This window comes from Tasmannia lanceolata, unplaced genomic scaffold (genome assembly GCF_043159265.1).
Source record: "Tasmannia lanceolata isolate RefF3 unplaced genomic scaffold, GAP_Taslan_0.1 ptg000003l, whole genome shotgun sequence".
In the NCBI taxonomy this organism is placed as follows: Eukaryota; Viridiplantae; Streptophyta; class Magnoliopsida; order Canellales; family Winteraceae; genus Tasmannia; species Tasmannia lanceolata.
Window position 1 is genome coordinate 8,596,538 of NW_027518680.1, and position 56,063 is coordinate 8,652,600.

At 38.1% G+C, this 56,063-nt stretch overlaps 3 protein-coding genes and 1 pseudogene across 3 annotated transcripts; all 4 read right to left on the minus strand.

Moving 5' to 3' along the window:
* Nucleotides 1-15,437: 15,437 nt before the first annotated feature.
* LOC143860844 (uncharacterized) lies at nt 15,438-17,584 on the minus strand. Its single transcript, XM_077371683.1, has 8 exons — nt 17,165-17,584; nt 16,857-17,042; nt 16,688-16,780; nt 16,508-16,609; nt 16,106-16,405; nt 15,940-16,014; nt 15,616-15,840; nt 15,438-15,519 (listed from the first exon to the last, which is right to left on the minus strand). The coding sequence occupies exons 1-8, from the start codon at nt 17,573-17,575 to the stop codon at nt 15,496-15,498; spliced, it is 1,416 nt and encodes a 471-aa protein (XP_077227798.1). The 5' UTR covers nt 17,576-17,584; the 3' UTR covers nt 15,438-15,495.
* Nucleotides 17,585-18,957: 1,373 nt separating this feature from the next.
* On the minus strand, nt 18,958-21,829 carry LOC143864808 (uncharacterized). Its single transcript, XM_077375648.1, has 3 exons — nt 21,801-21,829; nt 19,361-21,697; nt 18,958-19,270 (listed from the first exon to the last, which is right to left on the minus strand). Exons 1-3 carry the CDS (start codon nt 21,827-21,829, stop codon nt 18,958-18,960), a joined length of 2,679 nt encoding a protein of 892 aa, XP_077231763.1.
* A 4,085-nt stretch (nt 21,830-25,914) lies between these two features.
* Nucleotides 25,915-27,258, minus strand: LOC143864814 (G-type lectin S-receptor-like serine/threonine-protein kinase LECRK2). Its single transcript, XM_077375661.1, has one exon. It carries the CDS (start codon nt 27,256-27,258, stop codon nt 25,915-25,917), a length of 1,344 nt encoding a protein of 447 aa, XP_077231776.1.
* Nucleotides 27,259-52,294: 25,036 nt separating this feature from the next.
* Nucleotides 52,295-54,714, minus strand: LOC143860859 (G-type lectin S-receptor-like serine/threonine-protein kinase LECRK3; annotated as a pseudogene).
* Between the last annotated feature and the right edge of the window lie 1,349 nt (nt 54,715-56,063).

Here is a 56,063-nt window from a genome sequence, read left to right on the forward strand (position 1 = left end):
CCAAACTCATTCCATCATATACACGAAAAAAGAAAAAAGAAAAAACCCAAAGACCACTACCAGCACCATCATCCATCCCCACAGCCTCTCTCTCTCTCTCTCTCTCTCTCTCTCTCTCTCTCCCTGCCTTTGTTTTAAAAGGAAGAAGATGATTCATATATTTTAGGGTTTGAGTGTTAATTTTGAGAAGAGAAGGTAGAGGTTTAGTTTTGGGCTTGAAAAATTCATTCGAGGAGTAAGAAGGAGAAGAAAGATAAAGTGCTGCAATAAAATGTTCAGATTACCGGATAAACGGATACAGATAATATCCGAATTCGGACAATATCCGTCGGAATTGAATTTGGTAATAGATATTAAATATCCGTTGAATTTGAATCCGAATCCGAATCCGGATAGTGTATACTGTAATCGAATTCGGATATAGCCATATCCGATTTGAATTCGATCCCTTTACACCCCTACAACCGTCCCTAGTTGATTAATATTTGCAACTTAGCCATTAAAACTTAATTGGGGTTACGGTTTATCTCATTATCCCCTGTATCAACTCATCAATAACCGCCGCTTTGTCGATCAAAACAAGTATAAAGGTATTTGTTAAATAATTGGAAAATTTCTTTTCCAATGATGCCCTTAGGGCCCTGGTTAGCAAAACCCATAAAAAATTTTCAACTTAAGTTCTTAAAACTTAGTAAGGGTTAGGGTTTATCTCATCAGTGCTATCATAATCCCCTCCTTCACATCATCCAAAACCGAGCTATGCCGTTAAAAACACTCGGGTCAGGGTTTTAAAAAATGTGGCTTCCTTCTCTGCTCTAATCTGTTCAATTCTAGTGAATCATCAAAGGCCTGATATGGGTTTCGCGTGATAGATGTGATTTCAACAAATGTCGAATCATACAGTCGGTGTTGTTGATTACACTGGTATGTCTACTCCATGTTTGTATTTCTTTTTTCACAGCAATATTTCTTTCATACATGCATTATTTTCTACTTTCTTGGGTTGAATTTCTCTGTGTCAGTTTCATTTTGTTAAGTCTGCGGAAGAAACTCACAGTAAAAAATCAGAGTGCCAGTACCTATATATGAATAGAGACTTGGGAGGATAAATTTTAAAAAAAAAAAAATGTCTATCATCTCTTTCGGTTACTTAAGATGAAGACTTAAAGGGAAGAAATGATTCAATGGATGGAGACACAAATAAATGTTTAATCAGTGCATCAGCCACCAATGTTTCGCATATCAACGGACAAATGAAATGTTTTGAGTGAATTTTTTTTCTAAGAAATTTACCCAGATAGCATGCGCTGCCTTCTTTATTTTCCACTTGGGGCGTGGTGTTTTTCTAAGAAATTTACTCAAATAGCATCGCTATAGGATCTAGAGAATCCTTTGATTCAGAGTGAATCTTCATAAAGCACCATTGAAAGACAATACTAGATTTACTTCTTATAAAAATATCCACCACTCCATTGAAACCTACTATCTGCAAAACCATCCGTAGTTTCATTTCTCTCTTTGATTCAATCATTGGGACATCGGTGGCTCTAAAATTTGAAATTTTATTGCAGATGAAGTCCTTAAAATTTATTCTATGATTAATTAAATCCATAAAGAATTTCATTGGTCTAACATGCATTTTGGGACAATGGATTCTCAACTTCTTAATGACCAAAGCACGCCTTGGTTAAAGATCAAATAGAAAGTAATATGTGACATAAATACGCTAAATAATGAATGAGTATAATTGCACATGTACACACACAAATGCACACCCTCGTACACGGAATGGGAGGAGATGCGGCTTCAATCAATTGAACTAATGAAAGACGGGTCTGGGGGCACCGAAACCTCAACTGCTCCTTCAAGCATCTGTGTCACTTTCTTCATGGAAGGCCTTAGTGATGGTTCTTCCTGAATACACCAAATTGCTACCTTCACGAACCTCTCCAGCCTCCTTGCGTTGCTCAATGCCTCTTCGTCCTCCTCCACTAACAAATTCAGTCTCCTTTCTCTATAGCAATCATAAGCCCAATCTATCAGTATCACATTATCCATGTCATCCAAATCCAGTTCCACGTTCTTCCTACAACAAATTATCTCCAGCAACAAGGTGCCAAAACTGTAAACATCCACATTTGCTGTGATTGACATGTTTCTGAACCATTCGGGTGCGACATATCCTCTTGTTCCTCTTAATCCTGTACTCGGTCGAGTCTGGTCTGCGTGCAAGAGCTTTGCGAGGCCAAAATCCGAAATCCTTGCACTAAAACTGTCATCTAAAAGTATGTTTTGAGGCTTTATATCACAGTGGATGTTTGGGTGCCACACTCTTCGTGCAAGTACGTGAGCGCTCTTGCAATGCCAAAGGCAATCTGTATCTGTTGGCTCCAGCTGGGCCTCGAACTTCCGAAGAGGAAGCTTGATAAAGAGCCATTGCTCATGAACTCATACACCAAAAGCCGTTGTGACCCCTCATAGCAGAATCCCAACAGTTAGACCAGATTCCTGTGATGGATTCGGCCAATTGCGAAAACCCATACATCTAGTCCACTATCTAGGGCTTATATTAGAACATATCCAACAATCTCCTCCTATGTTTTACATATAAGACAATCCAATAGATAGATAGTGTGATGTTCAAAATAAAATATTGAAGCATCCACAACACCATATGGTCTATATCATAAAAGATCTGTAATCCAACTGAAAACACGACTCCTTTTATGACAAACCAAGAGTTTTAGATATACAATAATCTAAACTCAACCAAAAGGTAGTTGCACATATATGTGAACCCCTACTGATCTTAGATGAATTCATTCATGAGGTATGATTCTCATCGAAATCCATAATAAAGTTCCACAAAAAAAAAAATAAACTCTATACATACTGACATAAAAGCATAGTCTTCATGACTTTAGAAGATTTACTCATTAAGTAAGTCATCCTCATCAAAGTCAAAATCAAGACAAGCTCCTCCTTTTTCGCTAATCCATGTGAATTACAAAATATGGATTTCATGAGAACGAATCCAATCATTTGTGTAAAAACATGATTACACACATGAAAGTATCTAGTTCTACCTTAAGAAGAACTTAGTACAATCCATAATTCACGAAAGTATCTAGTTCTACCATAAGAACTTAGTACAATTCAAAAATGGCTCAAAAAGTATCAGTATCACTCTCACCATAAGCAGCATTATCAAGTTTCAATAAATAACAAGACCAAAATAGCTTGTTTTGCAAAGAACCATTACACCATAATTGTCAAGTTTCAATAAAGAACAAGATCAAAAGTTGGTTTCTTTTGCAAACAACCATTTCATGTTTCCATAAAATGTGAAGTCCTCTTATCCATATTTGAGTCAAGTTGAAATCATCAAGTGTGGAATGTTCAACCCTTCCCAAACAGGCTAACCAAGTTTGAGTTAAGTTGTATCATCAAATGTGGAATGTACAACCTATCTCAAAAGAAGGTATATCATCAAGTGTGGAATGATATACAACAACTTTAAACATTTAAAGAAAACATATCAAGTGCCTATCTTTGGGCCCTAAGGGAGATTCAAAAATTCAAACTTAACATGGATAATGTAGATTAAGTCCATAACATGGATAATGTTAGTTAAGTCCTGTCCACATAGATTTTAACCTATAAGTTAAGTCCTGTATACAGAAACTTTAACCAAGTTAAGTTCTGTTCACATAGACTGTAATCTATAAGTTAAGTCTTGTCTTACATAGACTGTAACTTCATCTCCCTCTGTCTTTACAGACTTTTAATCACATTTTCCTTACAGTTTTGAATAATCGATCTATGTTCAATCCTTTTTGTGAGAGGTTTGGCCTATTATCCTTTGATTTCGTATAAATCAAAGTGATAATCCCGTGTTTTTGAGATAAGTCAACATGGCAGTTTTCAGCCCAAGATATCTCCTTTTACCATTAAAGAGTGAGTTCTTCACAAGCTTGACTATCACAGAACACACTTAAGGAACTAATCCTTAACCGGGTCAGTGGAACGTCCATAACCATAATTAGATTATCTATCTCTTTAACTTCATTTGCAACTGAAGTTAGAGCATAAAGTTCCAATTCGACTTCCACACAACAGCAACAGATTTGCTATCCCCTGATTCTGATCCCCATAATGCATCAGAATATTCTTCCACAATAAGTGGGTGGATGGCCAACATAGTTTTGAGCATGCTCTTGAGTACTCGAAAGGTATCTCATCAGCCTCATAAGGGCATCCAGTACTCATGGCCAGGATTGCTAGTCTAAAGATTCAGCATGCCAACTGTAAAAGCTATGTCTGGCCTAGTGCAACACATAACATACATGAGACTACTAATCAGTTTTGAATAATCTAACTGATTCACTCACTGTCTCTTCCTTAGTAATCAGCTTGTTGATATAATCAAATGGTGTCTCAATTGGTTTGCACTCGCTGCATCCTCAAAAGGAAAGTAGTTTTTCATATAATGGGCTAGGCCAAGGGTGATTCCTTGCCTTTCAAAAGCTTACTTTCTTACCAAGAATGGTGTGTTAACACCGATGCCTATTATGTTGAATTCTTTACCCAAAGTTAGTTTCACTTCACTCACCATAAAGAGAGTTTGGAAATAAGAATCAACAGTATAAACCCGGCTTGACCCGAAACCCGAGAAACATGAACCCAACCCAAGTTGCAGCCCTAGATGTACTGATCATAAGATTAACCGTTCATCTGGTGGGCCACCAAGAGATAATCTGTATTTCACGGTCTTGTTCATGCTCCATCGGTATACTGGGGCCAAGAGTAGTAATAAGTAATTGGGATCCTCGTTGTGATCTGGACCATTCAGCTTGTGGGCCCCCACCACACTTTCCCACCTCGGGCAATTGAAACTGCTTTCTATTCTGCCTACCAAAAATGAAAAATAAATTACACCAAGCTGATGCTACCATTAGTTTGAGCTATGGCAGAAAGGGGAAAAAGAAGAAGGCTTTGTTAATATAGGGCTTGCATATGTGTGAAATCGTGGAATAGGGAAGGGTTACATATGTTATCGGAAAACGAATCGTTGGGAGAAGATATCTCTGTTTGCAGACCAAACTATAGTTTTTTCTGGTACTTTGTTGAACCAGATTGCAAGTAAGAAGAGATTTTTGTCTGCAACAGGAGTGAACCCGAATGCAAAATCACCAGAAAGTGAAACCCATGAAGAATTGTCACTGGTAGAGAGACTAGAGCCCAAACTTATCGTACCATTAGTTTGAGCCATGGCAGAAAGGGGAAAAAGAAGAACAAGCAAGAAGAGCAGAGGATTATCAAGAGCAGATGCCATTTGAGATTTAGTATAAATTTTGATTGAACAGAGAAAAGCAATGTATTATTCATTCACCTCCCTCTACTTGTTTTTTTATAGATGAATTAATGGGTCTCTATGTCTTCGCCCGGAGAGTTTGAAAAAAATACAAGAGACTCTTCTCATGCTGACTTCCAAGTCAAGGGTTTCCCATGTCATCTACTCTATATACTGAAACTCAGTGTATAACCCATCTCTAGTGCATTCCGATTAGATCTTGACCGCACGACCTCAAATCTCCCTATTTAAATATTAATAGCCATCTGATCAGTAACTTGCTTTTGAGATGGACGGTCGACGAAAGTTAAACGCAACATTAAACAAGAAGGCCGGGTCTCTTAATCAGATATGTTTAGGACCATCCGATTAAAGTGTGATTTTGGGTCTATGATCAATCCAAGATGAGCCCCACACTATTTATGCACGGTTAGAGATGTTGAAAATACTTATACACAGCCCTTTGGTGTATAGTGTAAGCAAATGACCATTTCTTACTGGAAGAGTGGGGCCCTTTGTTCGATTGAGATTTCTTCCCATCCTCGTTTGCTTCGTATCAATTCCGATGGTGAAAAACAAGAATCTGGCAATTGAAATTAGAGTAGTAATGACAGAATTGGGTTCCTTATTCACCATTCAACCTGTTCCACCCTTTTCAAATGAAAGTGTCGTTACACCCATTTTATCCCAGAATCCGTAGGAAATAGAAATGACGATAAAGACATTGATCCGTTGGACACGCATTTGATCTCACACACACTGCAAATTATTTTCATTTTTTGGGAAGTAAGATTCGCCTTTTTTAAAAAAAACTTAGAAAGCCCCCTCTAGTGTATTTATTAGGATTGCAACTTGGTTAGGTTTTATTCGACCCGAAAATAACATGGGTTAGATTTAGAAATCATGGGTCTTAGGTAGGGTCGGATTTTAAATTGGAAAACCCGACTAAATTTTGGGCAGGGCCGGGTTTAAAGAAAAAAAATCTGAAACCGGAGTCAATCGTAGGAGCGAAGTATTACCAATGACTTTTCCACAAAAGAAACTTGGCTCAGGTCAGGGTCTGAGGAACTTTCCTTTCACCCCTTGCTAATAGTCTAATTAATAGCAAGGGGTGTGGAAATATCAATTACTTCCAAAAAGAAAAGGTAAGCATGGAATTGATACTTCCACACCACACTCTTTGCTATTACGGGGGACCTGAGCCAAGTTTTGTTCCTTTTCCACGGTCATCAACTTCGCTTTTGAAATGGAGGGTCTGCAGATCTTGACCGCACGACCTCAAATCTCCCATTTAAATATTAATAGCCATCTGCTCAGTAACTTAGCTTTTGAAATGGACGGTCTGCAAATCTTGACCGCACGACCTCAAATCTCCCATTTAAATATTAATAGCCATCTGTTCAGTAACTTCGCTTTTGAAATGGACGGTCTGCAAAAGTTAAACGCAACTTTAAACAAGAAGGGTCCCACATGCGCGACACGAGAAATGAAAAATAACGCGGTGCACGGTTTTGGTGATTTGACTTTTGATTGTAATGCGCGTGGAATTTTAACCCAGAATTCCTAGGAAGTAAAGGACGATTAAGACATTGATCCGTTACACACGCACCTGGGCTCACACTAGGGCTGCAACTAGGGTCGGGCCGGTCGGGTTTTGGAGAACCCAACCCTACCCGAGAAATATCTCGGGTCGGGTCGGGTCGGGTTTTTTTCAGAAAACCCACGATTCCCAAACCCGGCCCTACCCATGATAAATCTCGGGTCGGGTCGGGTTTTTTCACGTTGACGCAATTTTTTAAGGAAAATTCTTGTTTGGCAAGGTAACTCAACTCATAGAAGCAGAAATTACACTCACATTACACTTGAATCAAACAATGATGTAATTACACTCACATTACACTTGAATCAAACAATGTTGTAATTACAATCAAACAATGCTGAATCAAACACTTGAATCAACTCAACTCATAAAAGTAGAAATTACACTCACATACAATAAGAGTGGGTGCGTGGGTTTTCACTTTTAACTTTTAACTAACAATAGAAAAAAATGTACATACTATAACTTATGTAACTCGGGTCGGGTCGGGTCGGGCCTCTTCAAACCCGGCTCGACCCGAGATTCATGCGGGCTTTTGAATGCTCAACCCGGCTCGACCCGAAGCCCATGAAACCTGAACCCAACCCAGGCTATTTTCGGGTCGGGTTGATGCGGGACGGGTAAAACCCGGCTCGAGTTGCAGCCCTAGCTCACACACACCGCAAATTATTTCCATTTTTTTTTGGGAAGTAACATATTTGCCTTTTTTTTTCTTTTAACTTAGGACAGACCCTTCTATTGTATTTATCCGAAAATAACATGGCCAGATTTAGAAATCATTGGTCTTGGATAGTGTCGGGTTTTAAATTGGAAAACCCGACTAAATCTTGGGTAGGGATGGGTTTAAAGAAAAAACTTCTGAAACCTGACCCAACTCATGGGTGTACTGTGACTTTCTTAAGGGGGGGTTAGTCGGGCGGGATTTACGTGGTTTTTGGCAGACTTGACGAGCTACGCGTTAGTCGGGAGCGCCATTTTTCAAGAACTCTAAAATACAGCGTTAGTCGCAAGTCTCTTAAAAACAGGGATTTTTGCATTGGCGGGGACTTAATGTTCACGAATATACGTGAAAGTGTAAGCGCTGAGTTCGCCTCAAATAGGTGTAACTTTAAAAAGTCACGCTCGTCTGTCGTACTTCCTTCCTTCGTCGTTTCGCCTCTCTCCTCTCTCCTCTACAACGACATCCACATATCAAGCAACTCGCTCTCTCTCTCTCTCTCTCTCTCCTTTGCCCTCCCTTTTTCAATAAAATTTCTATCTAGGGTTTTGGGTTTTAGAGATAGATTGAAGCTGAAATTTTTTCCCCCTTCTTGAGAAGGTTTCTTCCTATAGGTTGTTGAAAACGAACCCACTTACCAAATGATATTCTCCTAATCTGTTGTAGTGTGCTTTTCCTTGTGCAACCCATTTTACATCTCCCTCCCTCCCTAGCCATTTTTCAAGGCCAAAACCCATTTTCCGTGATTTTTCTTGTTTCTTTGGTTCTCTTTTTTATGTCTGTTTTTAGGTTTGAGAGGGTTTGGGATTTGGAGAAAGTATGGCTGTTTTGCTTTTCATTTTCCCTCTCCCTCTCCCATAAGGATTTTGGGTTTTCAGAAAACATGGCTATTTTGCTTTTCATTTCCCTCCCTTGCTCTGTATTTGCCTATCTTTTAACCCTCTCTGTAAATCTGTGTGGGTTAGAGAGGGTTTTTGATATATCTTTTCTTGTGTAAGAACAAGACCCGTGTTTCTTTAGATCTGATCTATCTGGCATACATGGATTTTTTTTGGACGAGAGCTACTGTTCTTTTTCCCCAAACCCATCTCAATTCTTTAATTTGTGTAAAATCTTATCTATCTGGCCCACAAATCCACAGGATCATATTAAAAATTGATTATTAAAGCTCTAGGTCTTCAAATTCATGTATGTGTTGATGACAAACGTGCGATCTTAATGCCCGTGTGACTCAAAAAAGTCCTTGCTAGAGTCCCCCGAATCCAAGTGTCCGCACATTAAAGTCCAAGTCCCCAAAGAGTCATGGACAATTTGTTAAAGTCCATTGGGGTCTTAAAATCCCCCACGACTAAACCCCCCTAAATATCTCTTGAATAGCATAGCACATTATTTTCTAATATATTGATATGATTGTTTTCATTGAGGTGATATGTCTGTGAAACTGTAGTGTCATTCTTAAATTTATACCCATGACATAAATTTAGTTATTTTTTGTGTAAAGATTTGTTTATTTTTGTACAATCTTTAAAATTAGTCACTATCCTGCACTAAAAAAATGAAAACCCGATCCGACCTTACCCAACCCGGGAATCTATCTTGGGGAGGGTCGGTTTTACGAATCTCGGGTTTTCCGATAAAAAATTAGACTTGAACCAAGATAATTCTCAGGTAGGGTAGGGCTTTGGAAAGCCCGACCCGCCCGAACCGAGTTGAACCCCTAGTATTTATGACTACTCTTTTACACAAAGGGGATGTCCCAAGCAAAAAAAGGGGGATGAGTATATCATTTCCTTTTTTTTCCAAACCAACCGTCTAGGGGTGTAAACAAATATTTGAAAATTCGATAACCGTCCGCATCCGAATCCGTTTAAAGCGAATATTATCCGAATCTGTTTCAAGTAGATATTATCCGAATCCGTTTATGAGATATTCGGCTCTTAGCGGATGCGAATCTGGTAAATGGTATATCTGATCCGTTTAACATCCGAATCCGAGAAGTCCGTTCTTTTATTTATTATTAATAATAGCATTAATATTAATTTTTAATAATGTTGAATTCTTTACCCAAGGTTAGTTTCACTTCACTCACCATAAAGAGAGTTTGGAAATAAGAATCAACAGTATAAACCCGGCTTGACCCGAAACCCGAGAAACATGAACCCAACCCAAGTTGCAGCCCTAGATGTACTGATCATAAGATTAACCGTTGATCTGGTGGGCCACCAAGAGGTAATTTGTATTTCACGGTCTTGTTCATGCTCCATCGGTATACTGGGGCCAAGAGTAGTAATAAGTAATTGGGATCCTCGTTGTGATCTGGACCATTCAGCTTGTGGGCCCCCACCACACTTTCCCACCTCGGGCAATTGAAACTGCTTTCTATTCTGCCTACCAAAAATGAAAAATAAATTACACCAAGCTGATGCTACCATTAGTTTGAGCTATGGCAGAAAGGGGAAAAAGAAGAAGGCTTTGTTAATATAGGGCTTGCATATGTGTGAAATCGTGGAATAGGGAAGAGTTACATATGTTATCGGAAAACGAATCGTTGGGAGAAGATATACGTTAAACTTGAGTAGATACATACGAAAGTAAAAAAACTTTTAAGAGTATTAAATAATAATCCTTTATGATTAAGGCACTATACACAGAAGTTAGCATGTATATTTATATACGTTAAACTTGAGTAGATACATACGAAAGTAAAAAAAAACTTTCAAGAGTATTAAATAATAATCCTTTATGATTAAGGCACTATACAGAAAAGTTAGCGTGTATATTTATATACGTTAAGCTTGAGTAGATACATACGAAAGTAAAAAAACTTTTAAGAGTATTAAATAATAATCCTTTATGATTAAGGCACTATACACAGAAGTTATCGTGTATATTTATTTATCTTTCTCTTAAAAGTAGTTATACACAGAAGTTGCATGTATAAAAGTCTTTTGAAATTTAGATTTTGTAAAATTTCGGAATAAAGAAGGGGCTCACACGTGGCGCCACCCAGCTTACCACCTTCAACTTTATATCGTACTAGTAAAAAACCCCGTGCATCGGGCGGCGAAGAAAAGATAATTGTTAATTAAAAGAAGCATTAAAACTATTAACTATAGCGAAATTGTAGAATTTGTATAACTCAAAGTGGCATACATACGAAATGATAAAAAAGGACAATGGCTTCGATAATTGGCATGGTAATTAGTTTCTCTATAAATCGGAGGGCTAGGATCATCATATGGCAATGATTGTTGGGGCTTGTGTCGCGGCCCATCAAATGGACGGCTTGGATCATCCTATGGCGTTGACCGTAAACTTCATTTTGACAAATATGGGTGGGGCCTATAATTGGGCCTTAATGTTAATGCACGACCCACACCATAGGATGATCCAAACCATCCATTTGATGGGCCACATTGTAAATAGGTTGTGCCCCAAAAATCATTTCCATGGGATGATCACAACTCTCCAATTTTTGTTTTTGCTGGGTTTTTTTTTGTTTTGGTAGGTATTTGCTAGCCACCTTCTCCAAAGGCTCTCCAAAGGCTACTTCTCGGCCATCCTTTGCAATTATATGTGTTGAGAGATTTGTCTTATTAGACGTGGTGAAAATTGCACAGCAATACTATTTCTGGAAAGGTGGCTAGCAATAATAAGTACTGAAAGAAATTAGCAATAATAATCTTAAGGTACTAAAGTTTTGGAGGGAAATTACGGCAAAAATGGCTGTAAAAGAGAACAATTACCGAAAAAAGTACCCACAAATGGCACTTTGCTATGACAATTACGGCTAAAACTACAACGAAAATGTGTGGAAATATGACAATTACGGCATATGCACCCAATCCGTAAAAAGAGCATAAAGGAGGGGGTAGGATTGAAATTATGTGGTTTAATGGGTGCCTTTGTTAAAAAGCATAAATGAGGGGGTAGGATTGAAAATATGTGGGTTGAATGGGTGCCTTCACTACAACAAAACCAATCTTTACCGGCGGTTATAACCGCTGCTAATACTCGATAACACCGCTGTTATATAATTTACCCGCGGTTTCCTTCCCGCTGGTGTATGTCCCGTCGGTCCATCATTTACCAGCAGTTATAACCGTGGGTAATAACACCGCTACTGTATTATAATAATTATCAGCGGTTATAAGCGCTGGTATATGTCGACATATACCAGCGGTGTAAACCGTGGGTAATAACACCGCTACTATATTTTAATAATTACCAGCGGTTATAAGCGCTGGTATATGTCGACATATACCAGCGGTGTAAACCGTGGGTAATAACACCGCTACTATATTTTAATAATTACCAGCGGTTATAAGCGCTGGTATTTGTCGACATATACCAGCGCTTATAACCGCTGGTATACGTTGGGGTTATATACCAGCGGTTATAACCGCTGGTAAAAGTGGGAATTTTTTTTTTTACAAATACAGAAACGCTGAACCTGTGTGAAAAACGCTGAACCTGAATTTTTTTACAAATACAAAAATATAACCCGTCACACAACCTGCTTCACATAGTCTGCAAAAATATAACATGTCCCACATACAAAAATATAACCTTTTCTCTTTAGAGTCTTATGTACATTATTCATTGTCTTCCAATAAAGAGAAAACAGGAAAAGAGAAGAGGGAAGATCATCAGTCTATAATACCTGAACTTTTGGAATGATATTTCCATCATACAAAAGTGGGAAATGATATTAGTAGAGAAGAGGAAAAGAGAAGAGGGAAGATCATCATACACACATGGTGAAATGATATTTCCACCCCATTTGTTGACTGAAACGAATAAATTTTCAGTTAAAGACAAACAAAAGTGGGTGAAAATGCTGGGAAAGGGGGTCATTTTCCAAAGAAACTCATATAGGAATATGCAATGGGTATGCCATTTTAAAATAATTAAGATCACATGCAAACGAATAGTTGAGTGGTAAGATATCTATAAAACCTGAACTTTTGGATTGTTAAACAGGGCATTCACAAGACACTCTTGATTTGCATTCTAAGTTGTAAACAAATTATAGGGTTCAAGTTAAATGTTAATAGAACTGAAGCCAACTTCTATTGCAGAACTGGTGGAGAATATGATTTCATGATACAGAGTGAAATGTTTGATTAAGAAAGGACCAAAGTTCAGTTTACAGTGAAATTGTATTGTCTGTGATTCATGTGATGCAGGCACTCTTGGGTGAGTCGATTTATGTGCTTTGATTAAGAGTTTTGAAGTTGGATAATTTTGCTAAAGTGGCAATTTCTCCATTAAAATAATAACAGTAAAGTCTATTTTTGATATTTGATACATGCACACAAATCAAATAGGATACAGGTCCTTCACGGTGGGAAATAAATAAGCACACCTGTTCTTTTCCAAGCCAATAAGGAATCCAGATTCTGCCAATGCTGCTAAAAAACTTCCCTTGCCAGCATCATTTCCAGTCACAGCATATTCACTTACGAAAGCCTGGAGTTGTTTTGACAAAGTTGTTACCCCAAACACATTAATAGAACATGAAGTTGAGTCTTAAAAGTGCAACATCATCACACCTTTGGGCCAGTCTTATTACGTGGCAAAGGATCAAATCGATGAGACTTAGAAAACATGTCATTGGCAGAGGTGTATATCTGTCCAAAAAATAGTAAGGTTAGAATTGTATGGTATAATTAAGTTTCCAACTCACCGTGCTAAATGAGTGGGAAATTATTATTCTTTTTCCAGTCTTTAGGTTTGAATGGATGGAGGGAAGAGTAGTAGTGCTTCTGTAACTGAGTAGACAGACACTGACATGATATGCTTTGGCCATACACCTAAAGGCAGATCCATCAACAAAGCATCCAAAACACTAGACAGATTTGTACCCGTCTCAGAAACCTACTCTAACCTCGGATTTTTGTTTCCTTCCTACACCGTATTGGAACTCGGGCAGGATAGAACTGCTCTTCTTCTTTAGGACACCATATATAAACAGGAAGGACACATCCATCCTTAGCAGCCTCTGCTAAGGTAGGATTGTCCTCAATCCCTAGGCCCTTCCTAAACTAAATAACGGTCTTAGATGGACTGCCCATACTTAGAAATTTGCTCCTTAGATGGGCTTCCCATATTCAAAGAAAAATACACATAAGCCCATCTATGGAATAAAAGAATGAAGAAGGAAGACGAAGAAAAAAATGAAAAATCACATAAAATGGAATAAAAGGAGCTATATCAACAATTTATGCCCCCACTTACTTTTACCATCAAACCACGTTATAATCCCATGAGAAACTTTAAGCACTGCTAAATGCCAAGGAAACGACCTTTATCGGATGCTCGTAGGCCCTTGATGATCCTTAATGCCTCATTTAGGATTCCACTAAGAGAAATTAAACTGCAATTAGAAAACCATGAACAAAAGTGAAGTTAATCCCCAAGAATCTTCCTTAATTAATTACCCAACAGATTAAGCCTTTTGAGTAATTAGTTGTTTTCACACAAAGCTCCCTCCGAACCCGATGTTTTCACCTTCAACCCCTTCTCCGAAAATTCATTGATCCATCCTCCCAATAATCAGCAGAAAATCAGGGGCTGAATTGCTTAAAATTAGGACTGAAGATGGGTGCTCAAAAGAGGGGCTGAAATGTGCTTAAAACGTGCATGAAACAGGGGCAACTCATGGGCTGAAGTGTGCTCAAAACAGGGATTGATTCATGGGTTGAATCTGCAAAAATAGGGGCTGATTCATGGGTTGAATCTGCAAAAACAGGGGCTGATTCATGGGTTGAATCATGCACAAACTGGGGCTGAATTATGGGTTAATACAAATAGGGGCTAAAATGATGCCCAAATAATTTCTGCTCCCTATAAATCTGTCGTAAACAGTCGGCACATACATCATAAAGAAATGATCCCCAAATCACATGTCTTATGTGCATAATGGAGAGAATCTCAGTTAGACAAACGAATTGCGAGAAGACAATCATAAACTCAAATACAAAGATAGTGACAATGAGATATACCTTGTTTTTTTTTTTTTCTAGCAGCAGCTCTGTGCTCATGAAAAAAATAAAATGAAGACAGTCATAAACTCAAATACAAAGAAATGATCCCCAAATCACAGCCACCAAGCTATCAACTTACCATTAACAACCATAGAGACAAGAAACAATGGAAATAAACAAATGATTACTGATGATATTATTAAATTTTGTATGGGATTTAACTCAATTTGTGGAAAATCATTTCACTTGTTCACCCAAACAGGTTTTTACCTAAAGCTTTTATCTCATTCAATAGCCTAAAATTCACCAAAACTATACAACAGAGAAGCATAAAAGAAGCTAAACATTTACAGATTTGAAATCATCCATACAAATTACGGCCATAAGCAAGTGTATAATGACTGATCAGTTGTTCAAAAACTCAACTAAAATATGCATAAGCTAGTATTAAAGAAAGGGTACCTTTTCATCCAATCCGTGAATAAAGCCTTCTGTAGCACTCTAGACTCTACCGAAAGGTAGTAGAAAATCTACATTTCCCCACCCTACCTACACAGTGTAAGTATGTTAAGAAGCAAGAGAAATCTAAGAACACTCAACATAAAACACAATAAACACATGAAGGCATACTAAAATATATGCCAAATTCCCAAATTTACTCTAATGCTAATAGATGGGAACAAGAGTTTAGCATATCTCCAACCACTGTTCACATGAAGATTATCTATAGTTTAGCATGTCCCCAATGATGATGTCACTCATCATCCATAACTACAAAAAACAGATAACATCGAAGTCCATAACTACAAAAAGGTACTACAAATATAAAAGTAACTTAATTGCTCGATGCTTCTTTAACCTGCAAAGAAAGTAAAAAAAACAACCATAAAGAAAACGATTAGTAAATATCTGATAAAAAAATATATTAAAAACAAAAATTATATCATAAACTTACACAAAATGATGGCCAAACGACATGTCCTCCAGCCACGTCTCTAATAGTTTTCCGTCGTCCTGATGGTCTTATCAGAAGTTCATCGCCCACTATTATAACCCTGACACTAACAAGAGAGAACCCTGGCCCAATCGGTGTGCCATCAACTATCGTCGCCGGATCTTCACTCACAAGAAGTCCTTTCGCCAATTCAATCCCCGGTCGTGCCAAGCTCATCAAAATAACCTAGGCAACATTAAGGAAATGAAAACTTGCAAATTACACAGTCAATGATAGCAGTCAAGTATTGGAAATAGCTGCATGAAAATGTAAAATCAATTATACCTCTGTGGAGGAGCAAGGCGGGTGACTTGCAGGGGGGGAAGTCACATCTCGTGATGGAGTCGCATCGGCAGTATTCTAAAATTATTATAAAATAGAAACGTTATGTAAAAAAACTCATTTTACACTTTTGTATCTTACTTGTATGCAACATAATTTCAAACATTACCTGGCTACCACTGAAATTTGACATGAAATTCTGAAGCTGCTGGGTCACCTCCTCCTTAAACTGGCGAAAATCCTCCCTAATTTGTTCTTTGTCATTTCGCTCTTCTTCAATCATTCTCCGATAATCCATGCGATTCGGTGATGGCCCAAAACAATCAGTTGGGGTCGTACCAAACCCCATCATCCGTACCCTGCCATGTCTCTCTGATCCCATGAAATGGGCAAAAGCGTCGTCTCTGGAAATTGCAACGTTGCTACTGGAAGACTCAGGATGCTCCATCTCGTACTGTGTAAACTTTTTCTGAAAATAAGAAAAAAAAATAGAAATAAAGCTTAACATAAAACCGGCCAAATAAATAAAAAAATAGCATATAGTATTGGCACATTATATTTAATAACATACTATCAGATCCTCTGACGCTTTATCAACAATCTTCCCATTTTTCTTCGTATGAGTAAGCTTGAATAGTTCAGGGCGGCTAAGAACCTTGCCACTTCCTTTCTCCTGTCAACAGGAAAACAATTTTATCATGTCAAAACCAATATATAAATGAGGAATTAAATTAGAAGTTCATGAAATTACCAAATCATAGCGTTTACATGCGAAGCTCTGAGTCCCATTTGTGTGCATCATCACTTGTTTGGATCGGTTAGCCTTGTTCGTTATACTGCGCTTCTGAAATTAGCAACCAAATATAATAATGTTAATTTTTTTATATTAATGTTAAAACCAAAATAAGATTGCATTTTACCTGAGCAAGCGATGACTGCCAATGGGCGCAGAGACCCGTCCACTGGTCACCAATTACTCTATCATCCGTGCATGGGAAACCAGGATTGAAGTAAGTTTTTCTCAAATAACACTTCCAATCTTTCCATTTTGTACCGATATTACTCAATGTCCAACTCTTATGCATCTCATCAACATCATAGTAATCCTAAATTGACATGCAAGAAGTCTTTAATACCATGGAATTATAACAAAATTTAAAATCAAAATAATACTAACTTCCTAAAATAACTTGTAGGAAGTTAATAATACAATTTATTTTCATTGTACCTGAACAACTTCCCACGCATCTTCTTTGTTTTCGTTAGGCACTTGCCTCCAGTCGAATTGGTCAATTGGAAACTTAGCACCAAGTCTTGCTACAGTGCCCAAGAAATTTGTGAATTTTTTCCCTATTTTTCCTACGGGCTGGCCAAATTTATTAAACACTACTCTCTTCCTTTGGCTCCTAGGGCGTCCCCATGTATCTTTGCAGTAAGTGGGACCACGTCTCTTCCAAGACCTCCTCGACGAGGAGGCAACATCCTGTGTCTCAGGAACAGAGGAGGGTTGTGTATGCAAGTGTCCGACCTGGTCATCCATATCCTCGGTCTGCTCATCCCCCTGTCTTACCTGGGAATCATCATGTGTATCTTGGGCCTGAGAATGTGAGGGTGGCATAGTGAGATTGCGTTTCCTCATGTCTGATCACCTGTACATGATTAACAATTGAGATTGATATCTTAAATAATAAGCATACAACTATTGCAAATTGATAACAATTTAACGATTTGACATTTAAGTGGAGATGATAATGTATCCATCAAAGTTCAAAAGATAGCAGGTGTAAGTATTTTAGTAAACAAAGCCTATAAATTTAAGAACATTAAGAATAGAGCAACATTTAGTGATTCAAAACTCCCAAATATGATACCCCCTCAACCATTTCTTAGAAAAAGAACAGGTACAAGTGTTCCACTACACAAAGTATACAAATGTAAGAACATTAAGAAAAGAGCGACATTTTGTCAAAATTCAAACAAATCAACCATCAAAGCAATACACCAAATAGAGAAAGAGATATGATCCCGCTTATTTATCGTTGGCAAAGGGACTCTCATCACCGTCACTATCATCTGAATCTGTATCACATTCTTCATCATCTGGTATTGCCTGGGTCAATTGTTCCAACGGTTCATCAATTTCTGTCCCTACTATATCTATTCGTTCCCAGCTATTTACGTCTTCCAAATTTTGGATTTCTGCTGCCTCGGTCTGGACATCTCCCTCATCATTGTTCCCATGTACCTCATACAAGTCCCTAGGTTTTGTCTTCACAACCACATGCCAGTCTTTGTTACCGGGGTGATCTTGCACGTAGAATACTTGCTCAGCTTGAGATGCAAAGACAAAAGGTTCATTTTTATAAATATGACGTGTCATATTTACAACTGTATAACCGAACGCATCTATTTTTATTCCCCTGTTTGGCGTTACAACATCAAACCAATCACATTTGAAAAGCAATGCCTTCAGGCGTCCAAAGTAGTTAAGTTCAATGATATCTGTTAAAACACCGTAATAACTAATATCTCCTGCTATTGGATTCTGATCCCTGGCACTTGAAAAACTTCTTGTATTTGCAGTGACAACAACTCCACAATTCTGTGTTTTCCTTTTCTGTTCGCGAGCCTTCGTGTGAAAGCGGAAACCTTTACTAATAAACCCTTTGTATTTCCTAGCGACGGGCGCTGGCCCCCCAGCTAACCATCTAAGTTTTTCTGATATATGCTCACTCCTTGTCCGCTGCAAATTTTGAACCTATTCAAAATTTGATAATGATTAGCAAAGACCAACGTGTATGCTAAATAAAGTTGAAGAGTAGCTTAATGTGGGTGTGAGCTGACATGTGTGCCAAACCAAGTTGGAAATTTTTTATTGTGAATTTGCTCTATATCCCTTGCCCTAGCACGAGGATGCAGCCTTTGAATATGGTTTACATGTTCTCTGCATAAGCATTAATGTACGTAAGAGAAAAGAGTTTCCAAGTATTTACCGAATAGATTAAAGACAATTTAATTGGCTTACGTAATAAATGGAATAACTGCAGGGCAGTTGAAGAGAACATAGCGATGTGCTTGTTCAATTGTGGTTTGATCTAAAGAGCAACTCTTAACTTCGCCTAGAGGGCGTCCTGCTAGTGAGAATATAGAAAATCCTTCTTCCATTTCAACATGTGCATCTTCATCATTCCTTACCGGCCGATTCAACTTTGATTCAACACCTTCCAAATATCTTGAACAAAACGTCAAACATTCTTCTGCCAGGTACCCCTCTGCAATAGATCCCTCGGGACGACTTCTATTGCGCACATATGACTTTAATGTCAGAAGGTACCTACACAATCACAGCGTGCATTACTTTCACTAATATGAATTTATAAAAACCTTCAAGATCGAATCAAATTTTTTGATGAACTGTGCATACCTCTCTATGGGGTACATCCATCGGTATTGTACCGGTCCAGCCAACATTGCCTCATCCGCTAAATGAATAGGTAAATGCACCATAATATCAAAAAAGGCAAGAGGGAATATCTTCTCCATATGGCAAAGTGTTAGTGCAATCCTATCTTGTAGTTTGAGGAGGTCGCCTACATTGAGGACTTTTGAACATAATTCTTTGAAGAAGTTACATAGCTCAATCAATACGGAGCTGACGTTCTTAGGCAATGATGAGCGTATAGCTAATGGAAGTAGCTGCTGCATCAAAACATGACAATCATGACTCTTCAATCCCGAAATCTTGCGCTCTCGAACATTCACACGTCGCGAGATATTTGAGGAATAGCCATCTGGAAGCTTGACATCCTTCAGGATGTTGCAAAGAACCTCTTTCTCCTTTGGAGACATTGTGAAGCATGCTGGGGGCAAGTATGTTTTATTCCTTATAGTAGTCACTGGGTGAAGTGTCCTTCGCAGTCCCATTTCTTGTAAATCTAATCGTGCTTTTACACTGTCCTTTGTTTTTCCTTCAATATTCAATAATGTACCAATTACACTGTCGCAAACATTCTTCTCAATGTGCATCACATCTAGGTTGTGGCGCAATAAGAGCGATTCCCAGTAAGGAAGACTGAAAAATATACTTTTTTTCTTCCAATTATGCTCCTTAGGAGGCTTCTCTTTTTTCTTAGCAACGTAGGCAGAACTGTTTTCCTCCAAGGGACTCTCCTCTTGGACCCTCTTCTTCCCACGTTTACCTTGCTTCTTTGCACCGGTATCTTGCTTCTTGCCAAATGTGATGTTAATGCTTTGTAGTTGATCCAGTACCTGTGTCCCTGATAGGGGAATCGGAGCTAACCTCTTCTCCTTAGTGCCATTAAAAGAAGACTTATCAGACCTAAATCTGTGGTTGGCCTCTAAGAATCGTCGGTGTCTCATGTAACAAAACTTCCTTCCATGCTTCAAACGCAGAGAACATGTGTCCTTGTTACAAGAAGGACAGGCCAGTTTCCCTTTGGTGCTCCATCCCGACAAGTTAGCATATGCAGGGAAGTCGCTAATCGTCCACAAAAGTGATGCATGCATCTGAAATGTCTCCTGCCTCGATGCGTCATAAGTCTGCAAACCTGACACCCATAATTCCTTCAACTCTTCGATCAGAGGTTGTAAGTAGACATCAATGTCATTCCCGGGACTAGAAGGGCCAGGAATTAACAATGACAACATTATATATGGTTGCTTCATGCACATCCATGGTGGCAGATTATATGGAATGAGCACAACGGGCCATGTGCTGTGAGCAATACTCATCGTCCTAAATGGATTGAAGCCGTCGCTTGCTAATCCAAGTCTAACATTGCGAGGTTCAGAAGAAAACCACTGATATATGTAGTCAAAAGTTTGCCAGGCCGTAGAGTCTGCAGGATGCCTTAATATATCGTCTTTGGTACGGTTCTCATAATGCCATGTCATGAAAGAAGCTGTTTTAGTTGACATATACAACCTCTGCAACCTTGGCTTCAAAGGAAAATGACGCAAAATCTTTGCAGGAACTTTTTGCTCTCTTGTGGATGAATGGGTTCTCTGCTCATCTGAATTCCCTTCAATTGTTTTCCACCTTGAAGCCCCACAAATACGACATTGAGAATCATTGGAGGCTTCCTTCCAGTATAGCATACAATCATTGGGGCATGCATCTATTTTGTCATAATGGAGGCCCAAATCCCTAATAATCTTCTTCGTTTCATAAAAGGACTTCGGTAATGCTTCACCCTCAGGAAGTACCTCTTTCAACAACTCAAGCAACATGGTGAATGATTTGTTGCTCCACCCATTAAGACACTTTATGTGAAACAATCGAACCACGAAGGATAATTTAGTGAACTTGCTTCCTGGGTATAATTTTTGCTCCGCATCTTGTAATAGTTTAAAAAACTTATCCGCATCTCCATTAAGCTCGTCCATACGTGCATCTGCTGAATGACCCTCCTCATCTAGTGGTCTATTATCATGATCATGGATCGATCTTGGGTGTATATCATTCAATAGTTCGTGCATTTCATCTTGTATAATTGGTTCATGAGGTGCTTGGTATTCATTATTACTCACAGCACGAGATGACCCTTCCCCATGATTAACCCATCTACTGTAGCCCAAGAGCATCCCATTCCACAACAAATGTCCCTCGGCCTCTTCTCGATCAACCAATCTAACGTTGCCGCATTTGTTACATGGGCAGAATATCTTTCCTCCATGAGCTCCATGAGTAAACGCGAAGTTAAGAAATTGAGAAACTCCTTCCTCGTACGCCGGGTCATTCCTATTGTATCCCAAAGCGAACACAAATTAAACATATTAAAATTATACATAATCAATCCAATTTCTTCCACATTTGAAAAACCTAAACGCTATCATAGTCATACCTTGGAAGTTGGATCCAACTTCGATCCATGACTTTTTGAGATTTTTCCGTAGACGCGTACAACTGAGGATGCCAGGTAGATCACAATATTCAACTTATATGAACATCCTAATAACAAAGGTCATTGCTTTTGAAATATTAAAAAATCACCTTCTCAATACATTAACATGTATAAGCAACATGTATTAAAAAGGGTAGTTGACTCGCGGGAATAAGGGAATGCGATGTCGAAAAGAAAGGATTGAATGGATGAAGACATGTTGTCCAAATTTAAGAAATATTTTTCTTTACAATTACAAAATTATGATAAAACTACTTCGTCTGGACTCTGGAGTTTTGCAGGCATAGATATTAATTTAATTCTTGCATGAGAGTCATGGTGCTTCAGTCCACGTGCGCGGACACACACACACGTAGCTTCCACTGCATAGCTGCACTAGCAGATAACTTCTGCTCAAGCAGCGGCTTCTGAGAGTAAGTAAAAATCGGATACTAAGTAAATCAAGTATAATATTCATAGTATTTGAATGGTTGATTGGAAGCAATTGGGTCAGCCCCAACTAATCTGAATGAGTTTTTGCTAATGGAGATATAGCCAATTTATTTCTTTCTGCAAAGAAAAGTTTGCAACTTTTGCCTAGTTGACAACTACTACAAATACTAGGCTTATTGTTTCAACAACCAACATTAATCAAACCACTATCTGAATTATGCTAGAATGAGAATGGCCGACTAAAACATTAGGCTCTGGCGCCTTTCCAGACTTTAGTGGAAAAAAAAAGACTTTTCCTTTCGTACTCAAGAGCATATAGACATCCTCTTCTAGTCCTATTTGCTAGTATCCTTCCTGTTTTCTAATTCTTAATGAAAACAGAGTAAGATGAGAACTCAAAATTACATGACAAATCCTTTTTAAGTTGACTGACAAACAGAAATTTTTTCTTCATCTCAGAAAATAGAAGAAAAATTCTTCGAGGGTAAAGATCCAGATCTGACCAATAAGCAAGGTTTACCAATATGTGAAATGGCAGAGAATTCTCATCTCCACACACCACCTTGTCAAGACCAGTATATGAAATAAGTTTAGAGAGGTTACATGGTTCATCGGTCATATGAGATATTGCACAAGCGTCTCAATATCATGTGTTGTCATTTGGATCAATTACAGACAAGGCTAATAAAGTTTGTGGTATCTCTTCATCAAACTATGAATATTCCAATTGATTCTAGCATTTCAAGGCAGTATGTCCTGCCTTTTTACAGATACAACATTTGTCTTTTTTCCGGAGTGTTAGATCTACGATTTCTTAGAGGTTGACGCTGAAACTCTTGTTGTTGAAATTAATGTGCATTTTGACCTTGTCGATGATTGGGGCTTGGCTGACCGAAGCCCTGTCGTTACGAGTTATGGTGATTTTGAACTTCACTAGGTGTAAATCCACGTCCCTATGATGAGAAATTTTGAGGTCCTTGATTTTTTTTTGGTAGGCATGAGTGCCCTTCATTTTTTATTTCTTTTTTGGGTAGGCTTGAGTGTCCTTGATGACGGTGGCTGTGGAAGTGCCTTCAAATTCTTCATAAATTAGATCGACCTTTGAGGGAAATGTTCAAACAAACAATAGATTCAATACAAAATAGAATCCTCCGACAAGCTTCAAGGGTATCCTGCTTCTCGCTAAGATCAGAAAGTTGCACTTTCATGCTTGTAACTGTCGGCTGACCTCCCTTTAGATGAGGTGGGAAAACTGATCTGCCAATTGTGATGCAAAAGCTAAGAACAATAGCTTTTGATGCAGAGTAATAAGTGGTACGTGCGGAAGCTCGAAGTTCAATATACTTTGTGGCTGGTTCCAGACTGTTTATGGAACCAGTGGTGAAAGGCTCTCTGCTTAATATCTTGCACTATGATCGAAGTTAACAACCCCTCAAACTTGAAGTTTATTTAAACAAGACAAACAGAACCTCCATGTGCCATTATTGTCATGAAAGTAGGAACTAGGAATTCAAACTCAAAGTGCATTAACAATACCCAACAGTATCACTGTGCTTGCGCTCAACCAAACACGCCAGTGAATACCATCCATTTTCACTTGTGGCTTTCTGCTAGGTCTACACATGGTACTTGTAACACGTGCATAAGATATACAATTCCATCCCACCAGGAAAGATAAAAGACATAAATCTCTGAATCAACACAAATGAATTTATACAAGAAATTGAGCTCTAGTTATTTTGTGCTTCAATTTTCACAAATTCAAACCGTGCACGATAGTAGCAGCCACAAAACTATCAACTCGGCTCAGATTTTGCAGCTTACGAAATAACCACCATTCCTAAATTTACTTGAAGTTAAAAGGTTCACACAAGAATTCCAATAATAGAGGTATTTGTGTAGGCTAGCTTCAAGATATGGAATAATTGCTTGTGAAGGAACCGTAACCAAGTGGATTAAGGGTCTAAATGGACTTGGACAGAAGCTGGACCAACAAATATGAAGACCATGGTTAGTTCAAAACAATTACCTATGTTTTAAATAATTCTGAGCTCAATCTTACCCAAGACTTGGCAATCAGATGTTGGTTATTTTGTGAGGACTAAGGACCTTCAAATCTATCAGAAGAGTGGTCAGATTACATGAAAAATCAAAAGAACAGGGAGTGAAATGAGTTTCTCGGAGCTTAAATCTCACTATGCAGAGGGCATCCACAAGCCCCAAGTGTCAGGAATTTTCAAGAGTTCAAATTACAAATGTCCTTCACATGCATTTTGTCAAACCTGGAACATGCAAGTATTATGATTCACTGTATCATAGATCAGAGCAGGGAGAAATGCTCATTTGCTTAGAATGTAGGCATATGAGATGATTGACGACTATAAAGAATAGTGATAAAAAAGAATAGTGATCAAACAATACCAAATACTAAAAGCCCTAAAAACCAAATCCATATAAAAAGTGAACAACTCACTAATTTCACTCAAAGTAACCAATATTGCTGATGAATTAAAAGAACCCTACATCGAAAATTAGAAAATGGGTAAAAGTGAAAACAATATACAGAGCTTTGGCACATGTTTATAAAGAAAGAGAGAGGAGGAAAAAATAACCTACCATGATCTAAGACATAAAATGAAAAAAATGCTTCTAGATCTGAAACTAATAAGCAATACCTTGAAACCCTTCTTCAGAAAGAAAAGAGGAATCAGGAGAACTCACATGCTTGGAACGACGGTGTAGATCTCAGGCCAGACGGAATGAACCCTAACCCCAAATGCCCTCTTCTTCGTTTCACAGTGGCCAAAAACAGGGATGGCGTGGAGATGGAGCCAAATGGAAAGGGGTGGTCAAAACCCTAGAAAATAAATGAAAAAGAATGGTTGAACCCTAAAAAAACAGAGCAATGGAAGCTTCTATGATTCTATCTTCCTCAGTTTCATCTCCTTCATCAATCTGTAGTGGAGATTAGAGTTTGACGACAGTGTTGGGCTTCTAAATGTCACAGAAAATTAGGGTTTCACGTCTCCTTCGCCAATTGCAGACGACGATGGAAAAGAGGTAGCAAAAGACACGGGAGATTAGGGTTTCCCGTCTCCTCGATCATCAATCGCAGACGATCGAGGATGGAAAAGAGGGAAAACAGAGAGCGGGAGAGAAAAGTGAGGGAGTGGGTAGCGCGGGAGAGCAAAAGTGAGGGAGTGGGTAGCGCGGGAGAGAAAAGCGCGAGTAGGTATTTTTGCTTTCTTTTTTCTCCAACGATCTACCAGCGGCCGGCTAAAAAACCGCGCCTAAATACCAACATCCAGCAGCGGTTTTCAAAACCGCTGGTAAATTGCCGCTGGTAATTGAGGATTTTGTTGTAGTGCTTTGTTAAAAAAGTCAAGAAAAGTGAGGTGTTAATTCCACAGAATTTTTTGAAAATTCTACAGAATTTTCAAAAAATTCAAAAAAGCCTGAACTTTTCCTCCCAGCTTGCTTATTATAGTAGAAAGATAGATATATATCGTTAGTACACCGCAAACTACTAAAGCGGGCTACAAGCCTATAAATGCTTCATGAGTTCCATGAAAATTTACTAAATACAAAGGGCACTTTTTTTTATCTTTTTATTTTTATGGAATTATATTCCTTCTTGCTCCAAAAATGAAAAACACATTTCCCTTTGAAATGGAAACTGAGAAGTGGAATTTCCTTGGGGAACTTTGATGAGTGCCTTTGTTGTTCCAGTCCCTATCGTCCCATTTGAGAGTGGGAGCTTCTTCGTGTAACAGTTTACACCAGTGAAAATGGCTAACGCACACAAACAATCACCCAAGCAGCGTCCTCTGCACTCGTCTTCATTTTTTGAATTATATCCTTCAGAGTCAGACATCGGCCAATTTGTGTTTGGCAACTCTGTCATTTGGAATTGAGGTCTAGGCTCTTCCCCTGATCCACCAGGCTCACAACTTTGAGGAACAAAATCCGGTTTGCATCCCTTGAAAGTGTTACTGGAATCAAGGTAGGAATAATTGGGTGGACAGTAGCAACGAGGCCTTTGAGTGTAATCTAGTATGCAGTAGCTATTGAACCCACAAGCTCCACTGCCAATACTTTCGGCAATTGCCGTACAAATGTCACTTGGCACCGACCATACAATAGACCAGGACTCACCAGCCCAGTTCCTGGGGTATATATATTGCCTGAAAACTCCGTCAAAATCAAGTGTTGCTCTGTGGTAGCAGTCTCTGGTTGAAACTATGTTTCCCAAAGTGAGGTTGTGTACGCTCCCATTTGTTTGCCTGAGGTAAATGTAACCTGACTGATTGAAGATCATCTGAGAATTGGTTCCTGCAGTGCCGCTACTCCAGTAAGCATTGTAAAGATAATTGGTAAGGAGATTTGTTGTGTAAAGCACGAGATTCCCATCTGTTTGGAAACGAAGCTCAAACTTTCCGCTCGAGTAGTTGGTCTCTGTTTCACGAGAAGATAGCGTGGTGCCCATATCCAATATCTGTGAAGGCAAGATGGTGTCCGTGGAATGATCGAAACTCTGCCAAGTGATACCAGAATTCGAATTCAAGAGCACCAAATTCCCAGTGTCGAGAACGGCAGCTGAGGTGGCACTACCGGTAGTGACTTGAGCCGTCCATATCTCTTGTCCCTGATTATTGCTCAGCACAAGTTGTCCACTGCTCGTCAACTCGACTTTCGATCCATAAAGCACAAGATTACCTCTGTGTGCAGACCAAACTATAGTTTTTTCTGGTACTTTGTCGAACCAGATTGCAAGTAAGAAGAGATTTTTGTCTGCAACAGGTTTGAACCCGAATGCGAAATAACCAGAAGGTGAAACCCATGAAGAATTGTCACTGGTAGAGAGACTAGAGCCCAAACTTATCGTACCATTAGTTTGAGCCATGGCAGAAAGGGGAAAAAGAAGAACAAGCAAGAAGAGCAGAGGATTATCAAGAGCAGATGCCATTTGAGATTTAGTATAAATTTTGATTGAACAGAGAAAAGCAATGTATTATTCATTCACCTCCCTCTACTTGTTTTTTTATAGATGAATTAATGGGTCTCTATGTCTTCGCCCGGAGAGTTTGAAAAAATTACAAGAGACTCTTCTCATGCTGACTTCCAAGTCAAGGGTTTCCCAGTCATCTACTCTATATACTGAAAATCAGTGTATAACCCATCTCTAGTGCATTCCGATTAGATCTTGACCGCACGACCTCAAATCTCTCTATTTAAATATTAATAGCCATCTGATCAGTAACTTGCTTTTGAGATGGACGATCGACGGAAGTTAAACGCAACATTAAACAAGAAGGCCGGGTCTCTTAATCAGATATGTTTAGGACCATCCGATTGTGTGATTTTGGGTCTATGATCAATCCAAGATGAGCCCCACACTATTTATGCACGGTTACAGATGTTGGAAAATACTTATACACAGCCCTTTGGTGTATAGTTTAAGCAAATGACCATTTCTTACTGGAAGAGTGGGGCCCTTTGTTCGATTGAGATTTCTTCCCATCCTTGTTTGCTTCGTATCAATTCCGATGGTGAAAAACAAGAATCTGGCACACCACATGACACGTCCTATGCTGCTTCTCCTCCCATTTTTTACATTTTTTACGCAACCAATGTCACAATAAAAAACAAACATATGGCATGCGTAGGGAGATTACGACTTGTCATGGGACCCTCAAATGTCTCACTTTCTTTTCATGTCATGCTTTGCAAAACACTCTTCTTACTTTTAACACTTTCTTTGGTCTTTGAGATAGCCAATTAATTAAATGAATGAAATAAATGTAAGTAGGTGAGTGAGTAGACCGATAATCAATGTAATGTAAACTGATCTCAACAAACCTAATTTCAAAGGCAAATCATGCTTGCCACACCGGCATACATAAGTTGAGTCTTCTAGAATTGGGGCAGCCTACCAAAGAAGTCTAGAAGAGTTACTAGATGTGATCAACTCTGTCTAAATACTGTTTTTATCTCAATAAAATTTAAGGTATCGCCTATGGGTAATATCAACTTGGTTAAATTAAACATTAGGGTATGTTGCCAACCATGGAAAATAAATTCATGGAATTTTCATTGTTCAAACGTAAGAGAGGAGAAGAGAAGGAGGGAGAGAAAGAGAATTTAAAAGGAATCGTCATAAGATGGTGTAGTCAAGGCCCCGGTTGGATCTTCCTAGGATTTCTTTTGGTTTTTTTTCAAGATTTAGAGTCGAATGGTATATGCTTATGGCTTACCCTTTTATGTAAAAAGAAATAGATCCTAAATAAAACATCGACTGTGTTGCTTCAATTTTTTTCCCCTGTAACAAAATAAGAAATTCTGGAAAAGTGTTAATTTCCTTCCCAAAAAGGTCAGTCTATCTCAATAAGAATCCTCCTCAGAACAATGCATGATGATCTCTTTATCTTTCGCACAAGATATCTAATAATAAAAGGGAGATGATTTTTTCGCCACTCATGTAGAATAATGCGCCCCCCTTTTAACGTAAATTGTGGGCAGACTTTTAACGTTTTTTGACATTAAATAACGTTGAAAGATTATCCGCGCGCGCCGGGGGCGGGGATAATCGCCTGGGGAATGATAAATTCACCCCTTTTCTTTACACGGGACAGTCAGGGGAAAGTTTCTTGAAAAAAACTACCTTTTCTTTACAGGGGACAGTCAGGGTTTAAAGAAAAAAAATCCGAAACCGGAGTCAATCGTAGGAGCGTAGGATTACCAATGACTTTTCCACAAAAGAAACTTGGCTCAGACCCCTGCTAATAGTCTAATTAATTGAAAGGGGTGTGGAAATATCAATTATTTCCAAAAAGAAAAGGTAAGCATGGAATTGATACTTCCACACCACACTCTTTGCTATTACGTTTTTGAAATGGACGGTCTGCAAATCTTGACCGCCCGACCTCAAATCTCCCATTTAAATATTAATAGCCATCTGCTCAGTAACTTCGCTTTTGAAATGGACGGTCTGCAAATCTTGACCGCACGACCTCAAATCTCCCATTTAAATATTAATAGCCATCTGCTCTTGATAACATAGTCAGATTTAGAAATCATAGGTCTTGGATAGTGTCGGGTTTTAAATTGGAAAACCCGACTAAGTCTTGTGTAGGGCCGGGTTTAAAGAAAAAACTTCCGAAACCTGACCCAACTCATGTTAGTATTTTAATACTAAAGAAAATTAAAATGAAAAGACATTTGCTTTTGCAAAAGCTTCTTTTTAATTTTGAACTTCCCACCCAAAATTCAAAATGTCAAATTGATTCTATTCCCTTGTACTTTCCCACCAAAATCATTTAAACTTTTGAAGGTAGCTCTCTTACCTCTTAAAAGTTTAGTCCTAGATGGGAAGTTGAGAAAAATTCTCCCATCCATATAAGAGGGAGTGTTGAGCAAAGGCTTGAGCCTTTCAAGGGCATTCAATTTGTTTGCCTTTGGTGTTTTACAAAGAACAAGATCAAATAAAAAACACACACGCGCGCGCCGAGCCGAGCCGAGCTGAGCCGCGCCGTGTCGGGGTGCGTGTGCGTGTGCGTGTGTGTGTTGGGTTGGGTTGGGTTTTCTAAACGGATTTTTTTTAAAATCCAACGGTCATGTCTCTTTAGTTTTAACTTAATCCAACCGTTACAACCCTCTTAAGTAACGTTTAAAAAAACAAAAACGACAATTTTTTAAATGACGTTTTTAAAAAGGTGTCTCTTCTGTTTTAAAGAGGTGTCTTCAACAGACACGTTTTCTCTATAAAAAGATATTGTTTCCAACGTCTTGATATACAAGTTCTTACATCTGTTTTAGAATCTCTTTTTTTGGTTTTAGACGAGCCTTTCATCTCTGCTGATTCGTTTTTCCATCTCTATTGACTCGTTTGCAAAAACAAAACAATTTCCTTTCTGTTATTTTTGTTTTCTTTTCTCTGTTATTTGTTGGGCATTCGGAGTGTTCGCTGTTTGGTTCGGATCTATCTGATTGTGCACTTCAGATAGATAGCGACGGTGCGTCGGGCTGTTGTATCCTGGGGGTGATTGCGTTCGGATCTGTTGCACCGGAGGGTTTTCCGCAGAGGCGCAAAATCACCTTAAAGAGAGCGACCTAGTCCGTGCCTCAACTCGCCGCATCGAAAAGGTTATACTAATCATCTATTCTTTCTGTTTTTCACAGAAATCAGTAAACAGGTACGCCATATTATTTATATTAAGAGGAAAATCTCATAACAATTTTAAGGTGATTTTCGTTTTTGTTTTCCTCTTTCTAAAATATGGCATCCCATGATGAGATTATATCGGATTCCTCAAATCCGAATAAGCCTTTTCGATTTAGTGGTGCTAATTTTAAGAGATGGAAGAAGAAAATGTTTTTCTATTTATCCACCAAGAAAGTAGCCCATGTTTTGGAAGACCCAAAGCCTTGGCGATCAGAACTTGAACCAGTTAGATCTACTTTGAAAAAGAACTGGACAGATTCTGATTTCCTATGCCAAAACTTTATTCTCAATTGCCTATCCGACGAATTATACGATTTTTATAGTGACTGTAAGGATTCCATGACACTTTGGGAAGCCTTACAGAAGAAATATGATACGGAAGAGGCTGGGTCTAAAAAATATGCGGTTAGCAAGTATTTTAGATATTACATGGTGGATGAGAAGACGGTGATTTCTCAAACCCACGAGTTGCAAAAACTTGTTCACGACATTCTTGCGGAAGGAATGACTATTAGTGAACAATTTCAAGTCGCAGCCGTGATTGACAAATTACCTCCTTCTTGGAAAGAATTCAGAAATTCCCTTCTTCATAAAACTAAGGAATTATCTATGGAAGGTCTTCTTGTTCGTCTTCGGATCGAAGAAGAAAACCGTAACCAAGATAAGAAAGAAGGGAATACTGAAAATGTAACTAATGTTAATGCCATTTCTGAAGTTAAGAACCAAAATCAGAAACCGCAAGTGAATCTGAAGCCCAAAAAGAAGTTGAAGAAAAAGCAACAGAACCAAAACCGAGGTACCTTCAAGCGTCCGAACCAAAACACAACTTCTGGAAAGAATGACTATTCCAAAGTTGTGTGCTATATTTGTGGTCTAAAGGGTCATATTGCACGGATGTGTCGACGTAAGAAGACTGCGCCAATCCCTCAAGCCAACGTGATAGAAGAGTCACTTGTGGCTATGATCACTGAAGTGAATATCATTGGAGGATCTGAAGGGTGGTGGGTTGACACTGGTGCGTCCCGTCATGTGTGTTTTGACAGGAAGTGGTTCAAGACGTATGCTCATGCAGATAATGAGAAGAAGGTGCTTCTAGGGGACTCGCATACAACAAATGTACTCGGTGTTGGGGACGTTGAACTTTGCTTCACTTCAGGGCGGAAAGTGATACTGAAGGATGTTCTTCATACTCCAGACATGAGGAAGAACTTAGTTTCTGGTTTTCTTCTTAACAAGGCTGGCTTTAAACAAACCATAGAGTCTGACCAGTATGTTGTAACCAAGTTTGGATCCTTTGTTGGTAAAGGATATGCATGTGATGGAATGTTCAAACTGAATGTTGAAATAATGAATGAAAGTGATTCTTCTGTTTACATGCTTTCTTCTGTTAATTCATGGCATGCTAGGTTGTGTCATATAAATAGGAAATATATACATAACATGAGTGTATTAGGTATGATTCCTAAAGTAGTCTTAGAAGAATTTAACAAATGTGAAATATGTAGTAAGGCTAAAATTTCTAGAAAGCCTTTCAAAAGTGTTGAAAGGACTTCAGAACTTTTAGACTTAATTCATAGTGACATTTGTGAGTTAGACGGTATCTTGACCCGTAGTGGTAAAAGATACTTTATAACCTTTATAGATGATTTTTCTAAGTATACTATCATTTATTTAATTAGACATAAGAGTGAAGCCTTAAAAATGTTTAAGGAATACCTATTAGAAGTAGAGAACCAATTCAATAGGAAGATTAAGAGACTAAGAAGTGATAGAGGAGGTGAATATGAATCATTAGAATTCACTGACTTTGTTAAGTCATTAGGAATTATACATGAAACAACCGCTCCTTACTCTCCCGCTTCAAATGGGGTTGCAGAAAGGAAAAATAGAACACTAGTGGAACTTTCGAATGCTTTACTCCTAAGTTCAGGAGCCCCTTCTAACTTATGGGGAGAAGCAATTCTAACTTCCTGCTATGTTCTTAATAGAATTCCTAATTACAAAACTAAAGTCTCACCTTTTGAATTTTGGAAAAATAGGAAACCCAATGTGAGTTATTTTAGAGTTTGGGGATGTTTAGCTTATGTAAGACTTCCTAATACTAAGAGACCCAAATTAGGAAGTAGAGCCCTAGAGTGTGCCTTTATGGATTACTCACTTACAAGCAAAACATATAGGTTTTTAGACCTAAATAACAGTGTAATAATAGAGTCAGTGGATGCTGAATTCTTTGAAGATAAATTTCCTTTTAAATCTAGACATAGTGGGGGTACCATGACTATTGGAAATAGTGGGGGTACCGAGCCTAGGATTGAGGTAAACCCTGAAGAAGAAATTGAACCTAGGAGAAGTAAAAGATCCAAAATAGCCAAGGATTTTGGCTCTGATTTCTATGTCTTTAGTTTGGAGGGAGATCCTTCTTCCTTAGAAGAAGCATTATCCTCGTCAGATGCTGACTTTTGGAGAGAAGCTGTCAATGATGAGATGGAGTCTCTGATGTCAAACCAGACTTGGAAATTAGTAGATTTACCACCAGGATTTAAGACCATAGGGTGTAAATGGATTCTTAAAAGAAAATTGAAACCAGATGGAACCATAGACAAGTATAAAGCTAGGCTTGTTGCTAAAGGCTTTAGGCAAAAAGAAAATATTGATTTCTTTGATACATACTCTCCTGTTACTAGGATTACATCCATTAGAGTCTTGATTGCAATTGCTGCAATCCATAATCTGGTAATTCATCAAATGGATGTAAAGACAGCTTTTTTAAATGGTAGTCTAGAAGAGGAGATATATATGGACCAACCTAGTGGTTTCATATCTCCAGGTCAAGAAAATAAAGTATGTAAGTTGGTGAAGTCACTGTATGGTCTTAAACAAGCACCAAAACAGTGGCATGAGAAATTTGATAATGTCATTATATCAAATGGTTTTAAAATCAATGAAAGTGATAAATGTATATATTTTAAGTATATTAATACTTATTGTATTATTATTTGCTTGTATGTTGATGATCTTTTAATTTTTGGTTCCAACTTGGAAATAGTTAAACAAACCAAAAATCTATTAAAACAAAACTTTGATATGAAAGATCTAGGAGAAGCAAATGTAATTTTAGGGATTAAAATTACAAGATCTGATAGTGGTATATCTTTAGACCAGTCCCATTATATAGAAAAGATACTTAAAAAGTATAAGTACTTCGATTGTAATCCAGTATGTACTCCTTTTGATCCTAGTATTAGATTGTATTCTAATGAAGGTGATAGTGTTAATCAAAAAGAGTATGCTAGTATTATTGGTAGTTTAAGGTATGCTACAGACTGTACCAGACCTGATATAGCATATGCAGTAGGCATATTATGTAGATATACTAGTAATCCTAGTATAGAACATTGGAATGCTATATCACGAGTCATGAGATACCTTAAACGAACAATTAATAATGGGATTCACTACCATATGTTTCCTGCTGTTCTAGAGGGTTTCAGTGATGCTGATTGGAATACTTTGTCAGAAGATTCCAAGGCTACCACTGGATATGTATTTACTATTGGTAGTGGTGCAGTTTCTTGGAGATCCAAGAAACAGACTATTATTGCTCAGTCCACTATGGAATCTGAGTTGATTGCACTAACCTCTGCGTGTGAAGAGGCTAGTTGGTTGAGAAATTTTTTATCTGATATACCTATTTGGGAAAGACCTGTTCCCGCTATTTTGATTCACTGTGATAGCACAGCTGCTATTGGAAGAGTACATAATAAGTACTATAATGGAAAGTCGCGACAGATACGCCGGAAACACAATACTGTGAGAGAATTGATTTCTAATGGATCAGTCACCATTGACTTTGTGAGATCTGGTGATAATTTGGCAGATCCCTTAACTAAGGCCTTGTCAAGGGAGAAAATCTGCAATACATCGAGGGGGATGGGACTAAAGCCCATTTGTAAATAGTTACCTCCTATGATGGACACCCAACCTAGGGACTGGAGATCCCAAGAACTAGGTTTTCAATGGGAAAAACGAGTCATAGTATAACTTGTGGACGATCATGCTATTTTCAAGTTTATCTCAAAGTCCATCCCTATGGTGTAACTCAAGCATGATATCCTGAAGCGTTTGGAAGGTTGAGTTATTACTCTTAATGAGATCTATAGCTCGTATGAGTGGGATGTATAGGCTACAGGAGCATCCTTGATAGACTCACCTACATGTTAGCGCGGAAGTGGGCCGCTTCCAAAAGAGACGAGAGCTTATTCTCTTATGCTTACATGGAAACTGGGATGTAGCACATGGCCGTAATGTGCGAGCTTTTTTGGAACCAACTGAATACTTTATGTATCATGTGTGTGGTGTACGTCTCTCTGTACCCAAGGATTGTAGTTCAAGACATAGTCACTATCAATTCCTTACAGTTAGAATGCACTAACACTAAGTAAAGGTTCAAGACATAGTCACCTTTATTATACGTGATACTTTGCTGATTGCCCAGCGTAAAGTTTTACGAGTATTTTTTCTATTAAAATAAGTGGGGGATTGTTAGTATTTTAATACTAAAGAAAATTAAAATGAAAAGACATTTGCTTTTGCAAAAGCTTCTTTTTAATTTTGAACTTCCCACCCAAAATTCAAAATGTCAAATTGATTCTATTCCCTTGTACTTTCCCACCAAAATCATTTAAACTTTTGAAGGTAGCTCTCTTACCTCTTAAAAGTTTAGTCCTAGATGGGAAGTTGAGAAAAATTCTCCCATCCATATAAGAGGGAGTGTTGAGCAAAGGCTTGAGCCTTTCAAGGGCATTCAATTTGTTTGCCTTTGGTGTTTTACAAAGAACAAGATCAAATAAAAAACACACACACGCGTGCGCGCGCCGAGCCGAGCCGAGCCGCGCCGTGCCGTGCCGTGTCGGGTCGGGGCGTGGGCGTGGGCGTGGGCGCGGGTGCGTGTGCGTGTGCGTGTGTGTGTGTGTTGGGTTGGGTTTTCTAAACGGATTTTTTTTAAAATCCAACGGTCATGTCTCTTTAGTTTTAACTTAATCCAACCGTTACAACCCTCTTAAGTAACGTTTAAAAAAACAAAAACGACAATTTTTTAAATGACGTTTTTAAAAAGGTGTCTCTTCTGTTTTAAAGAGGTGTCTTCAACAGACACGTTTTCTCTATAAAAAGATATTGTTTCCAACGTCTTGATATACAAGTTCTTACATCTGTTTTAGAATCTCTTTTTTTGGTTTTAGACGAGCCTTTCATCTCTGCTGATTCGTTTTTCCATCTCTATTGACTCGTTTGCAAAAACAAAACAGTTTCCTTTCTGTTATTTTTGTTTTCTTTTCTCTGTTATTTGTTGGGCATTCGGAGTGTTCGCTGTTTGGTTCGGATCTATCTGATTGTGCACTTCAGATAGATAGCGACGGTGCGTCGGGCTGTTGTATCCTGGGGGTGATTGCGTTCGGATCTGTTGCACCGGAGGGTTTTCCGCAGAGGCGCAAAATCACCTTAAAGAGAGCGACCTAGTCCGTGCCTCAACTCGCCGCATCGAAAAGGTTATACTAATCATCTATTCTTTCTGTTTTTCAAAGAAATCAGTAAACAGGTACGCCATATTATTTATATTAAGAGGAAAATCTCATAACAACTCATGGGTGTACTGTGACTTTCTTAAATATCTCTTGAATAGCATAGCACATAATTTTCTAATATATTGATATGATTGTTTTCATTGAGGTGATATGTCTGTGAAACTGTAGTGTCATTCTTAAATTTATACCCATGACATAAATTTAGTTATTTTTTGTGTAAAAATTTGTTTATTTTTGTACAATCTTTAAAATTAGTCACTATCCTACACTAAAAAAATGAAAACCCGATTTGACCTTACCCAACCCGGGAATCTATCTTGGGTAGGGTCGGTTTTACAAATCTCAGATTTTCCAATAAAAAATTAGACTTGACCCAAGATAATTCTCAGGTAGGGTAGGGCTTTGGAAAGCCCGACCCGAGTTGCACCCCTAGTATTTATGACTACTCTTTTACACAAAGGGGATGTCCCAAGCAAAAAAAGGGGGATGAGTATATCATTTCCTTTTTTTTCCAAACCAACCGTCTAGGGGTGTAAACGAATATTTGAAACTTCGATAAACGTCCGCATCCGAATCCGTTTAAAGCGAATATTATCCGAATCTGTTTCAAGCGGATATTATCCGAATCCGTTTATGAGATATCCGGCTCTTAGCGGATGTGAATCTGGTAAATGGTATATTTGATCCGTTTAACATCCGAATCCGAGAAGTCCGTTCTTTTATTTATTATTAATAATAGCATTAATATTAATTTTTAATAATGACACACTATTGTAGACATCCCATTTTGACTGAACCCCAATATCTTATTTTAAATAAAAGCACTAGTGAACTAGTGTTTTAAGGTCCCTACTATCTTCTTAGAATAGATTAGGATCCCAAGTAGGTCCCTCAAAATTTTTGTTGAAATCCGTCGAGTTTTGCCCAATAAACGAGTGAGGTTTATAGCATAGTGTAGTGTAGGAATAAGGGGAGTGAGTTATTGCAATAGAGGTGTGTCCTTATTATCCTCATGTGTAATAATTATAGGCGTTAAATGCCACTTTGTTGCTTACCTGAGCCACCCCCTGCTGAGTGAAAAGGAGTAATAAAATACACACAAAGGTGGTTGTCCAGTTGAGATTTGAGGGGTCAGAAATATCATTCATATGTATATACCATTGATTAAAGGCATAAAGGGGCGTGGATTAGATCGCCTGTGCCTCGGTGTATTTCGCGCGTCATCATTTTTAGGCGCGCCCATCAATCGGAAAGTGCCAATATCAGTAACCACCATTTGTGTATAAAAACCAGTGAATGAAAAGAAAGAGGGGATTTTCATTTTCGTCAAGAAAATTTGAGAGAAAAGAGAGAATGAGAGATAGAAAAACCCAAAAATCATCTTCTCAAATCCTAGATCTTTTCTTCTTCGTTTGATTTTTTCCACTGATCGTAATCATCTTCTTCGGCCAGCTATTCCGGCAAGCATTGCGATCTTCTCCGGCCAAGATTCTCTTTGCATATTCCTCCATTTTTTTTTTCTAATCTCATTTCAATTTTTTTTTCACTTTATTACTTCACAAACCCTAGGATTCTTCGTTCTTCCTTTTAGAAACCCTAGCAGATCCTTCAACCGGTAGATTTTCTTTGCAATTTTTAGATCGAACCTGTTCTCTGTTAAATTTGAGTAAACTTTGCTAATCTAGCAATTTCACTAGAATTTGATCATTTAGCTAGCTCGGATCTGCATTAGAAATCATCTATCTCATATTTAGACAAAGGAGGAAAAGAGGTAAGTGTTTTGATCAAATTTGATTCGTCTCATTTTTTTTACAGGATATAGTTGTTTCTCTATGAATGTGTCTGCTCTTGGCTATGATCTTAACTTATTCATACTTTATTGATAGTTTTGTGGTTAATTTGTTATTTAGTGCTTATAGCCTTAGGGATCTGATACTATTTTGTTATTTAGTGCTTGAGATTTCATCGAACTGCTCATTGCTCAGTTTAGTTGTTTAATTTGTTAGTAGCATAAATTCTCATGATCAGCTCTTTATCGGATTAATTTGTCTGAAACACAAAGTTCTTATATTCAGTTCTGTTTTCCTCTTGGTTATTGTTGCTCAAAAATCATACAAACTATTTCTCTTGACAAGAAAAGCTTTGAATAATTGTATAATAACTATTTCAACTTCCAGTTCAGTTGTGATCATGTGTATATGCTCATTATCATTAGCCTCTTGTTGATCTTATTATCACTTAAGTCATTCGGGCAGAATAAGAGGCATAAGAGGGATTCATCCTTGAAATTTCATTCAGAGTAAAAAGGTGTTTTAGTGATTCAACGTTAGTAGGTTAATATGAGAATACAAAGTTGTATAAGAAGTTTCTCACAGTAGTATCTTTTGCGCATGCATAGAGAGAATTTAGTGTCAAGTCATTTTGACCTTGGAGTGACTGTATTTATGGAGGCTTGCTCTTAGGTTGTACTTTAGATTATAGCATAACCTTGTAGTGTTCTGTTGATATGAATTTGAATGAGTTTATGATAGGGTGACGACTACTTTGATACTCCAATTGACAAAACATTATGTGAAGTCTTCTTTATCCCTAACTTGTCATTTGTTTTTTTCTGAATACTTGATAAAAAGATAAATAATTCCTCATTTTGTTTAAGCTTGTTCATAGCAGTCCCTGATTTTGTAAAAACCTGGTAATATTCCCTAATGGTCTTTTCTTTTGATAATTGTATAAAGTTAGCTTGTTTGTGGTATGTGATAAAGTTTTGAGTGTATGGTATCAAGAGCATGTCTAATTTTAGTGAGGGATTTTCATTCTAGTGGTATTATAGTTAAGAAGAAAGTGAGCCGAGACAGGTTGTTATTTTAGCACACTCTTTGCTATTTCTCAATTCGGCTTGTGAGAATTCTTTTAAGAGAATAGCAAAGACTGCTTAACATCACCTTAATTTGTCTTGTGACTCATTTGGATCTCTTTCATCATTGCAACCTGAGCTCACTCTAGTTCCTCATTGACTACGCTTCATCCATAGATACCAGGAGATTCTGGTGTTTATTATTGTATCCAGTGGGTGAAATTGGGTGTCTAAATTCTTGCTATCATTGGAGCATGGTGTTAAAAATAATCAGTTGATATATGTTAATGGGTGCAGTAACTCATCTATTTAGAGCCCCTATGTTCACATTCTTTGATGCATTTGATGTATGTTCTTATGTACTTCATGAAGTATGATTACCATAGTTCAGCCATGATCTTGTACACTTTATGAATTCAGTCCAGGTTATCCATTTGTAATTCAATCCATATTATGCATCTATAGTTCAGTTCATGATATTCATTTTGCTTCGGTCCATCATGTGACTGTCCATAGTATAAATTTTGATGTTTAGTTCATCATGAGAAGGTCTGACATTAGCACAAAATCATGTATAAATAAATACATGCACTCTGAGTTGTATTACTAGTAGATGTCCTATTTGAAAAGGTTTTTAATACTTCAAAATCAGCTTTGGTAAGTGGTTAAATAGCTGAATAGATAATTCATGGAAGATTTGAGTTGTTTCAGGGGTTTTGTGTAATGAAGTATTCATAGCAAGTTACACATAGGATATTGGATATTCTTGTTTGATACCTAAATGTATGTATGTGAATGTGTATGTGTTTATGTGTGTGTAGCTGTGAGTATGTGTGCAACTATGTGTGTATGTGAGTGAGAGTGTGTATGTGTTTGTGTCTGTGTAATTGTGAGTGTGTGTATGTGAGTGTCTGTGTGTGTATGTGAGTGTGTGTGTATGTGTGTGTCAATGCATATACATATGTAGGTGTCCGTGTGTATAGGTATATGTGTATGTAGGTGTATATATGTATGTACATATGTGTACAGGTGAGTGTCTCAAAATCTGTGTATAGATGTGTATGTACATGAGTATGGGTGTATATATGCATGTGTGTGTGTGTGTGTGTGTGCATGGGTTTATATGTGTGTATGTGTGTCTTGAGTGTGTGTGTGTGTGTGTGCGCATGTGTGTATGTGTGCTAAAACCTGTGAAAGATTTTCATAATCATGAGTGTTGTAACCTGTTATGGAGTTGTATAAATTATGTTTAAAACAGTAGTCCAGGCATACCTGCAATTTGGATAGAAATTATCTTGTTTGGTTTAGATTGTGGTCAAGGTAATTTGAAACAAAGAAAGGAGCACAGCAGGGGTACAATTTCTGCTCATTTGAGTTTAGTAAAGGAACTGTATGGTCTATATGATGTGTTTGATTATAAGCATGCAGACATTGTCCCTTCAGGCAATACAGGTAAACTATGTGGGTTTATATGTCTGATTTGTTAGTATAGTATAATTATTCCCTTTATATCATCTGCATTGTATTGGTTTGTCACTGTTTATCCATTTGAAAGTGATACTAGTTCAGTCATGATTTGAGGTTGTGGTGTTAGTGCAGCAATATTGAAATGCAATTGTAGAAACATGATCATAGTGAAATTCATTTTGCTTAGATGAGATAAACCCACCTTTCCTGATCAGACCAAAGCATAGGGAAAAGACTACTAGTTCACTTTACATGTTGGCAATGAGATGGTATCAACATGGGCTGTAAGGGGAGTGGGCCTGCCAGTAATATTGTGATGGGAGTGTGGTTATCATCATTACTCATGCTCATGCATGATATAGAGCCCATTATTTTTATCTTTTAGGTTCTGATGGAGTGAGGTTTGCCACCTCCACCCACACCCATGCATTAGATGTGTCTTTCATCAGCTAGTATTACTGTAATTATATTAGTGTAATTAGACATTGATTGATGTTTATGCCTTATTGGATAAAATGCAATGGTGATAACAATTATTGGATTTGATATGTTTACTTTGGATTAGTATAAAAGGACTTATGTCTTTGGTTGTGATAATTATATGTGGCTTGTCTATGTTGCCCTCATTCATATTTTAGTAATATTTTGTTTTACTAATGATATAAGGCTAATTTTATTAACAAGGTCAAAAGTGATTTGCTAGATTTTAAAGAATTTTTGCAAGTTGTATGCAACCTGTTGATTTAAGGGATTACAGCTGATGGGATATAAATTGGTTTTTTTTATGTTAATATCATGTTTTTATAAGGTAGTCGCTATTAGGTTGTTTAAATTGGTAGGCTTAGAGTAGATGTATTTTTTATTATTCTATAGTGAAGGCTAAAACTATATTATTCGGTTTATATTAATGGTTAGTAGTATAAAGGATCGAAAATCACTAAACTTGTACATTACATATTGATGATAGAATGCTATTCAGTTTATTGCATACTGAACTTGTACCCATATAAACGAATCACATAGTCTAGTTAATTTTATTACATGGTGAGAAGATCTCATGCTCAGAAGCTTATTGGTCATAGTAATGTCGGTCTTAGTGAGACTAGTAGTCTCAATTTTATTCTCTTGTAAGTCTTGTTTTGATATTATAGTGCAAGAGTCAAATTGCATTTATATATATCTACTACTATATAGCAGAAGAGAAAAGGAGAGAATTTTATCCATTTAACACATCAATGTGATGATTTTTACCGTTTTTAGCCCTCCCCACATATCTGTACATCCTATCTTGTGAGGGTAAAAAAGGTATGAATGTTCGCTAGCCACCTTCTCCAAACGTTATGTCTCACCCATCCTTTGCAATTGTATGTATTTAGAGGTTTGTCTTATTAGATTTGATGAAAAACTGCACGGAAATGCTATTTCTTTAAAGGCTGCTAGCAATAATACCTAAAGAAAGAAGATAGTAATAATAATCATTACGTAGTAAAGTTTGGGAGGGAAATTACGGACAACGGGTGCCTGGATATGACAATTACCGAAAAACTATAAAGAAGAGGTATCAAAATATGATAATTATGATAAAACTACTTTTCCTTAATAACTTTTTGAGGATATTACGAATTCGGCACGCCTGTAAAAATATTTACAAATTCCGAGCACCTTCAGACGGACAATAGATTATGGAAACCTCTATAGATTGAAGGGCTAGGATCAGCCTATGGAAATGATTTTGCGGGCACAACCTATTGATGTTGTGTTCCATCACATGAACGGTTTGAATCAACCTATGATGTGGTGCGTACAGTTCTTTGTTGGCCCATCGCATGGGATTTTATATATATATATATATATATATATATATATATATATATATATATATATATATATATATATATATATATATATAGAGAGAGAGAGAGAGAGAGAGAGAGAGAATTGTTGGTGCGCTTAAGTTGTTATAACGCCTCCCATTGGTGGGCTTAAGCGGGACCCAGCGTTACCCAAACATTTAAACGAATGGGAAGCGTTATAACAACTTAAGCGCACCAAAAAAATGGTGAGCTTAAGCGCACCAACAGTTTTCTCATATATATATATATATATATATATATATATATATATATATATATAGAGGAAAGTGAAGCTACACCGCCGGTGTAGCTAACTTAGCTACACCGCCGGCTTAAAATACAATGGGCCCACATTGTTTTGGTGATCCAAACCAATCATTTGATTGGCCCTCACATAGATAGGGTGTCCACCAAAAATCAGCTCCATAGGATCATCCCAACCCTTCAAACTGTGGAGGCAAAAATTGACAAATTTGTGAAGGTTTTTACACGTTCATTTTTGCCTCCACAAATCGTAGGGTTGGGATGATCCTATGGAGCTGATTTTTGGTGGACAGCCTATCTATGTGAGGGCCAATCAAATGAATTCTTTGGATCACCAAAACAATGTGGGCCCATTGTATTTTAAGCCAGCGGTGTAGCTTCACTTTCCTCATATATATATATATATATATATATATATATATATATATATATATATATATATATATAGAGAGAGAGAGAGAGAGAGAGAGAGAGAGAGAGAGAAGTGTTTCTAGTCCGGCCGACTAGAGATCATTCTCTAGTCCGCCACCCAAAAACACATGGGTCCCACATATTTTGTGGTGATCTAAAGCATTCATTTGATAGGCCTCATCATAGATAGGATGTCCACAAAAATTCAGCTTCATAGGATCTTCTTAACCCTTCCATTTGTGGAGTTAAAAAATGGACAGATTTGTGGCGGTTTATAGCCGTCCATTTTAAGCTCCACAAATCATAGGGTTGGGATGATCCTATGAAGCTAATTTCTTGTGGACACCGTCTCTATGTCAGGGCCCATCAAATGAATGCTTTGCATCACCCAAATATGTGGGACCCATGTGTTTTTGGGTGGCGGACTAGAGAATGATCTCTAGTCGGCCGGACTAGAAACACTTTCCTCATATATATATATATATATATATATGAGGAATAAGATTGTGCGGTCGACCGCACCATGCTTAGGTGCGATCGAGGGCCCCAAACTCATGTGGGCCCGCTTTGTTAGGATGATCCAAAGCTTTCATTTGAAAGGCCCTTACATAGATGGGGCATGTACAAAAAATCAGCTCCATAGGATCATCCTAACCCATCCATTTGTGGAGGTCAAAATGGACAGACACCATTTCCCACAAATCTGCCCATTTTTGCCGTCCACTTTTGGAGGGGTTAGGATGATCCAGTGGACCTGATTTTTTGTACACACCCTATCTATGATGGAGCCTTGCAAATGAATAGTTTTGATCAACACAAAAAATGTGGGACCCATGTGTTTAGGCCCTCTACCGCACCTAAGCTTAGGTACGCTCAACCGCACACTTCTTTTCCTCTCTCTCTCTCTCTCTAAATATATATATATATATATTCTTGCTTACATATGTTTAGTTGGTTGTGCATAAATTCATTGCAAAGGCGATGAAGGCGTTAGCCCAAGCCCATCCTTAGGGGACTAGCTCAGTCTAAGTAGCTATCCCTTCTTTATTTTGTAGATTTTTCTTAGTCTTTTAGACACCTATAAATATTAGAACTCTTTCTCATTGCAAGGGCAATGAAAGAGTCATCTAGAGCCCTCATTTAAGAGACATTGTGGTCTCATTAGTGTGTTACACACACTCTGTCTCATTAAGGTAGTCCTTCTTTGAAGACATGCCTTGCCGATTAGAGCCCACCCTTAGGAAGGTTATCTTAGTTTGGCAGAGAGTTTACTCTAGGAGTCATGGCTTGCCTCATTTGTAGAGCTCCTATTTGGAGACAAGCATTGTCTCGTTTAGAGAGTTTTTCCTTTAGGAGGCTTACCTAGCCTCATATTAGAGCAACCCCTTCTTCTAGCGAGTCTTCGACTCATTTTTTTACCCCATTCTTGGTAGCGTTATCAGCGGTCTTTGACTTATTTGCCCTCACATTTTAGTAGCGTTATTTTAGAGTCGTTGACTTGCTTGCACCCCTTTTTTAATGTTGTTTTGTTTAGGAGTCTATCTCATAGACTATTAGTTTGTCCTATGGCTTAGGAGTTGGTCCTTTAGAGTCGTGGTCTTCTTCTTTGTTATTAGTCCCTTGCTGGTTTGGGATCTTAGATCATTTTTCATTGTTCTTGGGACACTAGTTTACTTGTTGTGGGTCGTCTCTTGGAGACACTAGTTGCTTGGTCGGGGTTTCCCCTTTACATTTAGGACTTTGCCCTAGTTTGTGGTGGTACTTGCGTGTTCCCTTTAAGAGCTAAAACATTTAAAGGTACAAAAACATTCAAGAATTTTAAAATCCAAAAAACATCTGAAATTTGAAACATCTAAAAACATTTGAAAACCTTTTTAAAAGTACAAAAACATTAAAAATTCAAATTTTAAAAAAATTTGGAATATTTCAAAAATCAAAAACATTAAATCATTTGAAAAGTATTGTGTTTTAGGAGGGTATTAGGAAAATTTGTTTCCGAACTACGTTGGCTTGATCTTCTTCCACGAGGTACGTAGGCAGCTTAGGATCTTTATCCCAAGTCCAGTCAAACCTTTCAAAATAAACATTTCAAACTTTATAAATAGAACTTTATAAACATTTAAAAAATCATTCAAACAACTTTAAAACCTTGTTTTCAAAAACTCTTCCTCTAGAGTTAGAAGTTTGTCATAAATAGAGAGTTTTAGAGTTAGGAGTTTGTCCTTGATGTGTTATTTGATTGTTGTGTGTTTGATTTGTGTTTGTGTTTGTGTTAGAGTTAGGTTTTTGTCCTAGCTAGGAACGCCTCCGTCCGGTCTGATGACTAGAATACGATGCGTTAGTCTGCCCATTGTTTTCTTAGGACATATGGCCTAGTTACACATAGGATATAGGAACCACCTGCATTCGTTTAAGGCTAACTTGCATTTAGTTAGGGCATATAGGAAGTCCTAAAATTCACAATACACTTTAACCTAAATAATGTTACAAAAAATTTAAAAATTAGTCTGGTCTTTTAGGTTGAGTCTAGTTTAGTGGTCTAGATGTCTTATGCATCATAGTTTAGAATAGGTGTGAATAACTACGTTGCCTTGATTCTCGTAGAGGCGGGGATACGTAGGCGGCTTTGGATGAATACCAGACCATCCAAAGAATCGGGTGAAAATATTTAGAGTCTTAGGATTTGTTGTATTATATTGTGTATAGTATTGAGTTGTGTTGTATGTTTTGTTGTGTTTTTCTTACTTTCCTGTACAGACTTTATACCTTTAGCTGTAGCATGCATGTGTTTGTCCACCAGAACTTAGACACCCATTAGGCATGTCACTCATAACCTAGTAATGCTTAAGTGACACATATCTTTTATTATTTTGTATGCGCTTGTTATTTCTATCCCCGGGTCATACATGCTCAGGTAGACATTTTTCTCGGGGATATTTGTTCCCATTTCACCTGATTTTCGCCCAAAACTCTTCAAAGTTAATAAATAAATTGTGTAAGAGACCAAGTGTTCGCACTATGGCGGATTGAGATGCTCTTCGGACCTTCCTCATCCGTAATCAGGCACGGACCCACATATATTTCTGATTATTCATTGCACAGAGGATTTGTTTTTGGGGTTCCATGGCCTATCCATGGATGACGACTCTGAGTTAGTTTAGGTACGTCTTGGTTTCGAGCCCTGGCTCCGGATCAAGAGGTATCTCTTTTATTTATCGTCACTCGTGCTATGCTATAAGGGTGGCACCTGTTTCGAGAGTTCCTTAGTAGAGCTCTCTTTCATGTGGAGATCCCAAAGGACCGACGGGGGACTCGTTTCCTCACCGCCTCCTCGGGATCAGGGTCCACAACTATCTTTTGTTTCTAAAAGAAAAGTGAATTTTTTTTTTTTTTTTTTAAAACAAAAACAAAAAGTGTTTTGGTGGGAAATGAAGTAATCTCTCATTTTAAGGGCATTCTTGGAGTTTGACATGGCTTTTTTATGAAGCAACAAATGTGGACTACTTCTAGAGAATTTTAAAGTAAAAAGGCCATCTAAGTCATTGATGGTAAATTGATGGCTCAGATCAATTTTTCAACTTAGGGTTATATAAAAAGCTAAAGGGCAGTGATAAATCGACTCCCTAAATTGATGAATCGACTCCCCATGTGTCTATCTCTCTCCTCTTTCTCTCTCTAACCTAGAGGAGAGAGAAAGACACATGGGGAGTCGATTTATCAATTTGGAGAGTCGATTTATCACATCCCAAATCCAAAATGCAATTAAAAGACGGGACTTCTAAGGTTTGCAAGGAGAAGAAGAGAGACGAGAAAGGAAGAGGCTGAAACACCATCTCCGGCATTTCTTGGTGTCCCCACCCCCACAAAAATCCACTGCCACCCCTCTCCACCTTCTCACAGCCACCTCCATCACCATCAGTCACGTCCATATCTAACCTAATCCTCATCTCCATCCCCATTTCTGTTCATCTTCCACCATCAGTACTCCCACTTCCCCTGTTCAAAATAGCCCAAACTCATTCCATCATATACACGAAAAAAGAAAAAAAGAAAAAACCCAAAAACCATTACCAGCACCATCATCCATCCCCAGAGCCTCTCTCTCTCTCTCTCTCTCTCTCTCTCTCTCTCTCTCTCTCTCTCTCTCTCTCCTGCCTTTGTTTTAAAGGGAAGAAGAGAATCTCATATATTTTAGGGTTTGAGTGTTAATTTTGAGAAGAGAAGGTAGAGGTTTAGTTTTGGGGCTTGAAAAATTCATTCGAGGAGTAAGAAGGAGAAGAAAGATAAAGTGCTGCAATAAAATGTTCGAATTTACCGGATAAACGGATACAGATAATATCCGAATTCGGCCAATATCCGTCGGAATCGAATTTGGTAATAGATATTAAATATCCGTTGAATTTGAATCCGAATCCGAATCCGGATAGTGTATACTGTAATCGAATTCGGATATAGCCATATCCGATTCGAATTCGATCCGTTTACACCCCTACAACCGTCCCTAGTTGATAAATATTTGCAACTTAGCCATTAAAACTTAATTGGGGTTACGGTTTATCTCATTATCCCCTGTATCAACTCATCAATAACCGCAGCTATGTCGATCAAAACAAGTATAAAGGTATGTGTAAAATAATTGGAAAATTTCTTTTCCAATGGCGCCCTTAGGGCCCTGGTTAGCAAAACCCATAAAAAAATTTCAACTTAAGTTCTTAATTTGTAAATATGGGTCAATGGTAGGAGCGTAGGATTACCAATGACTTTTCCACGGTCATCAACTTGCATATACTGAAACTCCATGTATCATATCAATCAATGTGATCTACTTTGTATTTTAGGCCTATGACCAACCAAAGAGGAGACACCGTTTTATGCACGGTTCGAGTGTTAAGACGGATTATACACTAATCTTTGGTGTATATTTTTAGTTTATACAGATTATCATTTCTTAACCCCGATCGCTATCAACCCTTCTTTAATTCAAAGCTGGAAATCGCTACCAATTCATTGCATGTACGTTCAGCGCTACCAATTCATTGCATGTACGTTCTTGACGGGTTGTTCTTTTCAACCTTTATTTTACGGTGGGACCCATCAACATATATGGTGGGCCCAGTCTACATGTCTTTGTTTGGATTATTTGATTGGGATTTCTTCCTATCTTTGTTTGCTTGGTATTAAATCTAACAGTCGGAAATTGCTGATCAGAAGATTAACCGTTCATCTTGTGGGCCACCAAGATATACTTTGTATTTTACGGTATTGATCATGCTCCATCGGTGTACTGAGCCCAAGAGAAGGATTAGATCCTTGGCAATTGAAATTGGAATAGTAATGAGAAAATTGGGATCCTTATTGTGATCTGGACCGCACATCTTGTGGGCCCACACAACACTTTCCCACCTCTGTGCAATTGAAACTGCTTTCTCTTCGGCATACCCAAAAATGAAAAATAAATATCACGGTTTTTTTTATTTGACTCGACTTTCACCCCTCCGCGTGGAATCTAATCCCATATGGGCATTAATTCCTCCGCGTGGAATTCGTACGAAATAAATGAATATCAAGACATTAATCCGTTTGACAGGCATTTGGGCTCACGACCTGTAAATACCCCAAAATACCCCTAAGCGAAAATTTGTTTCTTCCTTTTAGGAAGGAGCGTTTTTATCCCATTTTGATTTATTTAATTAGGACTTCTTAAGAGAAAGCTTATAAATACATTTTTGGGAGTTTAATCAAATCCTAAACTCGTTTTGTTCAGCCCTAAGTAAGGGTGTCAATTTTGGCTCGAGCATGGGAGTTTAATCAAATCCTAAACTCGTTTTCTTCAGCCCTAAGGGTGTCAATTTTGGCTCGAGCTCGGCTCGAATCCTTAACGAGCCGGCTCGCCAGGCTCGTTAAGCTTAACGAGCCGAGCCCGATTTAGGCCAGGCTCGCCAGGCTCGTTAAGCCTCGTTAAGAATTTAATATATTTAAATATATATATATATATATATATATATATATATATATATATTATATTAATATATACATTAAAAGGGTTGTCCTTGGAGTGAATGGGGGAGGCAAAATATGTCACTTCATTTTGGAACCCCATTTGTTACTTGGACCACCCCCCATAGTGTAAAAAAAGTAGTCAAATTACACTAGATAGGGCTGTCCAGGGAAGATGAGGGGTGTGAACTTAATATAACTCGAGCTCGGTAAGGCTCGCGAGCCTGGCCGAGCTCGAGCCTGGTTCGAGCCCGAGCCAAGCTTTTGAGCTTAACGAGCCGAGCCGAGCGTGGCCAAGCTCGGCTCTGCTCGTTTACACCCCTAGCCCTAAGAGAGGATTGCGTGAGGAAGAGGAGGATGAAGTGGAAACGCGGATCGAGGTAAGATCTATGATCTATGATGTGTTAGATGAATTAAAGAACCCTAAAAAAGAATTAGAGAGAGGAGATGTGTTATAGGCTTTATTTTTGTCCAAGGATGAACTCCGTGTTTCATCTTGGATTCCTTGGGGTTCGTAATTGTTCGAAACCTCCAAAGAACTCAAGATCGAGCAGTTATATCCATGGAAGCTAGGTTTTGGAAAGATATGACCTAAATATTACATTATTTTACAGAAATTGTGTCTACCGATTCAGAACGTGAAGTTGGGTTTATTGGATTCCTCTCGTCGATACGAGTCCAACGGATCCAATCACGTGCGAATCGGAGATCAAACGAGAAAGTTATGGCTTGTTGAAGTTTTGGTAAAATCGGGATGAATCTGGAATTTTCTCAAAAACCAGTCGAATGAATAATGTCGGTCTGTAGGACGTCTGAATGAATAATGTCGGACGTCTGAATGAATAATGTCGGACGTCTGAAGGAACATGAACCGAGAACCTGTGAGTGTTTTTCCTTCTGAAGTCTCAAAGACGTCCGAATGAATAGTGTCGCACGTCCGAACCGAGTGAAAATTTGAAGAATCTGGCAATCTCCAAGAGCTATTCAAAGTGAGAAACACATGTTTATACTTTATAGTGGGGCCCAAGGGAAGGATCGATCAGTTGGCAATTGAAATTAGAGTAGTAATGACAGAATTGGGTTCCTTATTGACCATTCAACTTGCGCGTGGAATTTTATCCCAGAATCCGTAGGGAATAGAAATGACGATAAAGTCATTGACCCATTGGACACGCATTTGATCTCACACACACTGCAAATTATTTTAATTTTTTTGGGAAGTAATATTCGCCTTTTTTTTTTTTTTACTCAGGACAGCCCTCTCTAGTGTATTTATTAGGACTGCAACTTGGTCAGGTTTATCTGACCCGAAAATAACATGGGTCGGATTTAGAAATCATGGGTCTTGGGTAAGGTCGGGTTTTAAATTGGAAAACCCGACTAAATCTTGGGCAGGGCCGGGTTTAAAGAAAAAAAAATCTGAAACCTGACCCGACTCATATGGGCGTACTGTGACTTTCTTAAATATCTCTTGAATAACATAGCACATTATTTTCTAATATACTGATACGATTGTTTTTATTGAGGTAATCATGTCTGTGAAAATAGTGTCCTTAAATTTATACACATGATGACATTAATTTAGAGATTTTTGGTGTGAAGATTTTTTTTCCCTACAATCTTTAAAGTCAGTTGCTATCCTACACTAAAAAATTGAAAACCCGACCCAACCTGAGAAACTATCTTGGGTTGGGTCGGGTTTACGAATCTCAGGTTTTCCCGTAAAAAAATAGACCCGACCCAACCCCAGATAATTCTCGGGTAGGTTAGGGCTTTGGAAAACCCGACCAGCCCAACCCGAGTTGCATGCCTAGTATTTATGACTACTCTTTTACACAAAGGATGTCCCAAGCGAAAAAAAACAGGGGTGAGTCATGAGTGTATCATTTCCTTCTTTTTTTTTCAAAACCAACCGTCCCTAGTTGATAAATATTTGCAACTTAGCCATTAAAACTTAACTGGGGTTACGGTTTATCTCATTATCCCTGTATCAACTCATCAATAACCGCAGCTATGTCGATCAAAACAAGTATAAAGGTATGTGTAAAATAATTGGAAAATTTCTTTTCCAATGATGCCCTTAGGGCCCTGGTTAGCAAAACCCATAAAAAATTTTCAACTTAAGTTCTTAAAACTTAGTAAGGGTTAGGGTTTATCTCATCAGTGCTATCATAATCCCCTCCTTCACATCGTCCAAAACCGAGCTATGCCGTTAAAAACACCCGGGTTAGGGTTTTAAAAAATGTGGCTTCCTTCTCTGCTCTAATCTGTTCAATTCTAGTGAATCATCAAAGGCCTGATATGGGTTTTGCGTGATAGATGTGATTTCAACAAATGTCGAATCATACAGTCGGTGTTGTTGATTACACAGGTATGTCTACTCCATGTTTGTATTTCTTTTTTCACAGCAATATTTCTTTCATGTACATTCGAGTTCCTAATAGAAACAAGCAAGGATAGGAAGGTTTCAAATGTCTCAAGCCTATAAAAAGCTTGATTTTTTTACTGATTCAAGTGAGTATTCCAAAGAAATAAAGTGGTCTATAATTGAAATCCGTAAGGCGCTGCTAGGATTGCAAAAAAATTCTGGAAAAATTTGGAAAATAATTTTTTTTCCGAAATTTCAAGTTTTATTTAGAACACCTTCAATTTATAATACTGAATAGAGACTTGGGAGGATAAATTTTTTAAAAAAAAATATGTCTATCATCTCTTTCGGTTACTTAAGATGAAGACTTAAGGGGAAGAAATGATTCAATGGATGGAGACACAAATAAATGTTTAATTAGTGCATCAGCCACCAATGTTTTGCATATCAACGAACAAATGAAATGTTTTGAGTGAATTTTTTTTCTAAGAAATTTACCCAGATAGCATGTGCTGCCTTCTTTATTTTCCACTTGGGGCGTGGTATTTTTCTAAGAAATTTACTCAAATAGCATCGCTGTAGGATCTAAAGAATCCTTTGATTCAGAGTGAATCTTCATAAAGCACCATTGAAAGACAATACTAGATTTACTTCTTATAAAAATATCCACCACTCCATTGAAACCTACTATCTGCAAAACCATCCGTAGTTTCATTTCTCTCTTTGATTCAATCATTGGGACATCGGTGGCTCTAAAATTTGAAATTTTATTGCAGATGAAGTCCCTAAAATTTATTCTATGATGAATTAAATCCACAAAGAATTTCATTGGTCTAACATGCATTTTGGGACAATGGATTCTCAACTTCTTAATGACCAAAGCACGCCTTGGTTAAAGATCAAATAGAAAGTAATATGTGACATAAATACGCTAAATAATGAATGAGTATAATTGCACATGTACACACACAAATGCACACCCTCGTACACGGAATGGGAGGAGATGCGGCTTCAATCAATTGAACTAATGAAGGAGGACGGGTCTGGGGGCACCGAAACCTCAACTGCTCCTTCAAGCATCTGTGTCACTTTCTTCATGGAAGGCCTTAGTGATGGTTCTTCCTGAATACACCAAATTGCTACCCTCATGAACCTCTCCAGCCTCCTTGTGTCACTCAATGCCTCTTCGTCCTCCTCCACTAACAAATTCAGTCTCCTTTCTCTATAGCAATCATAAGCCCAATCCGTCAGTATCACATTATCCGTGTCATCCAAATCCAGTTCCACGTTCTTCCTACAACAAATTATCTCCAGCACCAAGGTGCCAAAACTATAAACATCCACCTTTGCTGTGATTGACATGTTTCTGAACCATTCGGGTGTGACATATCCTCTTGTTCCTCTTAATCCTGTACTCGTTCGAGTCTGGTCTGCGTGCAAAAGCTTTGCTAGGCCAAAATCTGAAATCCTTGTAGTAACACTGTCATCTAAAAGTATGTTTTGAGGCTTTATATCACAGTGGATGATTTGGGTGCCGCACTCTTCGTGCAAGTACGTGAGCGCTCTTGCAATGCCAAAGGCAATCTGTATCCGTTGGTTCCAGCTGGGCCTCGAACTTCCAAAGGGGAAGCTTGCAAAAGAGCCATTGCTCTTGAACTCATACACCAAAAGCCGTTGTGACCCCTCATAGCAGAATCCCAACAGTTAGACCAGATTCCTGTGATGGATTCTGCCAATTGCAGTTATTTTAGCTTTGAATTCCTTGTCCCCATCAGCCACCAACCTTTCCAACTTCTTGACCGCGATGAAATTTCCAGCATTTGATACTAGCATACCTTTGTAGACTGTGCCGAAAGCACCCCTGCCCAATTCTTGTTTGAACCCATCTGTAATTTCTTCAAGCTCTTCGTAAGTAAAAGAGCGCAGGTTCATTCCTAATGAAATTTGTTCTGGCTGATGTCTCAGCAATTTCTTATGTTTCATGAAGAAAACAACCAACAAAATGGCTACCAGAAAGAGGAGGTTGAGAAACACAGAGCTGCCTAAAATCGTCGAAATGATGAGGATCAGAGTACCTCGATCACTCTTCCCATTGTTTGAGCCTAAAGGAGAAGGAATCTGTGAAGTGGAATTACCAAAGGGTATTTCGATGAGAGCTTTTCCTCCAAAATCTGCATACATCTTCCCATTTGACATTGGGAGCTTCTTCGTCCAAAAGTTTGCACCTTTGAAAATGGCGACTGCACAGGAACAATCACCCAAGCAAGTTTCTCTGCATTGGTCTTCGTTTATTGGAGTATACAATATCTCCATCATTTGGAATTGAGGCCTAGGGCCTTTCCCTGATCCATTGGGCTCGCAGCTTTCTGAAACAAAGTCCGGTTTGCATCCCTTGAACATGTTACTGGGATCAGAGTATGAATAATTATGTGGACAATTGCAACTAGACCTTTGAGTCTCATCTAGTCTGCAGTAGCTGTTAAGCCCACAAGCTCCGCTGCCATAAACATCGTTAATTGCCATACAAATGTCATCAGGCACAGACCATACAACAGATCCGGACCCAGCAGGCCAGTTTTTGTTGCTCGAGCCGTTCTTTGGGTAGTCGTATTGCCTGAGAACCCCATCAAAATCGAGTGTCGCTCTGTGGTAGAAGTCTTTTGTTGAAACTATGTTTCCTGAAGTGAGGTTGTGTATGCTCCCATTTGTGTGCCTGAGGTAAATGTAGCCTGACTGGTTGAAGATCATCTGAGACTGTGTTCCCATAGTGGCGGTACTCCAGTAAGAGTTGTAATGGGCCCTGGTAGGGAGATTTACTGTGTAAATCACGAAATTCCCGTCTGCCTGGAAATCGAGCTCAAACCTTCCGCTCAAGTAGTTGGTCTCTGTTTCACGAGAAGAGAGTGTGCTACTGCTGCCCATATCCAATATCTGCATAGGCAAGATGGTGTCCATGGAATGATCGAAACTCTGCCAAGTGATACCAGAATTCGAATTCCTGAGCACCAAGTTCCCGGTATCGAGTATGGAGGGAGAGGTGACACTACCGTTAGTGTCTTGAGCCCTCCATATCTCTTGTCCTTGATGATTGCTTAGCACAAGATTTCCACTGCTCGTCAACTCGTCTTTCGATCCATCGAGCACAAGACTATCTCTGTTTGCAGACCAAACTATAGTTTTTTCTGGTACTTTGTTGAACCAGATTGCGAGCAAGAAGAGATTTTTGTCTGCAACAGGAGTGAACCCGAATGCGAAATCACCAGAAGGCGAAACCCATGAAGAATTGTCACTGGTAGAGAGACTAGAACCCAAACTTATGCTACCATTAGTTTGAGCCAAGGCAGAAAGTGGAAAAAGAAGAAGATCAAGAAAGAAAAATAGAGGATTATCAAGAGCAGATGCCATTTGAGATTAAGGATAGTATATGTTAGAGAAAGATGGGGGAAGAGAGGGTCGGTGGAGAAGATAAGCATCACTCCCAAGGTATCAAAGTGGAATACCAAGACAGCTGCCCCCAGGACCTATTTACGGTTGTAAATATTGAAGGGATAAGGATGAGAAATAAGAGAGGTTATGGGCTTCAGCCCATATGGGCCCATACATCTAGTCCACTATCTATGGGCTTATATTAGAACATATCCAACAATCTCCTCCTATGTTCTACATATAACACAATCCAATAGATAGATAGTGTGATGTTCAAAACAAAATATTGAAGCATCCAGAACACCATATGGTCTATATCATAAAAGATCTGTAATCCAATTGAAAACACGACTCATTTTATGACAAACCAAGAGTTTTAGATATACAATAATCTAAACTCAACCAAAAGGTAGTTGCACATATATGTGAACCCCTACTGATGTTAGATGAATTCATTCATGGGGTATGATTCTCATCGAAATCCATAATAAAGTTCCACAAAAAAAAAATGAACTCTATACATACTGACATAAAAGCATAGTCTTCATGACTTTAGAAGATTTACACTCATCAAGTAAGTCATCATCATCAAAGTCAAAATCAAGACAAGCTCCTCCTTTTTCGCTAATCCCTGTGAATTACAAAATATGGATTTCATGAGAACGAATCCAATCATTTGTGTAAAAACATGATTACAGACATGAAAGTATCTAGTTCTACCTTAAGAAGAACTTAGTACAATCCATAATTCACGAAAGTATCTAGTTCTACCATAAGAACTTAGTACAATTCAAAAATGGCTGAAAAAGTATCAGTATCATTCTCACCATAAGCAGCATTATCAAGTTTCAATAAATAACAAGAACAAAATAGCTTGTTTTGCAAAGAACTATTACACCATAATTGTCAAGTTTCAATATAGAACAAGACCAAAAGTTGGTTTCTTTTGTAAACAACCATTTCATGTTTCCATAAAATGTTAAGTCGTCTTATTCATATTTGAGTCAAGTTGAAATCATCAAGTGTGGAATGTTCAACCCTTCCCAAACAGGCTAACCAAGTTTGAGTTAAGTTGTATCATCAAATGTGGAATGTACAACCTATCTCAAAAGATGGTATATCATCAAGTGTGGAATGATATACAACAACTTTAAACATTTAAAGAAAACATATCAAGTGCCTATCTTTGGGCCATAAGGGAGATTCAAAAATTCAAACTTAACATGGATAATGTAGATTAAGTCCATAACATGGATAATGTTAGTTAAGTCCTGTCCACATAGATTTTAACCTATAAGTTAAGTCCTGTATACAGAAACTTTATCCAA

Coding starts and splice junctions, on each gene's coding strand:
- LOC143860844 (XM_077371683.1), bottom strand. CDS start 17,575: ATGAGGAAACGCAATCTCACTATGCCACCCTCACATTCTCAGGCCCAA. Junction 16,781..16,856: donor GGCAGTCATCGCTTGCTCAG/GTAAAATGCAAT, acceptor TGCTAATTTCAG/AAGCGCAGTATAACGAACAA. Junction 15,520..15,615: donor TCGTTTGGCCATCATTTTGT/GTAAGTTTATGA, acceptor CTTTCTTTGCAG/GTTAAAGAAGCATCGAGCAA.
- LOC143864808 (XM_077375648.1), bottom strand. CDS start 21,829: ATGGATCGAAGTTGGATCCAACTTCCAAG. Junction 21,698..21,800: donor AGTTGGATCCAACTTCCAAG/GTATGACTATGA, acceptor GGGATACAATAG/GAATGACCCGGCGTACGAGG. Junction 19,271..19,360: donor TGGATGTACCCCATAGAGAG/GTATGCACAGTT, acceptor GTGATTGTGTAG/GTACCTTCTGACATTAAAGT.
- LOC143864814 (XM_077375661.1), bottom strand. CDS start 27,258: ATGGCATCTGCTCTTGATAATCCTCTGCTCTTCTTGCTTGTTCTTCTT.